The 64,066-nt window shown below is 42.0% G+C and overlaps 3 protein-coding genes across 6 annotated transcripts; 2 read left to right on the forward strand and 1 right to left on the reverse strand.

The window, feature by feature from the left end:
* Window positions 1–252: 252 nt before the first annotated feature.
* tfcp2l1 (transcription factor CP2-like 1) lies at window positions 253–27,922 on the forward strand. Of its 4 annotated transcripts, XM_061724069.1 has the most exons (15): window positions 253–420; window positions 694–842; window positions 5,069–5,142; window positions 7,395–7,500; window positions 7,650–7,756; window positions 7,835–7,987; window positions 9,838–9,948; window positions 12,049–12,152; window positions 14,891–14,942; window positions 15,075–15,168; window positions 15,321–15,411; window positions 22,495–22,577; window positions 26,277–26,419; window positions 27,596–27,647; window positions 27,726–27,922. In XM_061724069.1, exons 1-15 carry the CDS (start codon window positions 335–337, stop codon window positions 27,761–27,763), a joined length of 1,443 nt encoding a protein of 480 aa, XP_061580053.1. In that variant the 5' UTR covers window positions 253–334; the 3' UTR covers window positions 27,764–27,922. The 4 variants fall into 4 exon arrangements, 2 of the variants coding, with proteins under 2 accessions (XP_061580053.1, XP_061580054.1); XR_009782804.1 differs by lacking the exons at window positions 27,596–27,647; window positions 27,726–27,922 and adding an exon at window positions 17,266–17,456 and having other exon boundaries at window positions 26,277–26,311; XR_009782803.1 differs by lacking the exons at window positions 27,596–27,647; window positions 27,726–27,922 and adding an exon at window positions 17,266–17,467 and having other exon boundaries at window positions 26,277–26,292.
* A 5,235-nt stretch (window positions 27,923–33,157) lies between these two features.
* On the forward strand, window positions 33,158–36,539 carry LOC133446517 (uncharacterized). The gene is made up of 2 exons (XM_061724556.1): window positions 33,158–35,004; window positions 35,105–36,539. Exons 1-2 carry the CDS (start codon window positions 33,220–33,222, stop codon window positions 35,258–35,260), a joined length of 1,941 nt encoding a protein of 646 aa, XP_061580540.1. The 5' UTR covers window positions 33,158–33,219; the 3' UTR covers window positions 35,261–36,539.
* A 2,274-nt stretch (window positions 36,540–38,813) lies between these two features.
* On the reverse strand, window positions 38,814–51,522 carry LOC133445623 (parkin coregulated gene protein-like). Its single transcript, XM_061722946.1, has 6 exons — window positions 51,466–51,522; window positions 43,355–43,423; window positions 42,541–42,712; window positions 41,106–41,255; window positions 40,206–40,315; window positions 38,814–38,867 (listed from the first exon to the last, which is right to left on the reverse strand). The coding sequence occupies exons 1-6, from the start codon at window positions 51,520–51,522 to the stop codon at window positions 38,814–38,816; spliced, it is 612 nt and encodes a 203-aa protein (XP_061578930.1).
* Window positions 51,523–64,066: the final 12,544 nt, after the last annotated feature.

Below are 64,066 nucleotides of genomic sequence, written 5' to 3' on the forward strand. Positions count from 1 at the left end.
GGTTGGTTGGTTGGTTTGTTGACGTGTGTTGAGCTCCTCCATCACCCACAAACAGAACCTGGGTCAGAACCCAGACCCTTCCTGCAGGAGTGGGGCTTTAATACATCAACCAGGCGGACTTTGGCTCCCTGAGGGAGGTGTGTCTGCCGCTCCGCCCCCAGAGGGCGGCCCAGCCATGCTAATGAAGGCTTCATGACATCAGCAGGCTCATATAAGAGGCGGCGGCAGCGTTGGGCTGCCAAGGTCTCTGAGCAGAAGCACGAGGAAGCCGGCCGGCTCCGTCTGTCCCCACGTCCATCCGTGGTCCCAGAAACAAGAACCCATCCTGGAGAACATGCTGTTCTGCCACCAGCAGCCTGAACCCTACCACCACCAGCACCAGCACCAGCACCAGCACCAGCAGCACTCCAGCTGCATCAGGTCAGCAAACTGCAGCTTCAGCATGCACTTTACACGCATAAATGCGCTTCTGCTGCTGAGATTAAAGGTGATTTGTAGTCAGGTCTAGCAAATTCAGCTTCAAATGCTTCTCCAGTCTGAGTTAGATTTGTCTGTTCAGCCCCAGAATGTTCTGTTTTTGTCCCGTCAACCTTTTGCACTTCTGTTCCTGTGATGAAGTGATTAGATAGAGGGGGGCGCTGGACAGGACAACGGCCTTTATAGCGTCTCCACTTTCCCTGTTCTGGCTCTCAGAGAGGCTCTGGCGCCTTTTTTGAAGAACGAAGAGGCGCGGCTCCTGGCCGAAGGCGGAGCCAAGCGAAGCCCCTTCCAGTACGTTTTGAGTGCCGGCACATCGCCGGCCGTCAAGCAGCAGGAGGAGTCGCTCACGTACCTGAACCAAGGTGGTCGTCCGTCCTGTTTGACTGTTAATGGACGAACTGGAGCTCATTTTGTCTGTTTTAATCTGCAGCTTCAGAAAAAATCTGAGCAGCTGGTCATATGCAAAAGTTTGGACCCCCCCCCACCCCCCATATTATCCTTTTTCTTTTTTAAACTATAAAAAATGGCTGATTGTGACAAAAAAATGTTTACAGTGTTGTTTCACCCAAACACGGCCAAAAAATAAAAACAATCTAAGATCCCCCTTATACAACAGCTTCAGCAGCAGGAACTCTCACTAGATGCTTCCTGTCTTCTTCATCAGAGTCTCAGGGTTCTGCAGGAGTTCTGCTCCGTTCTCTCCAACGTTGCTTCAGTTACTTGAGGTTTTTGGAAGTCACCTCACCCCACAGCATCCTGGTCAGGTTCAGGTCTGGACTTCCACCAGGTCACCAGGTCACAACTGTGATTTTTGTGAAACACACAAAAGAAATGGTTAAAGGTGGGGGTAGTAACTTTATTTGGTAGGATGAAATGCAACCACAGTGATGTTCCTGAGAAGCAGCTCTGAACTCAAGCATCAATTCAACTTTCGACTGCAGCTCTTTTTTTCTTTTTAGTTTCTAACAGTTTAAAAACAAGAACAAGAAGCAGAAAAAAATTCAGCATTCATGTTTACGATGACGGGAGAGCAGAGCACATCTGTCTACAGACTAACGTAGCGCCGCTGAGCCCCCAGGGGACCCCGAGATACGAGCTCAGCATCCACCATCTGTGGGCAAATCCAATGAGCCGTCTTCCATCGGCACTGAAATCAGGACTCGATACGGCCTGAGATAGATATGAAAGGTTTTTAAAGTCTGGTTTGGTTGAAAGAACATCCTGTGTGTGAGGTGTCGGCCCTCCTTTGTCTGGGCCGGAACCCTCGAGCCATTAAATCTAAACGGATAATGATCCTAAACCGTATTCTTGCACATTTCTAAATATATAAATTTCTCATTTTTTACATCTTGTAAATTAGCAATTTCTAAATTTCCGCTCATGCCACAATTTTTTGTTTTTGTCTTTCAGATTTTCAAATATATGAAATTAGAATATCTGATTTTATTGCTTAAATTCTTCCAAATTTGTGAATTTTGTAGCCATTTCCCTTTTTTCATCCAAATCTGTGAATTCCTAAACTTTTGCATCAAACTAGCCCCCGCAAAGGGTTACCTGTTTTGTTTTTTTCTAGCTTAGTTTAAATTAAAAGTTTAAATTATTAGTTTGTAAATTTATAATGAACATTTTAAAATGTTTATTTTTATTTTCTGTTTCAAATTAACAAAGTCAGATTAAAACATTTTTCACAAGACTTTTGAGCTACATCAGCATTTCTGTCATCTATCCAGGTGAACTTGAACTTCAGATCCACAAATTTTGTTCCTCTTAAAGGATTAAAGCATCTCCAGATCATCTTAAACATTTGAACTCCTTCTGATCTGGAGTTTTACAAACCAGAGACCCCCAAAGAAACTGGAAACGATGTTCTTTGGTTCAATTCAGCTGTTTTCATTGACGTAGCCCCAAATCGCATCACAAGTCATCCCAGTTTAAGGCAGCAGCTGTTAAGCTGTCTTCAGCCCGACTGATACTTCCAGTCAAATTTTTATGAAGTTTTAATTTTTATTTATTTATGTATTCCATGAGAGTTTGACTTTTTCTATTCAAATATGTGGAACAAATCTTTGAAACTGAGTTTTGGACATTTTTCAATCTGGAATTCAAACCACATTCATTCATAAAGATTAAGTACAATTCTTTATTTCTATGTTTCTGTTTAGTGCTTAAATGGCACCATTAAACTCTAGAGATGACAATCAAACGTTTCTCCAGACAACATGAGCTTCTTCGTGTATTAATTTTCCTGATTTTATTTGTTTAATCTGGTTGAAAATCCTTTGGTGCCTTTTTGTTCCTGTCCAGTTCCTGTCCACATTTCTCTTCCACTCCAACATCTTTATTTCTTTGTTCCTGGTTTAAACCTGTATTTCTATAGTTTTCTCCTCTAATCTGCTCTACGGTAATCTCTTTGGAGTAAACAAATGAAAACCGCCTCGCTGTAACTCTGGGAAACCCTGACATCCGAGAATGCAGCAGTTTGAACGCAGAAGTTTAGATACTGGAAGTTAAATTGGACAATCACCTGCAAAAGTTTCACCTGTCTTATTAAACGTTTTAATTCATCTAATCATTTAAACAAACTGTTTCTTACGTGTCATTATTTAACAAATATGAAGCCAATTCAGAATGAAAAGAACCTGCAGTTCCTGTACTGACCACCAGGGTCTTGAACCAACAGTGAGTTTGTCTCCTTTGTTTTCCATGATAAATTGTCCAACATGTCCAGGTTGACTAATTGGAGTGCTAGCCCGTGTTTTCACCTTTTCCAGGTCCAGGTACCCGGGCCCCCACCACACATTTGCTAGCTGAAGGTTCTGGCAGAATTTGGCAGATCCTGTCAGAAATGAAGATATTTGGACAGATTTCATTAGAATAAATATAAAATAATCTCATTTAGCCTCATAGGTTCCCTGATAGCTAAATATGAGTCAATCAACATTGAAATATGTTTAGGCAGAAACATTGAAGCCATGTTGAATCCTGGTTCGCAACAAACAGAATACGTTGATGCAACAATGACTACGTTTACATGCAGTCAAAATTCGGGTTATTACTAATATTCCGGTTACTGAAACATTCAGAATATTCCGTTTTCATGCGTGAGCAAACAGGGTTATCCCTGTATACATGGTGATTAATCATTGGGGATATCTGGATCAAACCAGCAATTAGCGTCATTTCCACTTCTTCTTCCTGTATCCAAATTCAAAACAAATGCTGCTTCGCGCAACTTTTCGCTCACCTTCTTTTAAATCGCGCTATCCCCGTACTTTCTACCGTCTACAAATGACAAAATGTTCATATCCTTCATTACATTTATGAAGTGATTAGTCTCCTCCTCACTCCAAAAGTGTGGCGTGGTCTTGCGTTTCCCCGTGTTTATAAGAACTTCCTGGACTCAAAAGACCAGGATTCCTTGTGAACAGAGCATGCGCAGAAAACAAATTCATATTCCGTTTGATCTGGATATTACGTTTGGCGTTTACATGACCGAATATTCAGGTTTTAAAAGGAGTAACCCAGGGGTCATATTCGGGTTTTTAAAAACTGGAATATGAGCAAATTCGGGTTATTCAAAGGGGTTATTGGTGTTTACATGGCCGTGCAAATTCGGGTTATTGCCAATATTTTGGTTTTAAAAAGGTTATTGATGCATGTAAACGCAGTCATTGATTACACGTTGGCATTAGAACGTGTCCAAGCCAAACTGCAGCTGTCTGTCAGAAGGCTCCAGAACCGTCCACCACCTCCACCTGCTGGAGTCTGTCCCAGCCCTCTGGGGGTGAACGTCAGGGCTACATCCTGGACAGAGTCACTTGTTCATCACAGGTGTAGACTCTGGTCTACAGAGGAGTTCATGGTCCACTCAGTGAGTGATGTGTCCAGGTCCAGACCATCATTCCTCCACCACCAGTGGGTCTGAGGTGGTTCTGCTGGTTTCCTCCAAACATGGTTCTGGACATGAAGACCAAACATCTCCACGTTGGTCTCGTGTGTCCAGAGGTCTGCGTGTTTGTTCAGGTGCAGGTTTGTGGACCTCAGTCCTGCTTCCAGACTCTTTTAGACAGAAACGTCTCAAACTCATAGTAAAGCACGGTGGTGGGGGGATGATGGTGTGGGGCTTTTATACAGCTAGTTATTGCTGCTTACACAAGTGTTCCTTTTGGCTTCATTTTTGTTAAATAACCAGTGGAACAGTTAACTTTTTATTTGAAGTTGTTTGTCTAATATTAACACCCACTATGATAAAAAGTTTATTTTTCTCTCAACCCAAAGAACAGGATTAATATACAATTAAAAAATATTTTATTAATCCCCAAAGTGAAATGAATTGCTCCATGAAAGGAGTGCTAACCTGAACAGATTGGTGCTCCCTCATTGGCTTTTACAGATGTTTCACGCAACTTTAATTTTGATGAATTTGAGCAGCGATACGCTGAAGTTTGAGTAGCTAGCTAGCCTTCTTATGTGGCTGAGAGTCTCCAGTTTGATTGAGTTTCTATCTCCACTGCCCCTCTTTTCTCATTGACTGATTTCCCATTTTTCAATTGTAATCAGGTGTTTTTTTTAATGTTTTAAAATGTAGGTCAGTCCTACGAAATCCGTTTGCTTAGCAGAAAACTAGTGGAGTATACAGATATAAGCAGCAAATATGTGAAGGTAGGTGTAAGGTATCATGTGTGTGTGTTAACTGTCATGTGACCCCTTCTGTCCATTTCCAAGTCTTGCTTTCTCCCGGTTCTATCCTTTCTGCTCACACTCACACACTTCTGTCTTTAGTTTGTCTCAACAATGTCATTCTGTCTTTTCTCCGCCCTACTGGGGTTTTTCTACATAAAACCTGGCCTTGTTTATGCTTGTAATATATGTGTAAAGTTTTCTTTGCTGTAATATGAAAACGACCCCAAACCTGACAAAGTTGAGAAGGATATTAAACATGAAGCAATTCTTCGATTTTCCTTAACTTTTATTTTTCCGAGTCATTCCTTCTGCAGTTTAACATTATTTCTTAATATTCATGAGAAATTAAGAAATAATATTCATTTCTTAATATTCATATATATATACATATCACTGTAATCTCTATATAAGATGACATTTGTATCAATTAAAACCAGATGATGCTGAATATTATCACGTAGAACTAAAGAAGCAGCTGTCCTCATCCCAGATGTCCAAAGTCCAGACGTGTGTCCTCTGGACGAGGTTAATGTTAGACCTGCTCCTTGTCCTTTCCACTCGCTCGGACTCTCAGTGTTTAACAGTATTCTGCTCTGTTTGAGGAACAATGTTTTAAGCATTTTTGTGATTTTTCTCACACATTTGTTGATGAAGTAAAGATATTTGCTCCTCAAAGATTCTTCTGTAACCAAAACTAAATTAAAAAAAACTTTCCTAATCATGGTCTTAGGCAACAACATCTCCGAACTTGGAGGCATCTGGGATGGACCATCACCATGGAAACATGGATTGTACAAATTGAGGAGTGCCGCAAATGTATTGATATAAATGTGAGTTTATATGCAGATGACTAGGATTTATGTTCCCAATCAGTTGTTGCAGATGATGGGCCCCGTGTGCTCCATCTAAAGAGGAAGACGATGAAATAACACCTGAAACTCTAAAACATCTGGTATCCTTGATGCCAGGATAACTTGAGTGTTGTGACAGACAATTAAAACAACTTGTGTTGCAGGTACGAATTGTAAAAATTGTTGTTTATTAAATTAAATTATTTTAATAAAAAAAGAATAATAAAAAAGGTTTTATACTGTCTCAGAGAAATAAAAGTCAAAGGAAATCGGGTTTTTGGAGCCACAGCTCAGTAGATAAGACCCAGCTGCAGGCCTTCGTGGCTTTTGTTTCTGTTTCACCTCAGATCTCAGAGTGACTCCACTCATGTAAAAGGCTTTTATCAGCACACTCATTTAAGAGGGAGTAGCGCTTATTCTCTGTGATTTCTGATTGAGTATGTCCCCTCTACGGGCCTCTGTCGTCAGGCTGCTGCTGCTGCAGATCAGAGCTGTTTAGCTGTAGCATCCTAGCAGCTGAAGAATGTGGCCGGTGGCGTGGAAGCTAACGCTCCAGTAGCAGATCCAGAAGTGTTTCAGGGCTGTTCAGTCTGGTGAACCTCCCTCCGTAAACATAAACACAGCCCAGGATTCTGCAGATCGTGGAGTTATTCTGGTGGTTTATTTCCTGCCCGTAAGTAAACTTCAGGCTATGGGCACAGATAATATTCCACATGAGATAAAAACTGGGTCTCATGAGTACAGGCAGGGAGTCAGAGTAGAACTTCAAATCAGAAAAAGCTGGTACAATATGGAAAATGGGATTAGTTTGACTTTTATTTCTTTACAGACAGTATGAACTGAAGATATATTTTTCATCAACAATAAGCATTAATATTTACATTTCAAACCTGCAACTACCTTCAATGCCAGATGTTGTGGCATTGAAGGTACTAACTATTGAAAAGTTTTGGGTGTTGTTTTTTTTTGTTTATTCTTTGGTCCAGAGTACACGATGCACATAAATTCCAGTGTCATCTGCATATAAACTGACATTTGTATTAACATCAGATGTTGAATTTAAGAACCTGAGGTCCCCATCCAGAGTTTTGTGGTACTACTCAGTTGGATGCAAATTAACAAATAAAATGAAGTTAATGAGGAGAGAAAAGATATCAAAATCGTGGAAGCAAATGGAGGAATCAGGTTTACATGTCGTCTCAACTTCTTCTGATTTGGGGTTAGCTGGGAGTGTTAATAATACCAGATTGTTTTAATGAACAAATGAGGGGAGGCGTTCTCGCGCTTCGTCCAGCAGCTTGGCTGTTCGGCACTGTGTGAACGTCGCTTCTCAAATCCATGTCCGTTCCCTGACCTGAAGCCTGACCTGCTCGTCTACAGAGCATCGTGCGCGTGGTGTTTCATGACCGCCGGCTGCAGTACATGGAGCACCAGCAGCTGGAGGGATGGAGGTGGAACCGACCTGGAGACCGGATCCTAGACATAGGTGATCCTACCACACCAACACCTACGATAGGCTAACACTCAAGGATTTGCTGGTTTATCACACTAGCACAGGAGAAGTGAAACAGGGACTAACGTCTGTGTGGATTACTGAGCAAACTCAGGTTTGCATGTCCTCTATTAAAACTACAGACATCCCACTGTCGGTGGGGATCCTGGAGCCTCGGTCGGACCCGCTACACCTCAGCACCATTGAGTTCCTCTGGGATCCCACCAAGAACGCCTCCGTCTACATCCAGGTAGGGTCAGATTCCTGCCAAGTGTGACGGAGGACATTACCGTGTTTGTCCCATTTAATGTCTCGTGTGTCTCGTCAGGTGAACTGCATCAGCACTGAGTTCACTCCCCGGAAGCACGGTGGCGAGAAAGGTGTGCCCTTCCGTATCCAGGTGGACACGTTCATTGCCAACCAGCACAGCGAACACGTGGAGCACGTACACTCAGCCAGCTGCCAGGTCAAGGTGTTCAAGGTGGGACGCCTCTGCTGCTGCTTCAAAATGTCCGTGTTGTTTCCTAAATTGGAAACATTTTTTCCTAAATTGTGTTTACAATCAGAAATTCTAACATTTCTCTCAAAGTTGCAGTCACAGTTTTTACGTTTTTTTTCCCATTTTTTCCCCTGGTCCTAATAAGTTGTCATGTCAATGTTAGCTTACTGAGACTCTGCACAATATTGAAGAAGCTAACCTTATTTTCCTTCTCAACAGAATTTTAGATTTTAAATTTACCAATTTTTATCATTCATTCCAAACGAATTTTTGAGATTCATCAGTTTTCTTTTTCACATGCTTTCACATGCTCCTAATATGCCAGCTCTGTTAGTCTCAGCGTAATCCATACTTGTTAACTTTATTGTTATCTTTGCTTGAAAGTTGATTATAAATGTGTAAATTTACAACATCGGGATTTCAGTTTTCAGTTAGGTCAGTAAGTGACGAAGTCTGACAGAAAGTGGATCAGGGACAAAATATGGGTCAATGTGGGTCTGACCGAACATGGGTCAGTCAATGACAAAACGTGGGTCAGTACCGGAACTTGGGTCAGTAACAGAATGCAGGTCAGTGACGGATCACAAGGATCACAGTGACGGGACGGAGTTTAGTAATGAAACGTAGGACAGTGAGGGAACGGGCGTAGGTAACTGAACACAGGTCAGGAGCAGAATGTAGCCATAAGATGACTGCCTGGCATTTCTGGACTGCTCCATATGTATTCAAGAGGGTAGGAATCTCAACATAGAAGTGTACAGGAAACCAACCCATACGGACCCGTATCTTCTGTTTGAGTCTAATTACTTTCTGGAACCAAACCTGGTAGTTGTCAGAGCACTGGTGCATTGGGCAAAAACAATTCCTACAACTTCTGAAGGGACCAGACGGGAGAAAAAAATACACCCGCAAAGCCTTCCAGACTTGCAGATATCCTAGGTGGACCTTGGTCAAAGATAGGAAGAAGCACATGTAAGACTGACCAGCAGAAAGAAAGGGAACAACATTGTCATCCCATATGTTTCAGGTGTAGCAGAGAAACTCTGGAGAACCTTCAACACCACAATAGTCTGGATTATTTAAAAAGCCAGCCCCACACCGAGACAGAAGCTGGTCCATCCTAAGGACAAAACACTGAGGGTGAAAGCAAAGCTGAGTGGTTTACCCCATCCAGTTCAGTGAAGAACGCTCTGACCTGTGGGTTGGAGAAACCAAACACCAGCAAGACAAAAGATGACACAGCACAGGAGAACCACCCATCAGGTCAAGATTCAGCAGTTCACCTTCATCTGACTGGCAGTGGACACTCATTTGAAGACAGAAGGGACACATGGGTTTGAAAGAGGAGTTAAGGAAGCCATCTATGTCAAAATGGAGAAACCCTCTCTGAACAGAGGTGGAGACCTGAGACATTTTCTTTGTCCAACCTACAATAGGGTCTTGGTCTCCCTGCCCAGGAACCTTAAACAACATTCACGCAAACAACATGGGAATGATGAGCCATCATCACACAGCAACACAGCCAGCTGGTACCAGTTTTGGGTCGTCAGCCAAGTACCGGATGGAAGAGGGATTCCTGGACATCAGCATGACCTGGATGACTGAGAACGGTTACAGACTTTTAGCTATCTCAATCATAGCTAGTCTGTTTTCTCCTTCAAGTGTAACAGATTATTGACCTCCAGGTCCATCTTAAACGGAAGCTTTACTAACAGGGCTCCTCAACAAAATCATGTTTTAGACCCTTAAATAGCCTTAAAAGGGCCAGTTAGACTCTGAAATCTTTCATGACACATGATTGATGTGGCCTTGTCTGGTGTTTTGTTTTTTAGCCCAAAGGAGCTGATCGTAAACTAAAGACTGACAGGGAGAAGATGGAGAAGAAGAGTCCTCATGACAGAGAAAAGTACCAGCCGTCCTACGACACCACACTGCTGAAAGAGGTGAGGTCCGTTGTTTGTTTGCCATCATGCTGGAGCTTTATTGATCCCAGCGGTAAATTCTTGTGTTACCTGGATGTTCCTGTCATCTCATGCTGTCAACCCCCCTACCTTCGCTGCACTCAGAGGAGTTTTAACCAGGATTACATCAGTGGACGTTAATGGCTCACTTCACATTCTTTTTATTGATGCTTGTCAATGATTGAGGCTCTGTGGCGTGTCACTTCACTGTCCTGAACACTGAGTCAATCAGTGGGTTCTGTTAATCTAGTTTCTTATTCTACTCGAATGAAGATCAACGCGACTACAGTGACAAAGGAACAGTTCAAATGTGTGTGAAGGAGAAGCAGGTATACTTAAAAACTTTCAAGTTAAGTGGTCAAAAATAGAAATCTTCAAATAAATAAATAATAATAGCCTGCATGACCTTCTTCCACTTTGATCAGGAGCACAGAGATAATTTCTTCCTACACACATCCGGACAGTGATCAGGAACATAAATCAAAGTGTCATCTGCATATAAATTGATACGTTTTTATTGATTAACACCAAATAGCATTGAGCACAATAAAGACATACTGGAGTACTGGAGGACTGTAGCCTCAGTATTTGAGGCGCTTGCTTAACCCACTGCGCCACCGAGTGGCCCGAGCCTCAGGGGTGTTTTTGAGCCAGTCCATGGAGTGAGGTAGAGCATCCCCAGAGGTGAGAGAGCATGATTGATGCAGACGTTAGTGGACATATTGGAGAAAGTAACACAGGTGATGAGGAACAGATGGCAAGGTTTGGTATCAAGGAACACAGACATCCTTAGACGGCAGAGGAAGACTCTGGTGGTGAGGAAGATGAAGAGGACAAAGGCAGAGCAGAGGATTGAAGTGATGGAAGCTGAGGGAAGAGTGTTGTCTGGCTTTCAGGGAGGAGTTGAGACAGGCTCTGAGAAGTGGGACACTGAGAGGAGTTAAGAGAGTAGACAGGAGTACAGGGAGTCGATCCAAACCACCGTACACCCTTTGTTTGACAGGGAGTCAAACAAAGGGTGTACGGTGGTTTGGATGGACTGTAAAATGAGGGAGACACCGATCAGGGGCCAGAGGTATGACGGGAAGATGGAAAGTGTTGATGAACGAGGAACATTTGAGAGAACGAAAAGTAGAAGAGGTGACGTTGTGGACCGAGAGGTAGCAAAGATTAGAAAGAGTAAAGTGGGGAGGACTTTGAAGAGGATGGAGAGTGGAAAGTTTGTTGGTCCTGATGATACACCCGTGGAGGTATATAGGTGTCTGGGAAAGGTGGCAGTAGAGGTTTTGAGTCCGTTGTTCAACAAGATCTTACACAGCGAGAGGATGTCTGAAGAACAGAGGTGAAGTATGCTGGTGTTGATCTTTAAGAGCAAGGGAGACAATTAAGTTATGGAGAAAAGTCATGGAAGATTGACTAAGAACAGATGAGAACATTTGTGAACATCAGTATGGCTTCATGCCAAGAAAGAGTACTACAGATGCAGTATTTGCTTTGAAAGAGTACTACAGATGCAGTATTTGCTTTGAGAATCTTGATAGGTGTACCGAGAGAGGAACTGTGGTTCTGTACGAGGAGGTCTGGAGTGGTGGAGGACATGTTTGGGAGCTGTGAGACAGTGGTGAGGTGTGCTGTAGGTGTGACAGAGGAGCTCAAGGTGGAGGTGGGATTGCATCAGGGATCAGCTCTGAGCCTCTTCCTGGTTGCTATGGTGATGGACAGACTGACAGGTCCACAATGTTTGCAGATGACATTGTGATCTGTAGTGAGAGCAGGGAGCAGGTGGAGGAACATCTAGAGAGGTGGAGGTATGACCCGGAGAGGACAGGAACGAAGCTCAGCTGCAGCAAGACAGAGTACATACGTGTGAATGTAAGGAACCCAAGAGGAACGGTGAGGTTGCAGGGGGCAGAGATAGAGTTTAAGTTATTCCATGAAGCTGGAGTTCCACATAAAACAGCCCCATGCAGGTAGAAAAGCCCCCGGACGCAGATTGAACAGAATCATTTGAACTGGTTAGCCTTAAATGTTCGTTCCAAGGTCTTCCTAACCTGCTCGATTTTCTTTGACCCTCTCGTGCAGTGCTCACCGTGGCCCGATGCTTTAAATCTGGTCAACCACAGCACCAGCAGCACTCCTTCACCGGTTTACCTCGGGTCACCAACGCCCTGCACTTTCACTGACGGGTGAGTGAATGTTCAGGTTTCCATCCACCAACAGAAAGCTGCAGTTTTAGTGTCGGTGTGGAGGAGAGAAGCTGTTTTTATGATAAAAGACTGAGGTAGCAACAGTTCTGAAGCCCAACTGGTTCCTGAGCTGAGACTTTGGTCACTGACTCAAGTGTAGAAAGAAAACAACAAATCAAATGCTGGTGTTTGCTGAAGTCAACAGAGAAACTGTGAAGGTTAAAAAATGTTTTAGGGCAAAAGTTGTCATTTTGAGAAAAATATATAATTTTACAAGAAAAAAATTCTTAATTTTATCAGAAAATAGTTGTCATTTTGTGAGGGCAAAACAAAACTGTTTTAACTTAGTAATTGTTAATTATACTAGAAAAATGTAATGACTCATTTAAGAGGACAATTCTTCACAAAAAACATACATATGTTCTCAAGATTGTGATAAATGTAAAATAAATCTCACAAACCAATCTTATACTTACAGAGTATACATATATTGGCAGATATGTACCATCTAAAGTAAAAGAGAGATAAGATTGATGTCAAATATCTGCATAAGGAAATAACATAAATGTTGGCAGCAGAACATCCTGGTTCAAAATAGTCCAGTGGCAAAATCAGGTGCAGGAACGGCAGGTTTGGATCCAGACCCTATCAGTAGAGGATTCTACTGCAGATCAGTGTTTCTGCTGCGGTTCACCTTTGAACAGAATTCAAACAGAATATTGAAAACGGTCCAAGAAAACCAGCGCCTGAACTGATCTTTTCAATAAAATAAAATATTTATATACTTAAAAAGTCGTCAAACACAAAATAAAGAGGTGCGTCATATTTCTATTTGAGTTCTACAATTCCTCATAAATTGAAACGTCGAGGTCACTTGTTTAAAAAAAAAACTCTGAAAATAAATAACAAAAATTGATCCTCACAAAATATTCAAATACAAAGTAGGGGTGGGCGATATGACCTAAAATTAATATCACGGTATTTTTCATCTTTTGAACGGTGACGGTATAATATCACGGTATTTTTTGGTACGTTTTGGGAGGAGTAGCCTGTCCTGTCCCTTTATGTGAATAAGGTTAATATTTTTATAATATAATAAGTAAATGGTAGGTATCCTTATCAAAAAGAGACATGGGAGAGTATTATGCATTCTCGACATATTTATTTGGCAAAAAACCTAAAGATCTTACACATACACACACATATATATATATATATATATATATATATATATATATATATATATATATATATATATATATATATATATATATATATGTATATATATATTATATTATATTATATTATATTATATTATATTTTAAATATTTTGTAAACCTGTCTTAAAATGTAATACTGGACCTCGGTTGGGCTGGTTGGACAGCGGGTGGTGGAAAATTTCCCTTAATTTTATTCTCTTATTCTCTAATTTTCTTCTAAAGCCCGCGGTACAGGTGTGTTTTTTCGAGAGAAGAACATGGTTATGGGTATTTTTTTGTCACTCTTTCTTTCTTTTGGGCAAAAAGATTCTTTTAAACCGACATTCATTAATTTTTTCTCCATCTTGAAGTCGGTGGCTGGTATTCCGGCAGGTTGAAACAGCGCTCTGCGCTCCGCTGCCGTCAAAGACCCGCCCAGCTCCACTTATGATTGGCTAGTGTTAGTTTGGTTGAGCCAGAGCTGCTTTCCTCTCATTCCATTGGTAGACGAACTCGGTTGACTCAACCTTTTTTTTTCTCTCAAACCTTTTTTTTTTTTTTTTTAAAGCACTCAAACTCGCACGGCGAGGAAAAAAAACTCCGTACGCCGGGTATCCGGCACGGTGCCGGAATACTTTAAGCCCTGTCATTTCTTACTACTCTTGTCGTAAGGTGTAGCAGCAGTAAGGATGCCTGCAGTGAAAGCTGTTTAGTCTTGGGACCGCTGCTCCGCTGGTGCTGCTCAGCAGCACCAGCGGAGCAGCGGTCCCAGCGGGACGAGCTGCTGGTCGCACTTGCGCTCGTTTTGGTCCGGGTTGCCTCTTCATATTCACGGGCGTGCGTGTTTTTTAAGTGATGAAACAGGTTGCTTGTGTTTCCACCTCTTGCTGTCACAACATGGCAGCAAACCTTGCATATCACCGACGTTTTTAATGCCTTATTTAGGCTTATTATTTTATAATTGATTTATTACGGTATTGACGGTATTGCAAAATCCATGTCGTAGCGCAGTTTCACACCGGTGATGACTATGACACCGGTGTACCGCCCACCCCTAATACAAAGGTGTGTTTTTATTTGACTCCTGTACTGCGTTTGTTTGTTTTGGGTGACTTCGTCAGATGTGATGCGACTATTGAACAGAAACACCTGCATCTATTTATCCAGTCGGTTTACTGACGGTGGAAGTCCCGAACTAACGCCAGTATTCACTAAGTCGTTTCAGACATTTCTACCGAAATTAAAACGACCTTGCGTATGATGCCGTCTGTTGCGCTCCGTCCTCTATCTCGCCAAAAGGTGGATGATATACCCTGACGAAGAGAAGCGCTTTATATGGGAGCTTCTGGGAAGAAAATGTGGGTTTTTGAGATTTTGAAATGCGTGCCCTCTGGCCCTCTCTTTTGGATTGGGATGGTACAGTGAAATTTCATCTTATAAAGATTGAGGACTAGATAATGTTTCCTAACAAGTAGAAATCAAATTAGTAGAGAACAAAATTCATCATGTGTTTTTCTTCATGTTGTACATGTTCTCTAGCAACAGTTCTCCAAACCAGCAGGGGGAGGTGCTCATGGCTGGCTGCTCTGATGTAAGTAATGGACACTGATGCAGTGCTACAGTGTTAACCTTGCTCTTTTATCCCCTTTAGGCCAATATTTGGAGACATGGATGGTGTGCTGCTATACTCATTTCAAGGACTCTTCTTCTTTTTGACATGTAGCATCTTCTGCCATTGTCCTCGCCGCTGGACACTCAGCAGTGGCTTCACCGTCACAGGTTCTCCCCTTTCTCAAGGCTCTTCTACAGCTTCTCAGGTAACACGGTGATAAATGTTCACACACTTTGGTCCATGGAACTAATTTTGGAGGTCATTTTGGGAGATTTTGGGAGAGATGAACTGAAGGCTTGAGGAATGTTAGTCAGTCGCAGCAGAGCCATGTACAGGTTGTTTCTGGTGTTGTTGCAGGTGCTGATCTGTTGAGGATGAGCAGGGACGATCTGATCCAGATCTGTGGTCCAGCAGATGGCATTCGCCTCTTTAACACTTTGAAGGGAAGGTGAGTCTTGAAACTACACCAGTTAAAGTCTCCACAGCCATTAACTGTTACTTCTTATATGCAGACTGTAGATGTATGAGAACCTCTGATCCACCATGGGGCTCCAAAGCCGTTAACTGGAGAACTAAGAGTTCTATGTACATTTGACTGATACCTGGTTAGTTGGTGGACTACAGAGACCTTTACATAAACAAGTGTAGACAGAAGAAATGGAGGTGGTCAGAGGGGGGGACTGCAGGTCAGTGGATCATGTTGGTGTCCCCGTGCAGTGTAGCTCTATAGCAGCATATCTAGGATGGAGCTCTGTTTAAGACCAGCTGCTCTAGTCTTGTCCTGTAGCTGCAGCCATGACTACTGGCCCTAACACACTAGAGTTTACACTCACTGGAGGCTTTACTAAAGACTAATGTTTTAAGTTTGCTTTTAAAGATGGAGGTCGTGTCACCCTCCTTAATCCAAACTGGAACTTGGTTCCATAATAATTTCCCTCTGCCTCTTGCTGAGTGCAGACGCTTCGCTCTCCGCTCCCCCCGCTTTGTTTTTCTTCTTTCCTCTGCAATCTTTTCTTTTCTGCAAAACAATTTCTGGAAAGCAGGACCTGGATACCTTACCACTGGGAGCTATTTGTGATAGTTACTGAAGTCTACCACTTTTATTTTAAACTGTTTTAGTACTCTGTGAGCGTAGCTTATCAGCAGCACAAGCCTGCGCTATTGTGACTGGGATTGAGGATCTCAGCTAGCAGCAGCTAGCAGAAGCTAACTAGCAGCAAGATGCCTCCCTTTTCCTTTTCCATGGATGATTACCACAAACTGCTCCAGAAGATAGCAGTACTGGAAACAAAGATTCACAGGCTCGAAGTGAATGAAGAGATAAATGGACAATATGGGAATGAATCTACTCTGCCGACTTCCCAAAACAGTGAAAGGGAGCAGGCTAACAGAAAGCTAACTAACACCACCAAGACGCAACAGGAGCCGAGTATAAAAGGCAATAAATCAACAAGCCCTCCCTGGAACTCTCTTGGTGCGAAGCCAAAGCATTACAAATCGCCTCCCTCAGATCTGAGAAGACGGTTATCAGGCAAAACCCGGCACCTGCTTAATAGACGACATCGAGTGGCCTGCACTACCATCGCACAGGAATGACTCTTCAACCCCAGTACCCGGAAAGAGGAGGAAGGCTACAACAAAAGCTAAGAGCAAATCGCCCCAAGACACAGGGATTCTACTGGAGAACAGATTTACTCCAATCTCTCAAACTGCTGACTCCCTGAGAGAAAGCTCATCTTCCGGCTCCAGAGACAGGTATGAGGCTAAATCCCTTGCTAAAGGGCTACAGGCAGAGCTAATGACTGGGCCTCGTGCGCTGATAGTGGGCGACGGAGCTGTGAATGAGATCAAATCCTTTTGCAGCAAAAACTCAAAAGTACTCTGTTTTACCAACGACATGGTGTCTGATATCACAAAGAAGATCCGGAGCATTGCTGCGGAGCATCCGACAGCTAAAGCTCTCGTCATACACACAGGAGCCGTTGATGTTGTGAAGCAAAAATCGGAGATATTAAAGCAAGACTTCACTGATCTGATGAGCACAGTTGCATGCTTAAATACTGAGGTGTTTTTCAGTGGACCTGTACCAACGGTTCGGCAAGGAGATGAGAGATTCAGCAGACTGATTAAGCTAAACAGATGGCTCAAAGATGCATGTACTGCTCAATCAATTAACTTCATTGACAATTTCAACATCTTTTGGGGTCGTAGACATTTCTTTAAGGCATGTGGCTCTCGTCTGAACAAGGCTGGAGGACAGTTGCTAAGCAGCAACATTTTTTATCATCTACGTCACAAACAGGCCCCCATCAAGAACAAGAGGCAGGATGTTCCAAAACAACCGATAAGGCGGCGCTGTGATGAGAACACTGAGACAAGGACTGACCATGGAAAACAGAGTCAGAGAGAAACGGCATCATCCTTATCCTCAACCCAACAGGGGGAGTCTCCCCCAGCCCCAACAGAAGACCACTGTTGCCAATCCTATGAAAGGTGAAGCAGAGGTAATCAGAAAGCGTTATATAAACGATAACACCTGTGCATTATTCACCCAGGGTTTTACACCATCACCAACCCTTCCCTCAGTTCAAGTTGATGACCTTGTTAACAGTTTCAGTTCCAAAGTTATGACTGTTATTGATTCTATCGCCCCAATTAACACCAAAGTTCTGTCCGGGAGGAAAAAGTCACCCTGGAAAAATGCCACACTGGTTAAAGCACAGAGAAGGACATGTAGACAAGCAGAACACAGGTGGCGCAAAAACAAACTTCAGGTATATTACAACATTTATAAAGAGTCTTCGCAATTATAACCAGAAACTGAAGAATGCAAGGCAATCGTATTTTTCAGAGATTATCGATATAAACAGTAATAATGCTCGCACACTGTTTTCTGTGGTAGACAGACTGACAAACCCCACAGCCTCAATCCCCCCGGAACTGCTGTCTGAAAAGGGCTCTAATAACTTTGCTGCCTTTTTCACAAACAAAATATTACAGATAAGGCAGAAAACTGCAGTAATAAAACCTCTCACTCACTCACTCTCATCTCACTCATCTTCTCCCGCTTTATCCGTTCCCGGGTCGCGGGGGCAGCAGCCTCAACAGGGATGCCCAGACTTCCCTCACCCCAGACACTTCCTCCAGCTCTTCCGGGGGTAGTCCGAGGCGTTCCCAGGCCAGCCGAGAGACATAGTCTCTCCAGCGTGTCCTGGGTCTTCCCCGGGGTCTCCTCCCGGTGGGACATGCCTGGAACACCTCCCTAGGGAGGCGTCCAGGAGGCATCCGATACAGATGCCCAAGCCACCTCAGCTGACTCCTCTCAATGTGAAGGAGCAGCGGCTCGACTCCGAGCTCCTCCCGGGTGACCGAACTCCTCACCCTATCTCTAAGGGAGCGTCCAGCCACCCTGCGGAGGAAACTCATCTCGGCCGCTTGTATCCGCGATCTTGTCCTTTCGGTCACTACCCAAAGTTCATGACCATAGGTGAGGGTAGAGGCGTAGATTGACCGGTAAATCGAGAGCTTCGCCTTTCGACTCAGCTCCCTCTTCACCACGACGGTCCAGTACATCGACCGCATTACTGCGGACGCTGCACCGATCCGTCTGTCAATCTCACGCTCCATTGTTCCCTCACTCGTGAACCCGAGATACTTGAACTCCTCCACCTGAGGCAGGACTTCTCCAACCACCCGGAGAAGGCATGCCACCCTTTTCCGATGGAGAACCATGGCCTCGGTCTTGGAGGTGCTGATTCTCATCCCTGCCGCGTCGCACTCGGCCGCAAACCGCCCCAGCACATGCTGGAGGTCCCGGTCTGATGAAGCCAACAGGACAACATCATCTGCAAAAAGCAGAGATGAAATCCTGAGGTTCCCAAACCGCATCCCCTCCGGCCCCTGGCTGCGCCTAGAAATCCTGTCCATAAAAATTATGAACAGGACCGGTGACAAAGGGCAGCCCTGCCGGAGTCCAACATGCACTGGGAACAAGTCTGACTTACTGCCGGCAATGCGAACCAGACTCCTGCTTCGATCATACAGAGACCGGACAGCCCTTAGTAGAGGGCCCCGGACTCCATACTCACTCAGCACCCCCCACAGAATGGCACGAGGGACACGGTCAAATGCCTTCTCCAGATCCACAAAACACATGTAGACTGGTTGGGCAAATTCCCATGAACCCCAGTGTTCCACGACCGGGACGAAAACCGCATTGTTCCTCCTGAATCCGAGGTTCGACTATCGGCCGTAATCTCCTCTCCAGTACCCTGGCGTAGACTTTCCCCGGGAGGCTGAGAAGTGTGATCCCCCTGTAGTTGGAACACACTCTCCGGTCCCCCTTTTTAAACAGAGGGACCACCACCCCAGTTTGCCACCCCAGCGGTACTGTCCCCTTCCTCCATGCAATGTCGCAGAGGCGTGTCAACCAAGACAGCCCTACGACATCCAGAGACTTGAGGTACTCAGGGCGAATCTCATCCACCCCCGGTGCCCTGCCACCGAGGAGCTTACGAACCACCTCGGTGACCTCGGCTTGGGTGATGGATGAGCACGCCACCGAGCCCCAACCCTCTGCTTCCTCAGTGGAAGGCATGTCAGTCGGGTTAAGGAGATCCTCGAAGTATTCCTTCCACCGTCCGACAATGTCCCCAGTCGAGGTCAACAGCTCCCCACCCGCACCGTAAACGGTGCCGGCAGAGTACTGCTTCCCCCTTCTGAGGCGCCGAACGGTCCTCCAGAATTTCCTCGAGGCCGACCGAAAGTCTTCCTCCATGGCCTCCCCGAACTCCTCCCAGACCCGAGTTTTTGCCTCCAGGACTGCCCGAGCTGCGGCCCGCTTGGCCTGCCGGTACCTATCTACTGTGTCAGGAGTCCCACCGGCCAACATAGCCCGGTAGGACTCCTTCTTCAGTCTGACGGCATCCTGTACTTCCGGTGTCCACCACCGGGTTCTAGGATTGCCGCCACGACAGGCACCGGAGACCTTGCGACCACAGCTTCGAGCCGCCGCGTCGACAATGGAGGCAGAGAACATGGTCCACTCGGACTCAATGTCCCCCGCCTCCCCCGGGATCCGAGAGAAGCTCTCTCGGAGATGGGAGTTGAAGATGTTGAAGATGAAGATAATAAAACCTCTTCTAAAAAAATCAAATATGGATGCTACAACACTTAGTAACTATAGGCCAATATCAAATCTGCCATTTTTGGGGAAAATCATTGAAAAGGTTGTTTTCCAGCAAATCCATGCTTTTATGATGCAAAACAACCTTTTTAACGTATTTCAGTCTGGATTTCGGCCACACCACAGCACTGAGACTGTACTCATCAAAGTCTTAAATGATATTCATCTGAATAATGATGCAGGCAAATCCTCTGTTCTGGTATTACTGGATCTCAGTGCTGCATTCGACACAGTTGATCATAACATTCTTCTCAGCAGATTGGAAAAGTGGGTGGGACTTACCGGCACTGTGCTTCAATGGTTTAAATCTTACTTGCATGATAGGGCCTTTTTTTTGTGTCAATAGGAAACCATGAGTCTGAGAGAACCAAGATCACATGTGGGGTTCCTCAAGGGTCCATTCTCGGACCGCTTCTATTCAACATCTATATGCTACCCCTAGCTCAGATTATGGAACATCACAACATTTCCTACCATACTTATGCCGATGACACACAGCTCTATATTTCAGTGTTACCACATGACTACAGTTCCCTACTCTCATTGAGTAACTGTATTCATCAAATCAATGAGTGGATGTGCCAGAATTATCTCCAGCTAAATGCAGAAAGGGAAAAGATCAGCGCTCACCTTGGCTCCATGTCATTGACAGCTACAAATCAAGGCAGAAATATTGGTGTAATTATTGACTCAGACTTGAACTTCAACAGCCATCTAAAGTTTATCACTAAATCTGCCTATTACCACCTAAAAAACATTGCTAGAATTAAGGGTATTCTGTCTAAACAAGACATGGAAAAACTTATTCATGCATTCATTTTCAGTAGGTTGGATTATTGCAATGGCATCTTTACAGGCCTTAACAAGAAATCTATCAGGCAGCTGCAGCTGATCCAGAACGCTGCCGCCAGAGTCCTTACAAACACCAGAAAACTGGACCACATTACACCGGTCATGAAATCACTACACTGGCTTCCAGTGAGTCAAAAGGATAGAGTTTAAAATCTTACTGCTGGTCTACAAAGACCTGAATGGTCTTGGACCAAAATAAATGGTTGATTTGTTAGTTCCTATGAAGCTCCCAGACCCCTGAGGTTCATCTGGATCTGGTTTGTTGTGGTTCCCAAGAACCAGAACCAAGCAAGGTGAGGCAGCGTTCAGTTATTCTGCTCCTCACCGGTGGAACAAACTTCCTGTAGACCTGAGGTCTGCTCCAACTGTCAGCTCCTTCAAATCAGGCCTAAAAACATTACTGTTTACTGAAGCGTACTCTTAAATTAAATACTCACCTGCTGGACTCTACTGCCCTTATTTTTAACAGCTTGTGCTTTTTATTATTTTACCTTCTTTTCTCATCATCTTATTCATAATTTTATTCAATCTTATTTGTTATTTACTGTTTAATTATGTCTTGCCGCTTTTAATGTCAATGTAAAGCACTTTGAATTACCTTGTGTTGAATTGTGCTATATAAATAAACTTGCCTTGTCTTGCAAAATACCCTTTGTATGATTTTTACTGAATTAATTGGTAAATTCCTCAGTAAAAAAAGTATTTCTTCTTTAAGAGGCTCTTCTGTCCTCCACTTGTTACCTGTATTAATGAGTTATAATGAATCAGTATAAAAGACACCTGTCCACAACCTCAAACAGTCCCACTCCAAACTCCATTATGGCCAAGACCAAAAGCTGCCAAAGGACATGAGAAACACAATTGTAGACCTTAGGAGTTCCTACAATTTTTACTTCTTCATGCTCCTTAAGAACATGTCAAGGGGTGGTTCAACTCCAGACTTTTCCTTTAACGTAAGGAAGTAATGGTGTTTGAGTCAGTTGCTTTGGTCTGAGCTTGTCAATGTTTATCTCATTTTCATCAGTAATCAGTTTGTCATAAATGTCGTTTCAGCAAGATTAAAGGATTGACAATACTGTAACATAAACTCTCATCCTTCTCGATGGATTTTCATTAGTCGGGCATGAAAATGTGGTGTTGGCTATCACTAATAAATGCAAAAGATATGCATGTTAATGATTCCTCAATGACATAAACATTAAATAAAATAATGTTTGTTTTATATTGTATAAAATGTACAGTATTTTTAAGATATTCATTTTGATACTGTCATTAATTTAATGTACTACTGAGAGTGTAATACTGAGAATTGTTCTGGATCACGGTACCATGAAATTGGAATAAAATTGAGTTGAACTGTTTAACCATAATATATCTATTAGATATAGTTCATCCACATTCTATTTTATACAGTAAAGTTGGAACTTTGGCTCGTCCCTCTCACATACAATGGTGTTACAAGGCGCTGATCAACACCTCTGCTCACATCCCTAGGTGTATACAGCCTCGGCTGACCATCTACGTCTGTCAGCAGCAGTCCAGAAATCAGCCTCCCATCAGGCCTGGAGGTGGAGACGGTAAGAGCTTTATGTTTCTAACATGATCAAATTATACATATTCATTCTACATACACCAGAACAGTGTGTCAGGTTCCACAGGGTTCTGGACTTGGGCCATTACTTTTCACTTTACACATGAAATGATTATCCAGCAGCATTGCTATGAAGATGAAAGTGTTACTGGCCTCAGGTTTAGGAGTGCCTGAGCCAGCAGCAAACACTCCTGAATGGTAATGATGGAAAGAGGTTGTACCTCAAGCAAACCTGATGCAACTAATGAAGACCTTGATTGGTTGCACCAGGTGTGCTTGAGACCACACCTGATTTGCTAATGATTGCTCTTAAGAGGAATTTTATTTAGGGGGTTGAATAATTTTGAAACTGCAGTGGTCATTCAAAGTGGCATTTTGTATTGAATTCAGAGAAACCACTTGTAATATTAGTTGTGTTTAGCAATTTAGTTTGTTCTTATTTTATTTGTTTATTGCAAACAGCTTCTAGTCTGTACATTTTGCCAATAAACCTAATTTGCAGTTAGGGTTGAATAATTTATATTGCAAATGTATATAACTCATCCACCTCTGTCAGAGCCACGATCATCACACACCTGGACTGAATCTGCCTGCCACCTTGCACTCTAACTCTTGCCACAGCACCTTACCTATTTATTTATCTTGTGTTTTTTTCAAGTGTCCAAGTGTCCTTTCTACCTCAGTTTTGTTTTGTTTTTACTCTATTATTCTATTGTATTTACATGGGACTGCTATGACAACAAGATTTCCCCTTGGGGATGAATACAGTCATCCATCCATTAATAAATTATGTTTTCTATTTTTAAATTAGTTGAATAGCTGAATCTCAAAAAAATTAGGGGGTGTGTGCTTTTATAAAACTATAAATTGAGGTGCATTTTCCAACCCTCTACAATAGCAATGTTTAAAAGGCATATCCTCCGAATGACTTCTTATTCAAGGATGAGACCAAAGTGGAGATGTTTGGTCTTAAGGCCCTGACACACCAAGCCGATTTTCGGCTGTCGGGCCGTCGGTGAGCGTCTGTCGGGATAGTTTCCCCGGTGTGTCCCGCACGTCGCCACAGGTCGGGTGCCCATCGGAAGCTTTTCAGCCGATTCGACATGTTGAATCGGCGTCGGACGTCGGTCAAACAGCTCACTCTGTGATTGGCTGTTCCCAGAATTTCCCAGAATGCTTTTCGTCGTCATTTGCAGACTGAATAAAAAAAAAAAAACATGGCGGACATTTCTTATGAATAAAATCTATATTTTGAGTTAGTTTCTGCATAAAAATGCGTTTTGATTACATTTCTAGCGAGAAATAAATATTTTACTTTCATAATATTCACTCAGCGAATGTATATAGTCACTCGCTTGTCTTTTTCAAACCGCGCCAGAATAAAGGCTGATTTATGGTTCTGCGTTACACCAACGTAGAGCCTACGGCGTAGGTTACGCGGCGACGCGCGCCATACGCCGTACCTTACGCGGTAGGCTCTGCGTCGATTTAACGTGGAACCATAAATCAGCTCCGGAGCCGGCAGGCAGAAAATCCCGAAATTTTCGGAGCAAATTTCTTAACAGGCGTAGCTACAACTGTTAGATTTCATCTATTAAACCAACATTTATCTTCTTAAATAATTTACTTCAGCCAGCGGTAATTCTACACAGTTTTGTTTGTCTGTTTTGTATTGCACTTGTGTTTTTCTCAATAAAGCTTTGAAAAAAAAAAGCGCTGTCCTCCTCCTTGAGCCCCTGAATACAGACTACCGCTACCTGCTGGTATGGAGGGGAATTACCTCTCACGCATGCGCAGAACGTACGTGCTAATTCGCCGTCGGGTGTCGTATTTGCGGTGTGCCTAGTGAGCCCGACCCAGCCCGACACAGCCCGACACAGGCGACGCGAGCAGAGAGCGGGCGACGTCGGGTTGGTGTGTCAGGGCCTTTAATGTCCAGAACACGTCTGGAGAAAACCATCAGAAACACCTCAGACCCACCGTCAAGCACGGTGGTGGAGGGATGATGGGCTGGGGTTGTTTTGCAGTCTTAAGACCATCAGCCTCATCAAATCAAATCAAACTTGATTTATATATTACTTTTCATACACGAGTAACTCAAAGTGCTTTACATAATAAAATCAACATTTAACATAAAAAAACTCACACTCATGGTTAAAAACACACATCTGGTCATTTTCACACACATCCTCACATTAATACCATCACAGCACACATATATATACATATATATACAAAATTAAAATAAATCTAAGGAAAAAAAAAAATAAAAAATGTAAAAAAAAAAAAAATTGTTATAAGCTAAACTAAAAAGGAAAATCTTGAGCCTCTTTTTAAAAATGTCTGTCTCTCTGCGGCCCTGAGGTTCTCTGGTCGGCTGTTCCACAGATGAGGACCGTAATAGTGGAATGAGATCTCGCCAAAAGTTTTTGTTCTAACTTTAGGGACAATTAAAAGGCCAGTACCAGAGAACCTCAGGATCCCCGAGGGCTCATAATTTAAAAGCAGATCAGATAAATAAGAAGGCCCAGGACCATTAAGACACTTATAAACTAATAAAAAAAAACCTTAAAATCAATCCTGAAATGCACAGGGAGCTAGTGCAAACTCTGGCAATGTTTTTAAGATGTTAAAATCCTGTCTTTGTTACATTTCTAATATGTGAAACTAAATCCAGCTCAGAGTCAAAAAGAACGTCCAGATTTCTCACACACTTAGAAGATTTAAAATGTTTTAGTTTTGTTAAAATTATCTCTCTCCCGATAATTAAGACTTCAGTTTTGTCCTGGTTAAGCTGTAAGAAGTTATCTGCCATCCATGACTTAATCTCTAAAATACAGTCTAAAAGAACATGAATTGGTTCTACGTATGTCATCAGGAGACACAGTGATGTAAAGTTGTGTATCATCAGCATAGCAGTGAAAATCAATGCCATGTCTCCTGATGACATCCGCAAGTGGCAAAGTGTATAAATTAAAAAGTAATGGGCCTAAAATGGATCCTTGGGGAACCCCTAAATTTACTTTATGGAATCTTGAGGAGCATATAGCCATACTTACAAAATATTGTCGATCAGTGAAATAGTGCCAGAGACTCCCGCCAGACTTCTAAGTCTTTTTAATAAAATGTGATGATCTACTGTGTCAAAAGCTGCGCTTAGATCCAGTAGCACCAGGATTGAAAGCTTCTGTGAATCCTTATTGGATGTGAGATCAATAACAATCTTTAAAAGGGCTGTCTCTGTACTGTGGTTTGTCCTAAAACTAGACTGATATTTCTCAAAAATATTGTATTTATTTAAAAATGTATTTAATTGGATAAAAACAATTTGATGATCTACAAGGAATTGTGCAGGTTTCAGTTTAAAAGATGACGCACACCCAGATTTGGGAAAGTGTGTTGTACCGAAAATAAAATAAGAGAAACAAAATAAGAGAATGAAGGTGTGGAATGACATAGCTAAATTCCAGACCTGAACCTAAGAGCTGTGTAGAAGTGAACATCCAAACTCCTCAAGAGGAATGGACCAGAATTCCTCCACAACCATGAGAGACACGGATGAAGTTAGACAGGAAACATCTACTGAAAGACCCTTGGTAAATGTTTCCTTCAGCGGAAGGAACTCTCGGTTGAATCATCAGTGTTCCTTTGGTGGGTGATGTTATATCGTTGTGTCTCCCCACAGTCTACCACGCTCTGTACCTGGAGGAGCTGACCCTGCTGGGCCTGTCTGAAAAGATTGCCATGCTGTTCAGCATCACTCCACAACAAATTACTCACATCTACAGACAAAAGCCCACTGGCATCCACATCTTAGTCTCTGACGAGGTATCTGTCGACCACTAACACAGTCGCACACTTCTGTCATGTCGGTCAGATTTAGGCGTGGGCTGGGCACCAACCTTTGTATCATGAAACATGAGTGGACACAGGGGGCGCTGTTCGGCCTTCCGGGTCCATTCACATAGACCAGATTAAAAGCTTAAATCACGTTGAGCCGCTGGGTGGCACAGTGTTTAAAGCAGACGGCCCATGTACTGAGGCTACAGTCCTCCTGCAGCGACCCTTTGCTGCTTGTCATCCCCATTCTCTCTCTCTGCCCCCTTCCTTTCTGCACTTTGAATAAAGGCCACTAGAGCCATAAAATATATTCAAAAAAAAGCTTAAACACATGAACTTTGCTCATTATTGGCCTAAATATGTGAGACGTACAACAACTTGTTCTGTCATTTGGAAACATGGTAGCTCACCATGTGGCCATGTCTCACGACGGCGGTCACAGATATGGCAGACAAACATAGTTGGTTCAGCACAGAGGGATAAACTACGTGATTTCAAACATTCTTTGTCTTCCAGGTCTTTAGAGCAGACCAAAAATTTGGAAATGGATCAAATTCCAGTGTAAAGATGAAAAAAATTGTGAAATTCCTGTTTGGTTTAGGGAAATATATAGTTAAATGCTAACATTTCAGAAGGAGGAAATACACATATCCATCCATTTTTTGTACCTGCTTAATCCTGAACAGGGCAGGTCGCCAGTCCATCACAGAAATATACATATATTTGATAGAAATTATAAATAAGTATTTGATATCTTTCAATATGCAGTGTCTTAGTCTATAAATTGCAGATTAGATAAAAGCATACATCTGTAACTGAAAAAACATAAAAAAAATGTGATCCTATGCACTTATGAATTTTTAAATGGAATGAAATTAAAAAATCCCATTCAAGTGTACAGGTTAAATGTCAGGTGACCACCACTGACAGCCATGTTACTAAGCAAGCTCTCGGGACACGTCCACTGCATGTCAAAGTTAGCTTTGCTCACAGCTCCTTCAGCTGAATCCCACCAAAATATTGTCCACTAGTAGCGGGTATGGAGGCTGACCTGGTAGTTCGGAGCCCCCTGGTGGCTCGGAGGTCCCATGAATGCTGTACTGAAAAGGTGAACGCTATATCTTTCTGTGAGGAGCGTCTCTGAAATGATCTGTTTCGTTTCAGATGGTGCAGAACTTCAGGGAGGAAGCGAGCTTCATCATCAGCACGTTAGGCGGTGAGTTTCTTTCTCTTCAACCTGCAGTTAGCCTTAGCGTGACTTTTGGTGTTTTTGAACTTTGCTCTTTGCTCACAGATGAAAAAGCAGATGGCTATCACGTCGTCCTGAAATAACCAGCAAGAAGTGCCGAGTTTTTCATCGGTGGAAATGTACAGACTGTAAATAATTCTCCCTCTGCTGACATTTGAGTATTGAAAAATGAACATGGGCCGGCGATCTGGAGGATGTTCATTCAACTGGTTTATTTTGTGAAAAATAAAGAAATTATGACACATTACTCTTTTATTCAACAGCTTAGATTCTGGCTCTTGAAAGCATTATAAACTCTTCAAACACTGACTTCTAAAGCAGCTTTTTCTGTTTATTGTGTGAGGGGATTCTGGGAGGTTGTTAACCGTGATTTCACAGAGGAAATCACCGTGAGCATCGGCCAATCAAATTAGGGCTACGCAGCAGTGAAATCATACAAGGGGGCGGGACAGTTTTAAATTACACGGCTTATTTGTGTAACGAGAAGTAAGACATTTGAAGTGTTTGTGGTATCATGCTACGGCCGTCGACGGTTCCTGCTGGCTTCACAGAAAACACATTGGGACTCCCGTCATGTGACCCGGAGGTGAATTTTTCTGATGGGCAGAAAAGGCATCTGATGCCAGTGTAAGAACTTTTTTCCAGTACGCGTGGGTTGTTGGAACATGGATGTGTTTCGATGAGGCTTTACCCCTTGTGGCGGGGAATCCCAGACGGCCTAGCGTGGCCGGGTTCCTCACCTGACATGAGCCGCAGATCATTGACGACTGTGGAAACGAGCTGCTGTTCTTATTTTTATCCTGATCTTTGACGTTTTGCTCGTTTACTTGTGAGTCTCTCTTTTCTAACCTGCACATTTTGTTTGTTCTTAATCTAAATTTTACATTCGCCTGACAGGAACAACAACTTCTGTTGACTGTTTGTGTCAAACAGAATCGGTTTGAAAAATTAAAACAACAACTCTTCATTTTGTGAATTTTTGAGCTTATAAATTATACATTTGTCTTTAGAATTTGCTTTTAAAGTCAAATATATCTTTTTTTTTTTGGCAAATTGTCAAAGTTACTTATTTTGTTTAATTTGCGGGATTAGACTATTACTAACAAAATGTGTTTTGCAAGTTTTCAAATTTATAAAAATTCTGTAAATATTTGTAAATGAATTAGACCAGCTTCTTGCCAAATTTGATTTCTCTCAAAACTTTGTACATTTATCAAATCTGAATTGAATTTTTGCAAATTTGTGATTTCATAAATGTGCAGCTTTTAATGTTTTGCTTATTTTATTTGCAAATGTGTACAGTCAGAAATTACAGATCCTAAAATTTATGAGAACATAAAATTTAAATTTAACAAACTGCGAGTTTCCTTGTCAGGTGTTTATTTCTTACTTCTGTAATAAAGATAACTCTATTAATACCTATACATCACAGCTACCATTACGGGAAGTCTTTGCCTGATGTAAAAACCACCAGCTCTGAACGGCACGTCTCCACGGATTGAGGCGTCTGTTTGAAACTATGTCAAAGAGCAGTTGTAAAGAACTGAATCCACCCTCAAACTGAAATTAAAAACAGTTTTTATTGTTGTTTTCTTTATGTTCAACTGTTCAGTAAGTTAAATTGACTGATTTTTTTTAAAAAGTCTTTTCCATTTTTTTACGTTTAGCCCTTAGAATGAATTGATTTACTTTTTTATGGCAGGGTTCTGAAGATTGAGTTTAGTTGCATTGCCATATTGGTTTAAGCTATGAGTTAACAGATGAAATGATTCCAATCATTAACAGTTTTCTGTTTTAAACTGAATCATTTATTCTCTTTTTGTTGTCTTTTGGCCACCCTGTGATCCTAAGGTTTTAATAAATAAAAAGATTATTGTCATAAGTTAGAAAAATATTTAACGAAATTTTTTTTTTCTTTAATCAACAAATAAGGACTAAATATTTTTGACTGCACATATTTGCAGTCAGGTTTTAAACATTAAAGGAGGTGCAACTGTTTTAAGGGGAACATTAATTTTATCATCGTTCAAAGACTTTTCCCGTTGTTGTTGTTTGCCCCATTAAACATACTCAATTATTTCTGAGGCATCAACTTTATAAGTATTTTAGTGTGGCAGATAAGCAAACCAATTGTGCATTTTATGATAGAAGCATGAAACTTTCTACATATCATCTACAACCCCCAAGGATTAATTTCTGAAGTGGAAGCACTTTGGGTCTGACCTCTGGTGACCTTGAGAGGTCATTGACCTCAGCATTGCATTTTTCCATTATTTTCGCTTCATTCTCCATTATAATAAGTACATCATTTAAAAAAAAAAAATATGTCTTTGTTATAATAAAGAAAATTTTGCTCAGTCATGGCCTTTTGTGTGAGTTTGTATATGACAATACTGTTGCTGACCAGCAGAGGGCAGTAGTTCGCAGTTGGCAGTTGGCAGGTGGAAGCTGGCAGCACCATTTACTATGACAGAAAGAGTGTGATGTTGCTGTCAGGAAAGGTGAGTATTTTAATCCCCATCCATCTGATGAAAGACAATAGCTATTCATTAATTAAATTAAATAGCTAGCTAGCTAACTGTTAATGAATTAAACAAAATAGCCTAGCTAGCTAGCTGTTGATTAATTAAATAAAATGTCTTGCTAGCTAGCTAACTGTTAATGAATGAAATAAAATAGCTGTATCTAGCTGTTGATGAATTACATAAAATCATTTGCTAGCTAGCTAGCTAGCTATCTGTTAGTGAACTAAATAAAATAGATATAGCTAGCTGTTAATTAATTAAATAAAATTGCTTGCTAGCTGGTTGTTGATGAATTAAAGCTATCTAACAGATGTAATAGTAAATTTACACAATGTGTTATGTTCTTTCAGGATTCCTCTGTAGCCTGTGTCAGCTAGCCTCCAGCGCCCTTCAAAATTGCGATAAGTCAACACTGCCTGCATCATGTCAAAACGCCATTTACTGGTTGATCCAATTCAGCCTTTTACATCTAAGAATTCCAAGTTTAGTAGCTCTATTGACTGGGAAGTCTGTGCTCTTTGTCAAATAAAAACAGGAGAAGCTTTGCAATGCCCCACCAGGCATAACAAGCCATCAGAAGACAGTGGTTATGTGTCATTGGCCAGGGATCTCCATGCATTCCAAGAAATTGGACAAATACCACCTGAGTTGGACTTGGACAGGCTGGATGATGGGAATGGCATAGAGGCCACGCTGAGGACCAACAGAGCACAGTGGCACAAGGCCTGTAGAGTAAAATACAATCAAAGTACACTGCAACGACGGCGGAAGTCATTAGAAAAGTTGGAACAGTGTGATGTAGCCATGGTTCACACACGGTCTTCTCACAGTCATATCCACCCAAAAGACCCTTTGTGTTTCTTCTGCAACAAGCCTGCTGGGTCCGAAGTGCTCAATATGGCATCAACAAAACAGTTAGATGCCAAAGTTAGAAAAGCTGCCGTGGAAACAGAAGACACTGAGTTGCTTGCTAAACTTGCACCTGCGGACATGATAGCCCTTGAAGCAAAATATCATCTAAACTGCCTCCAGAAGCTATATAACAAAGCAAGACAGGCTATATCAAAGGATGAACACAAGGAAGATGCTCAGCTACTTGGTATTGCGTTTGCAGAGTTGGTAGCCTTCATGGAGGAAAGAAGAAGTGAGGAGGACACTGCTCCAGTATTCAAATTGTCTGACCTGCGTAACCTGTACCAAATTCGACTTGAACAGCTTGGTGCACCAGTGGGGAATCGGATCCACACAACCAGACTAAAGAACAGGCTTCTCTCAGAGGTACCTGGTTTAATGGCACATTCACAGGGAAGAGACACACTTTTGACATTTCAGAATGATATCGGAGATGCCCTTAAGAAGGCCTGTGACTACGACAGTGATGGCATGCATTTGATGAGAGCAGCACAAGTAGTACGCAGAGAGATGTTTTCCACCAAGTTCAGCTTTGATGGCACTTTCCATCCTAATGCTCAGAAGGAGTCTGTACCTACATCGCTTTTGGCTTTGGTGAACATGATCCTGGATGGGGCAAACATCAAACACCAGGATCAGCTTCAGGAAACAGATACTACAAGTGCCGCACTCACAGTCTCACAGTTGTTGGTTTTCAACAGTGTCAAACATACACGAGCAGCAAAGTCAACAGCAGTGCGTCACAGCCGTGACAGGGAAACTCCACTTCCACTGTACATAGCCTTGAAAATCCATGCCGTCACACGTAGCAGAGGACTAATTGACACTCTCTTCAATCTGGGAATGTGTGTGTCATATGATCGCCTTCTGCAGGTGTCCGCCGATATTGCCAATGGAGTCTGCCAACGGTTCAAGCAAGAAGATGTTGTATGCCCATCAAAAATGCGCAATGGTCTCTTCACAACCGCTGCAGTGGACAATATTGACCACAATCCAAGCTCTGGAACTTCACAAGGCTCCTTTCATGGCACTAGTATTTCTGTAATACAGCACCCTACGCATGAATGTGGAGGCTCTGACCGTGGCGTACCTGTCATAAACAAGTCCACTCCTTCTACAAGGTCAATCATGCCTCTGCCACAAGCATACACACATGTAGCACCACTTGCTCTAACAACAAAGCAATTCATAGCCCCTCCAGTAAAAGGTCCTGTAAGACCCGTCGACTTCCAGATGACAGCACAAAAAAGAGATGAAGAATATGAGTGGCTGAGGGCAGTGATGGAAGCACTGGAGGATCAGGAAACAAACAAGGGAAGCTGGATATCATGGTCTGCCTACCACGCTGGTATGCAACAGACAGTAATCCCCCCCACAGCCATTAATGCACTGTTGCCATTATTTGAGGACAATGCACACTCTGCTGCCATGATAAGACATTCAATGGACATTGTAAGAGCAGCAGTTCATCACCTGAACCCTGGGCAGGTGCCCGTTCTTACTGCAGACCAACCTCTCTATGCCTTAGCCAAGGAGATCCAATGGACGTGGCCAGACAGCTATGGAGAGAACCACTTTGTGATCATGTTCGGTGGGCTCCACATCGAGATGGCTGTCTTGAAGGTAGGACCTGTCATTTTAGTATACTGTAAAGATAGCGTGTCACTGTTAGATAAAAATCAACATACTGTACATTTCTGTTGTACAAGTATGAAAGTGAAATGATGACGGTACATGGGTGTTGTGAGTGCATTCTTTGTAAGCTAGATTGCAACGTCAACACAATTTTTTCTGTGTGCTTGCAGCTCCTGGGGGACTGGCTTGAAGACAGTGGATGGACAAATGCTCTTATACAAGCGGAGATCGCGAGCCCCGGCACTGCAGAGTCTTTTATCCATGCCAGGCATGTCACCAAGACCCGCCATGCCCACCAACTTACAGCCGCTAGCCTGTACATCTTACCCCAGCAGGCCTACAATCAGCACTGCACATCTGAAGGAGTCTCTCCTCCAACATTGGAGGAATGGTGTGTACAGCGAGCAAAGGAAAGTGTGCATTTTGACTACTGGTTTAAAACCTTCTCACTCGAGCTCCTCCTGCTTATGTACATCAGATCACTGCGGGAGGGCAACTTTCAGCTCTATGTAGAAACACTCACACAACTTCTACCCTGGATGTTTGCTTTGGATCACACTCACTACTCCAGGTGGCTCTCTGTCCATGTTCGTGACATGATGGTCCTCTCTGACAAACATCCGGCAATACTGGCAGAATTCTGTGCTGGAAAGTTTGTTGTGCACAAAACAATGCACAAGTTCTCAGCCATGGCAATTGACCAATGCCATGAACAGAACAACGCTCTCATCAAAGGCTCTGGTGGAGCAGTTGGCCTGACAGAGAATCCTGGGGCACTGCATCGTTGGATGGTGGCAGGTCCAGAAATTGCCAGAATGACAACAGATTTTGAGAATGACAGCACCCCAGGGGAAAACCGTCACCACGAGCAGAAGCCAGCAGTGCAAGAAGCCTTCAGGAAGCAGGTTAGGTCCCTCACAGCAGTGATTGAAGAGATGGGGAATCCATTTCTTGAAGAGAGTCAGGATCTTCTGGTGCTCGACACCAAAGATATCATGACTACAGCAGTTGCAGACACAGTGAGGAATGTAGAGTCCTTGGGTGCACAACAGTACAAGACCTTTGTAGAAGAACGGCTTGAGCAGAGAACAAAGCCTGTCACAGATACCATTCACAGGAACAAGATGCCACTCTTCAGCCACCCACCAGTGAAAACACATTCAAAACAAAAAATACAACTTGAGGCACTGAGGCGTGACTGCAATCTCTTCTCACGGCTGTATGTGTCTTGCCAAGTACGTGATGGAAATCTTGGGAAATTCTTCAGCCACGAAAACCAGGAAGCACCACCATCGTTGTCTCAGGGAGGGAAGATGCGGCTTGGTACAAAAGCAGACCTTCTGAAGTGCATAATGACTGATGACACAGACTCACAACCCGCTCCTATGGTTGATGGTGTTTTCCTAGATGGTGCAGCAGTGGTCCAGATGCTGAATCCTGGCACAGCAAAAACCTTCCAGGACTATGCAGACAGCGTCTTTGTGCCGTATGTAAAATCTCAGCTTGAGAAAACATGGCGTCTTGATATCATCTGGGATGTCTACATCTCAGACAGTCTGAAAGGAACCACAAGACAGAAGAGAGGGAAAGGAATACGGAGACGAGTGATGCCAACCACTGTGCTGCCAAAGCAATGGAAAGACTTCCTCCGTGTAGATGACAACAAAACTGAATTGTTTGAATTCCTCTCTCAGCAAGTCATGGGGCTCCCAGTAGAAGAGGGAAAAGAAGTTTACACGACACATGGCAAAATGGTGCTTTGCTCTCCTGCTCACTGTGACGTAACAAGTCTCACTCCATGCACTCATGAGGAAGCAGACACGCGCTTGCTTCTGCACGTAACAGATGCTGTTCAGAAGGGTTTGAAGAAGGTTACCATTCGTACCGTGGACACTGATGTTGTTGTCCTGGCCATAGCCTTGTTTAGGAAGATCAAGCCAGAGGAAATGTGGATTGCATTTGGTCGAGGCACCAGCTTCAGACATATTAGTGTTCATAAAATAGCCAACAAGCTGGATCCCAGTACCTGCGCTGCTTTCCCGTTGTTTCATGCACTCACAGGGTGTGACACAGTCTCAGCCTTTGCAGGAAGAGGAAAGAAAACGGCATGGGAGACCTGGAAGGCTTTCCCTGAAGTGACCAAGGCTTTCAATGAAATCCTGCAGATGCAAGCAGATGTGAGTGAGGAGGTCAATTCACAGCTGGAGCGTTTTGTTGTACTGATGTATGACAGGACAAGTGAAACCACAGAGGTAATAACTTATATTATTATGCATTATTATGTTTTAAAAATAGCAGTCGCTTACAATGACATCCTATATGCTTGACAATGGCATTCTCATTCATTCACAGGTGAATGAAGCAAGACAACAGCTCTTCACGCACAAATCCAGAACTCTGGAGAACATGCCACCAACAAAGGCTGCACTTGTCCAGCACATTAAGCGGGCAGCATATCAAGCCAATATCTGGTGCAAGGCCTTAGAACTGCACAGAACAATCTTTTAAAAAACGGATATATGACCATCCTAAATGTGTTCCTCTGATAAGTTCCAGATGTCCCTCCTGAAGTGCTTCCACTTCAGAAAAGAAACTTCATGGTGTCTAGAAACTGTGTACAAAGTTTCATGCTTCTATCATAAAATGCACAATACCTTCCATATATGAGCTTAGCTGCCGCACTATAGTCCTTACAGGACGTAAGGACCATGGACGTTTACATTGCGGTGAAGAAAGTTGGAGAGTGTGAGATTTGGGAAGCCACTGTTATTTAACCACCAGCGGAGGGCTCTTCACGTGAGCAGGGGATCCTGCTGTGAATCGGGGTCACTGACCAATGCACTGTCCCGCGTCACTTTCATCTTTCCCCCCTTGGGGCAATAAACTGCAAAGCCCGCAGTTTGAGCCCGCTCTGTTGAGTCCAGACTTCCCTCACCCTCAAAGTTCAGGGGTTTAATTTCCCAGCAGCAGGTAGACACATGGATAATGGACTACATTGTTGGAGATTTGCAGCCTCTGAGTGAAGTTAAAAAGCCACTAGGACAATACATGATTGTACACAGTGTACAGTTTTAGGAAAGGGTGGCGTTTCATTCGTACTTCTCACCTAAAAATATTGAAATTAACTGAATTTGAACTAGTTCAAAGTGAAAATGGTGAACTATGAACCTGAACTATTCATGAACTGAACTTCTAACTAGTTCCTGAAAAGTATGAACTTGCACAACACTGGCTCTCTGTGTAGCAAACACCCTAAACTTAACCAATGAGACATCTTTTAATGCACCTCCCGGTCTTGGCAATATCAGGTCAAACGTTCGTAAAACTACTTTGAAATTTGCAAAATCCCAAAGAAGCGACGAGATACAAGTGCAAACGGGAAGCCAGGCCATGAAACTGATTACAGATACACAGACATGTATCAGGGACAGTACCAATTCAGTACCAATTCAAGCAAGGTTAAGAGACAAAAGACTTATTAAATGTTTGATGGAAACAGATAATAGATGGATCAACTCATCACTGGAAACATGGTTATATGTTATGATTAAGAATGTGTTAGAGGGAAAATATTTACTCATGATTTGTTTCTTTTATCTATCTGCTTTTCTCACCATTCCTTGCTGCGTCATGTGAGCCGTGCCAAGGTCGCCTCATCTGAATCCACTGTGTGATGATGTGATCCACACCACACCCACAGCACGCCTACTTCCTGATTGTACTCTGAAATCTACACCCTTTTCTTCTGTAAATACACACCCATTTTTTCATGTCTTTAAATAAACTTTGCTGAGGGCAGGACCGTTGTAGCTCGCTGCTCGTGCATCTACCCTTGCATGCAAGAAAATAAGATGTCTCAGCCTCTTTCTTCAGATCACTGAGTGTTTTTTTCTCTCTAGCAGAATGAAATATTAGAAGAGTTAAAGATTCTGAAATGGTACGGGTTTAGAATGATAGAAGATGGGTTAGTAGTGGTCTCTCCTCATATGCACTTTTTTAAATCAGGCAACATTGAAGAGCTTTCATACTGTTGGACAGTGGCGTCAATTCAGTGGAAGCTAAGGTATGGCAAGGTTACGAGTCACAGAACTTAACTAGAGTATCAATCAACACGTCCAGCAAATACTCATCACAGAAGTCTGCTATGTAGCTCGCTCACTGCAAAAACTCAACCAGGAATATTTGTCTTATTTCTAGTTAAAATGTCTCAGTTTTAGTCAAAAAATCTCATTACACTTAAAACAAGAGTCATTACCAGAAAAATAACTTGTTATTTGACAATTTTCACCTGTTTCAAGTAAATTTTCACTTGAAATAAGTAGAAAAATCTGCCAGTGGGACAAGATTTATCTTATCATTACAAGCAAAAAAATCTTGTTCCACTGGCATATTGTTCTACTTATTTTAAGTGAAAATCTACTTGAAACAGGTGAAAATGGTTGTTTTTGAGTCTTTTCTTTAATGTAATGAGATTTTTTTTGACTAAAAATTAGACATTTTAACTAGAAATAAGACAAATATTCTTGTTAAGATGAGTTTTTGCAGTGTATAATAACTAGTGAAATCGATCATGTTCTGATTTGCATTTGTAGTTATTCTATATGTATTAGGTAATAGAATAATCAATACAAATCGGAAATCAGAATCAGAAAGGGGGTTTATTGCCAAGTTTGTTAACACACACAAGGAATTTGTTGTGGTGAGAGAGAGACACAGAGTAATTCCATAAATGTATTTAAAAAAACAAACATACATTTAACCCTTGAAGCCAAGGTGTGGCGGCTGCCGTACCTTGCCATACCCAATTGACGCCCCTGCTGTTGGAGCCAATATGGGTGTTTTTGGTTTCTTTTGGTTGGAAGTTAATTTTGGGTGTTATTTATATACCAAGCCACAAGGGGGCAGCAATAACCTTGGTAATGGGTCACGTGACGCAATTAGGTGTTAAATAGACACAGGTGTGTGGGCTCAGCGTGTTTTGGAACCACAAGGAGAATAACGTTTCTTACCGCACGCACGCACGTATGTTAAACAACACTTTATTAAATGTTATATAAACTGCAAAGAAAACAACATCCCACAACAATAGAGAGAGAGAGAGAGAGAGAGAGAGAGAGAGAGAGAGAGAGAGAGAGAGAGAGAGAGAGAGAGAGAGAGAGAGAGAGAGAGAGAGAGAGAGAGAGAAGATCGGCGAAGCAACAACAACAAACAAACCTAAGGTGCGTCTCAAGAAAGATTCATCTGTCGGTCCATTCACCACCGTGGCTAATTGGGTCACACACAGTACTCGAGTTGTAAAAAAAAATCAGGGGGGATGGTGGATTTTATCATATGGGGACAGATAATTGGTGCTGATTACATATAATATAATATATTACAAATAATAGCAGTGACCAAAACACCTGCAGAAATACTGCAGGAATGACATAGCAGCAGTTAAATGCAGCCTTCTGTAAGCTTTAAATATCCACTGGGCTTACATCAAATACATCAAAACACAACAATAAAAAACTGTTTTCTGAACTTATCAATATACCTCTGTCCTTCACAGGATAAGTAAAATGGATCACTGCAAAAAGTCAAATAAGAATATTTGTCTTATTTCTAGTTAAAATGTCTCATTTTAGTAAAAAAAAATCTTATTACACTTAAAACAAGACTCATCACTGGAAAAAATAACAATTTTCTCCTGTTTCAAGTAGATTTTCACTTAAAATAAGTAGAAAAATCTGCCAGTGGAACATGATTTTTTGATAAAGATAAATCTTGTCCCACTGGCAGATTTTTCTACTTATTTCAAGTGAAAACTTTCTTGAAACAGGTGAAAATTGTCAAATAAGTTATTTTTCTGGTGTTATTTTTCTGGTGATGACTCTAAATGTTGAAATAGCAGTAAAACCACATTCATTGATGAAATGACATAAGGGATGGAAAGGGGGGATGGCAGTTTTACAGGGGGGATGATTTGGACCGTTTTTATTTCAGGGGGGGATGCCATCTCCCCTCATCCCCCCTCAACTCCAGTACTGGTCACACAACACATAGGCCTACGTTGAAAAGACTACACGATCTCAACAATAGTGACTTCTTTAGATTTCTCTAGGTACGCCATCACCTAAACAGCCCCATGTTAAAAAGTAAAAAGGCGTTTGAAAACAGTCTATTAAAAGTGTTCATACGTGGCTACAGGTCAGAATCCAGGTTTAATATCATCTCCAGACTTTATAGAGGACTAAAAGACATTAAAACAGCAAATACTGTATACATAAAACAAAAATGGGACAGGGAAACCAACAGCTGTCTTGTAGAAGATACTGGGGAAAGTTCCTGTGAATTTCAGTGGAGGATCACGAGCTCAAATACATGGAGATAATTTGGCTGGAAGTGTCTCATTAGATATTTTATCACACCAGCTCAACATGCTCACTATTCTGGTCATTCCCAGGAAGCCAATCATTACCACCTGCTTTGGGCCTGTCAAAAAATAAATATTTTCTGGCCTAACATTCACACAGAACTAGTGATTATATTTAGGGAGGACATTGCATTTAATTGGGCTTGTAGGTTCAACCACTGTAAGCTCTGAAACTAAACGCTTATTTGGAATACTGAGCTTAGCTGCAAGAAAAGCAATAACTTAAACCAGACATCCCATCTATTGATGAATGGTATAATATAATTTATGATATATTTGTGATGCAAAGAATTACTTTCTCAAAGAGGCTGCAGCAATCTAAATTCAAAGAATTTCTGGGATTTTTCCCTAAAACACCCTGCTTTTGTTTAATTTTCTCTCCTTTTAAACAAGATTTTTTTAAAGTATATATTTTCTTGTATTAAGTATGTCCTTTTCAAGCCTTGTGGCCCATAGAGCCGGTGTTTATCTCCGGTTTCTGTAGCGCAACCACCCCCAGAATAGGACGCTAGTTTATCGCTGGATACTTCCTGGCCAGTGCAAGGGTTCCAACTACTATTGTCCCGATCACGTCATTTTCAAAAGATCGGGATCAATCAAGTATGAATCATCCGAGTCACAGTTTGGGCCTCATAAATGCTGTGAAGGGGCCTTGAGAAAGCTGTGAATGTACACATCTGACTTCAAACCTCCATCAACCAAATAAAAAAAGACCAATGATGCAAAAGAAGTGGGCTAAAACCCCACAACAATGTGAGATAAAGATGTCAAAATGCAGAAAATGATTTCTTAAAATGATTGCGCTAAAGGTGGTCCTACAAGTGAGTGAATCAAAAGGCCATGTTTTGTTTTTCACCCACTGGTTTTGCATTTTGACTGAGCATTTGTTCCAAAACAAAGGTTAGTGTAATATTTTGAGTTTTATTTAAGAACAGCAACAATAAAAACAGCAGAAAACAGCAACAATTCATGGGCATTATAATGCAAGACAAAAAACAAAAGCAAATGTGTGCAAACAACAACCCCCATCACTTCTACTTCATGCAGGACTCGTAGGTGGGCATCACGCTTTTGATTTGTTGGAAGGTGCTTCCCTCCATAGCTCTCAAATATCTCCAGAGTCCTGTTCATCAGATCAGCAACGTTGCCTGAGCCAAACAGACACAGAGACCGAATGAGAAACAAAAATCATTCAGCACAGTCTGGGTCATCAGTGTGTGAACTTTAATGTCAGGGCTCAGAAAGCTACACCTGCAGCCATGGTGCACTGCAAATGCCATCTTTCCAACTGACTTAAAACCCAGTGGACAGACTAAATCTAATTTACTACTCTGCTGTGGACGGTTGGGACCAAATGGCAGGAGAGTTTTTAACTGTTCAGCTGAAACGTTTAATGAGGCAGCGTGCAGAGCGGAGCTCAATATAGACCGCTAGACTCGGGTTCAGTTACATCTATTAGAGATAGTGGTACATGCAGATGTGCTTGTGAAAAAAAGAGAAGGTTTCCATGGTCTAGAAACATGCTGAGAGGAGGCAGTAATAGGATGTGGGTCTCTTAAGACACGGGAAGACCAGACAGACAGGAAACAGACCACAAAAATGGCAGGCGTTATGACTGTCCGCTTAAGGATTCTTGACACTCTTAAGCGATCCCCAAAATGTATAGGCAAGGGGAATGAAAATCTATTTTATTTTTCTATTGCATGTCCTTGCCTGGGACGACAACTTCAGGAGATTGAGATCAGGAATTGTTATTTACTTTTCACATTCAAACAGCCGACCTGTTTGTAAAAAGGTGTGGCTGCTTATAAAAAGCTGACAGCCAACCCGGCAGAGATGTTGATCCAAAACGGGCCGGACAAATGTCTGACAGACACGGCATACATACAGCATCTGCCCGTGAATTAACACTCAACGGTGAACCTGTAAGGAACGTACCTTTTTTGTCCCCGAAGAGGTTGAAGCAACGGAGGATCTGTCCGTAGTAAGGCACCAGAGCTTCCCCAACCCCGTGTGCAGACATCACCATGTGCTGCAGGACCTGCAAGGTGTTGCACATCACCCGATCGTTCCTCATGTTCAGAGCATCTGGATGGCAAGATAAACGACAAAGGTCAGGAATCAAGGCTCTGATAAGGCAAGATTATCAATTAAAAAGATTGGTGTGGACAAATGAGCAAAGAAACGGAAGTAAATGCAGAGTGGTGTGGGTTTAGCAGACGCACAAAAAAATCTAAAAAAATCTTTACTTTATAGCTGTGCTTTGTTTTAGAAAATCATGTCTGCAATCAGTGATTTCAAATGCAGTGGGGAGGCAGAAGTAAGTGGGAGCTGGTCACAAGGCTATTTGGCCTACAGGCTGCACTTAACTTCATCTACCACTGATGGAGAGAACAAACGGGAATAATGGTGGGAGAGATGGAGGGCAAGAGAGATCAAGAGAGAAAAACCTATATAGAAAGAACAAGATATCATGTCAGAAACATAGCAGGAAAAATGTGATGAGCAGAAAGCTAACTGTAAAAGGATAAAAAGTGATGAACAGACAACAAAGGCAGACAGTTTAATATTGTTTTTTTATGTTAAAGCTTTTAACTTAATCTTGAAAACGGATACATCAAGGCAAACAGCTAATATATATCTTCCATATATAAATTCTTTTTTTTTTTTATCTTAATTTTCGCACTTTAGGTTTGCAACATAACCTCTCTGTCATGTTGCCATTCTTGCTCACAACACGTAAAAGGAGTTTGGACAACATGATGACAATCAAGGGTTTCAGTTTCTATATCATCCCAGTTTATTTTACTTTGCCAATAATTTGTGAAACAAAACCGTGTGCACTGTGCAGCTGAAGAAAATGTATCCGGACAAATGATCGTCCCACAAAAATTAAAGACACGTCCTTATCAGTTTCATCGCACTTTTTGCAAATAAATATAACAAAAGCAAACACAACACATCCAATATGGGCAGTACAAGATATGCATTAGTTAGTCTATCTGATTAAAAAATATGTGTTTTAGTTTATAGCACAAGCTGTCAAGTGATTCCAAAGTCGTGTTTACATCACAGAGTATAGCCATTTAAGGTACTTCAATATTTGCATTTTTGTTACTGAAACTGCTCAGCTAGACTGCATTTATCTAAATAAATAGCAATCAAGCCGCACATACTTGAAATATGGAAAATTCAATACATGCATTTAACATTCTTTTAAGATTTATAGGAACATATAGAAGATACTTTAACTGTATGATAGTCTTTTTTATATATAAATAACCACACATTTTCCTGTTAGTGGAAAGGAAAGGCAGTCAAGATGAAATTACATCAGTAAACACTGAGGGACAATTCGTTTTTTGTGACTTACTCTTGATGTGAGGGATGAGCTGTGGAACAATAGTGAGGATTTCTTGGCCACTATGGTCCAACATGCCGTGGATTCCCTGGTTTGCCAATTTCTCGTATGGATGAGTAATCTCAGCCAAACCTTGGAAGAACAGCGGCAGGAAAACGTGGTAATCGATCCTCTCAAAGTCAACCTGAGTAGAGAAATGTACATTCGCTTCATGTTTTTTATTATCTGCAACTGGAACTATTTTGCAGCCCATCGTTTGGTGGAACATGGGGTTTTTTGAGATGTTTGCTATGATTTAGAAACATTTTATTAATTCTTAACTCAGTTATTAGTTTTATTGCCATAATCTCCCCTGTTCATTCTTTGCAATTTCATATTTTGTTAGATTTACTCAATTACTCAGGAGACGTCAAGAAATGATGTCTCCTTGTTGCTCTATCTGTCCAATCCATCCTAAAATAATTTATGTATTTTATTCAACCAATCTACTTGACAGCTATGACTCACACAGAAGCTGAGTTAAACAAATATATTTCATTCACTTTTTCAAAAAAAATTACATTTAAAATAATATTTATTTGAATAGGTGTTTCCTAATAAGACATTTTCTTCATGGACTGCATCATTCTTTCTTTGCAAGCCTTTAAATGGGCCTGTTTAAACTTTTCATTCCCATCGGCCTTAGCTTTACTCTCAAAGGTTTTTAAGTTAAATGAGAGCATCTACAGACTTATCTTTTGGGATATCAACTACCCCAGCCTTTTGCCAATAAACTGTGAAGGCCTCAAATATTTGGGCAATTTTTTCTAAACAACAGCTGTCCTACCTTCCACCTGATGCCATTCCCTGTGGTGGCGTGTGTCAGAGCGACTGGAATGTCTCCAGAGGCGCAGCACTCACGGAAGTTTGGTTTGACCGCTGATGAAGAATTTTGACAGCTTGGCCCCCCTGCAGGGGGAGGTCGCCCCAGTCCTACCTCCTGCAGGGCTTTGAACTGGACTCAAGACCTTTTGAGGAAGCTACAACTTGCTACTCAACTTCCTACCCCCCGGGCAGATCCCGACACCTGGAAGTTGGTTCAAACAGACAGGAATCAAGAGAGCACCCCATGGGGTGATTTGGAGGTCTGTGTCAGTCATGCCAAATGTCTGATAATGACATTTGGCCCGATTCACACCCGACTGTAAATTACTTTTTGTCTCTTGCCTGATTAGTGTATTCCTGCATTTGTTAAACTCCTTGTTGTATAAGAATCTGATTACAACCTCACTCGAGGTCAGCATTTCTACCAGACCTCTGGCCTGTGTAGACACGCTCACCGCCGGCTCAATAAAACCTCATAAAAACCACAAAGCGGACTTCTGAACTGGTTTGATAAATTCCACAACAATTTGGCGCCGTGACCCGGATTGACAATAGACCTTTGATGGAAACTCCTCTTTGCAGACCAACGACACAATCAGTGACTTCGATCTAAATTTTCAAAAGGTAAAGGATCCACTTCCAAAATCCCAAATTATTGTCGCTGAGTTGTTGTCGAAAGTCTGTGGACTGGAGTACCAGAAAAAAAGGTTGACGTCATCCTGAAATTTAGGTAAGTCCGCTGTGTGGTTGTGAGGGTTATTTTTTTATTATTTTGTGTTATTGGGAACGTTATTGTAGAGATGTTTTTAGGAACGCTGGCAATTTCATAACACTTGAATTTGATTGTGTTGTGAGAATGTTCTGCTTCTCCTGCCTTAAGAATCTGACTCGCTCTTCTAAAAAGGTTTAATATCTCTGGTAACATTAAGGAAATAATGGCCAGAATGCCATGTTGGTCTGAGTAGTCCAGTGGGACTTATAGCATATGCAGGACTTGAGGTCCAAAAAGAAGTGTTTGGAACACTGAGATACTTGTGGGAAACTGACATATATATGTAGAAGAACTGTTTTATTTTATAAATGGGGATGACTAGCTCTCCCAAATACTTGAGGTATATTTCATTTCAGTAAGAATTGACTCGCTCTCCTTGCATCAACAGGAATGATTTATATGCTCAGGTAGACTGATAGTTGGAAAGTTTTTGGGAAGTTTTTCAGTTCTTTAAATACATGTATGTGATAGTTTTTATTTGTTAGTTTTGTTTGTTACTTAGTTAGTATTAAATTGTTAAAATAACTAAAAAGCACTTTAAACTCCCTCAGATTTTTGGAGGGATGAAAGTAGACGCCGTAATGCAGAATCCCAAATAGCTTCGCTTACTGATCTAAATAAAAAGCTGATGGCTCTACTACAAGGATTTAAAAACACAACGCAGACGAAAAAGAAATTAGAGAACCAGTTAAATGATAAAATCAAAACCTTTATCCGGTGAAACTGATTAAAGAATCAAATGACGATGACACTTCTGATGACGACTGGATTTTACAAATCCAAGATCTGTTGCCTACAAAATTTGGAGCCAAATAATAGTAAGAGATTTTAAATTAATAAACAAAATGGCTAGAGGAAACAGCGGTTAAACTAACTTTGCCACATGATTTGAAAAGTAAAGTACTTGATGCGCAAAGTACTTGATGCTTGTAGAATTCCCTTTTAATCCCACAGCTGTTGCCAAAATCACACCAGAGCAAGCTCAGACCTTTTTTCACAGTATTTATTGCCTTAACAGTTCAAAGGGAAAATTGATAATCCCAGGGAACTTTATGCTAAAACAATTTTGACAGCAAAAGAGAATTGTGGTCTGTCACGAGATCAGATTGATGGATTCCCTCCAGGGTACATGCAAAATATATATTTGCTAATTGCCCTCCACAAAGGGTAGGCCTGGATAACGCAAAAAAAAAAAAAGAATCTGAAATGTATGAAAATACTAATGTCTTTTTCAAAAGTGTTTCCTACACAGGTTGAGCGCTGAGAGGAGGCGCAGAGGAAACAGCCAATGATCGGCTCCCATTGGGGTGAGCCAAATCAGAACATCCCAATTTACATAATCTTATCCTGCCTATGGTAAAATTCATCATGTAAGTGCATGGAAATCTGTCTGTGGCCTACTATAACGTCTCTGAATGCATGTATAACTAATCTCTAACTAGAGGTGTCAAGTAACGAAGTACAAATACCTCATTACCTTACTTAAGTAGAACTTTTGGTTGTGTATGCTTCACTGGAGTAATTATTTTTCAGACGGTTTTTACTTTTACTCCTTACATTTTCACGCAATTATCTTTACTTTTTACTCCTTACGTTTTAAAAACAGCCTTACTCTACTTCATTTCGGCCTTTAAAAAAAACTATCCAGTTAAATTGTGCCATCCGGATAGAGTGAATTTGGTTGTGGTTGGATGAGAAGTATAAACATATTTGGTTTGTACGTGTCTGGTCTCTGAAACACATGTTAATGCTCAATAATGCACATATATGGTTCTTTAATATATTTGCATTATACTAAGATGCATTCATTTTCAATGGCTTTTAGCCTTAATGGTTTTTCCCCGCTTATATTACTTTTACTTTTATACTTTAAGTACTTTTGAAACCAGTACTTTATACTTTTACTTGAGAAAAATAAAAATAAATAAATTTTGAGTTGATACTTCAACTTCTACAGGAGTATTTTTTGAACTCTAATATCTATACCTCTACCTGAGTAATGAATGAGAATACTTTTGACACCTCTGTCTTTAACACTCGTCCTGACTTTTCCTGTTTTCCTCACTGACGGCTCTGCTTATAAAAATGGAATACCATACGCAGGTTATACAATTTGTGATAATTCTTAATTGTTGAAAGCGCCCTCCTCCTCCAGCTCCACCTAAGTAGATGAAACTATATACTGATCAAAAGGTAAAACTGTTACAATCTATACAGATTCCAGATATGCTTTTGGTTGTGTATATTGTATTTTATAGATTTTATATATTGTGGGCGAACCGAGCATTTATCTCATCCTCGGAGATAAATGTGGTTAATTGATTGGTGAACTGTTACAAGCCTGTCAACTACCTTCATCTATTGCTTTGTTAAATGTGAAGCCCACACCCAGTCCAACCCTGTTTTCACTAGGCAATGCTTCAGCTGACCATGCAGCAAAAGAAACTGCCAAATTTGGCTTACCTGTCTATGTAAAACTTTGCCCTTCTATACCCGCTAACGACCTGGTTTCTCCTAATGATGTAGCTCTCCTACAAGAAGACTACTGAGGTGAAGAAAAAACGGATTGTAGCATTCCCATGGTTGTAAAAATGTAAATAATTTGTGGGTCAGCAACGACGGCCGCGTTGTGAAACCCACATCCTTTTACGCGTAAATAGCATGCATGTCGCATAGCTGATCACAGTTAGCAATCACAGATGAGAAAAAGGGGGAATGTGTCAGATAGTGTTGAAAGACTGATAAGCTCCAAGATTTGCATCCTATAAAAATATTGCAAACATTATCAACACTTCCCCCCACCGTGATTTTTTTTGAAGCTCTGCAGATAGACATTATGTGAGGGATATGAAATTATTCTTGTATGAAAATGTTCATGTATGAAAATGTTTTTGTATGTGCAGAGAATTTTAAACTGGACTTAAATGGACAATGTTGACACCTGTTAACACCCATTAGGAAGCACAAAACTCACGCCCCATGAAAGGATTATGGGTAGACCTATGACCATACAAAGCAATTCAGTTCTGTATATATGAAGAAGATGGACTTCCATGCCATGGATGAATCCATGATATCATTCTGTTGTACTCTAAACTTCTGCTGTTCAGTCAATCCACAGAAAAATAAAAGCTGTCCAGTCTCTTCTTAGTGGCAAACCATGCCACAACTCGGAGACTGGGTTTGTGTCGGAGAGGGCCTCGGTGGTCCAGGGCTCAGCACGTCCTGCACCACCGACACTCAAGGGTGGGGGGCGCTGGCCTGGTTCCACGCGTCCCACTGCGGGAGCATAGCTCCTCGACCATGCACCGGAGACCGGCCGATTCCTTCTTCTTTCTGTGGTAAAGAGAAAGCCCAGCTCCAACACCCAGGACCTCCACGACTGGTGGAGGAGCGGAGGAGCGGAGGAGCAGAGGAGCAGCACAGGCCCCGCAGACCCCCACAAGCGAGACAATTATGGTGTAGCATCGAGATGTGACTCCACATACTCTCCTTCTGAAGAACCGCTTGTTAAGCCTAAAACAAGCCAAAAACCACTGCCCGATTCCATTGAGGATTCGGCAAGGACCGCTACAGGGGGCATGCCGATGCTCTCACGGGAGATGGCTGCTCTAGGGATGATGGCCTTGCGGAATCGTGCTACATTGGACTACTTACTAGCTTCTCAAGGGGAACTTGTGCTGTCATTAAAACTGAATGTTGTACATTTATACCCGCAATGCCACAGTCCAAGAAATAACGCATCACTTGAAAGACATTGCTAAAACGTTACATACAACTGTCGCAACTAGTTTTTTGATTGCTTTAAAGAACAGTTAGGACACGTTGGTTACTTGATATTTGAATTTGTTTTGTTGACTTGTTGTTATTTGACTTCTGATCACATGTTTAAGGTTCACTTGCAAAATACTCCACTGTAATTCAACAAAAAGAAAAAAAAAAAAAAAAAAAAATTGTGAATTGATGAAGAATTTTGACAGCTTGGCCCCCCTGCAGGGGGAGGTCGCCCCAGTCCTACCTCCTGCAGGGCTTTGAACTGGACTCAAGACCTTTTGAGGAAGCTACAACTTGCTACTCAACTTCCTACCCCCCGGGCAGATCCCGACACCTGGAAGTTGGTTCAAACAGACAGGAATCAAGAGAGCACCCCATGGGGTGATTTGGAGGTCTGTGTCAGTCATGCCAAATGTCTGATAATGACATTTGGCCCGATTCACACCCGACTGTAAATTACTTTTTGTCTCTTGCCTGATTAGTGTATTCCTGCATTTGTTAAACTCCTTGTTGTATAAGAATCTGATTACAACCTCACTCGAGGTCAGCATTTCTACCAGACCTCTGGCCTGTGTAGACACGCTCACCGCCGGCTCAATAAAACCTCATAAAAACCACAAAGCGGACTTCTGAACTGGTTTGATAAATTCCACAACACCGCCATCCCTCGAAAAGCCCGTGCTTTTGGACGACCCACAACCTGCTCAGATACAAAGGACAACTGGTGAAGAGCACACGGAGAGTGTGCAGTTGTGTGCATGTGCTCGTGTGTTGGCCATGCAGCCAGACGCAATGCCAGAGGATTTGTGAGTATCATCTTTTCTCTGCCTCCATATCGGAGAAGGGCTCTTACTATGCTACTAAAAGTCAATAGGACTCCTATCATATCAGTCCCAGTTTCTGTTGTTGTTGTGGGGGTCATTAAAGGTGGTAAACATGAGACAAATATCAGCTGAAACAACACAGCAGGGAGAAAGGCTAGGGCATAAGATATTTTAGAAACTTTCTGAATAAAAATAATTTCTTATCATATACCAGACAATAATGAAAGGATGTCAACCCTGCTGTAAGCCTGGCTTAAAAATACTGAAGCCTTAAAATTTCCTAAAAATTGTAATTTTGTTTGTTTGTTTGTGTATTTGAGCACATTGAGTCCATGCTCATCATGTGAAATGTGCTTTATAAATAAATTTGCCTTGCCTTGCCTTACAATTTCGACTTCTGTGAGTCTCATGTCTTCGTTGCACACTTAAAATAATTCCTAATGACTAGCTTGGTGTTGTCTCTGTGAAATAGGTTAAGGATAATTGCCTGAAAGACAAACCATGAGGCCTACACCGTGTCCACACTGCATGCGACGCGAGCGAGCATCAGCGTCAAAAACAGTTCCATTGCTTTATTTTTTATTTTTTGTCTACACTGGTTGCGAGCGACGCGGCGCGATGCGGCGCGACGCGGCGCGCCGTTTTGAGCTGGACTTTTGTTGCACGCCCTGCTTCTATTTTCTTCCCGTCGCTCGCTTTGAAAGCCGGTTGAAAGTTGAAAAAAAAAAGTTGAAAGCGCTGTAGGAAACAGTGATTTCAATACAAGAACCTCAATAAAGTCGCAGCTGGCTGGAGGGAGATCGCCAAGGAGCTGGAAGGTTCTGATAAAATAATAAGATATAATAAGAATCTTATCTTAATCTTATTAGGGCTTAATTTGTGCCGGATCCAACAAGATCTGGTACCTATTTGATCATTTCTCGTGTCCTCTGCTTTTTTCCCACATCCCAGTAATGATCTGACATGTTTGCTGCTTTACACCACGAACACGCCGCTCACTCCAGCTGTTCGCTGTATGATTGCGTCATCACACTCCGTTATTTTGTTCGTTTTTTTCCCCACTTTGGTCGGACGGTAGACCTGCTTCTATTTTCTTCCTGCCGCCTGCGTTAAAAGTCGGTTGAAAGCGCTGCAGGAAACAGTCATGATGAGGAACGGCTGATCCAGTTAGTTGAAATGAGAAGTTATCTCTATGATTCCTCCTCATTTCACTACAAAAACCTCAATAAAGTGGCAGCTGCTGGAGGGAGATGGACAGGGAGCTGCAAAGGGAGCGCACGGGCGGTTGGTGGGGAGAATGAAAGGAGAGTCTCGGGCAGGTGAATAAAGGGAGATTTATGGTTCCGCGTAAAATCGACGGCGTAGGCAAAGATCTTCTATACACAAGATAGCGCATTGCCGTTACTGGCAATGGTTTGAAATTGTATACACTTCCGGTCTCCTAAGTGGGCGTGGCCGCCCCTCTCCCCACATCGTTTTGGAACATTGGAACACTAGATACAGTACAACTTTCTTCCAAAAATACTTAAATAATAAAAATAACAGTATTATTAAGCAAAGAAGCTAGTTTTATTTTAGTTTTAAACTTAATTTTATCCGATGGGAAAACGATGAGAGCCAAATCTCGCGAGAGTGTGTTGCTCAGACAGAGACAGGTCTCAAACAAAGTTAATTTTCTCCTAATCTGTCGGTCTGAAAATTGCCATTTTGGTGTCAGAATCTTCAGAAGGTTTGTGGCTTTTGAAAAATGGGTCCCATATTTACTTAGGTTACTATGGGGCGAAGGAATTGGTAATAATCTGTGCTCACGTTCACTTTTCCCATAGGACTCAATAGACTCAGGACCTACTTCCGGTCTCCTAAAGGGGCGTGGCAGTCACGTGACACAGAGACAGCAACTCGAACCTTAGTGGGCTGTCTCGGTTTATAGAACGTCTCTGGCGTAGGGTACGCGGCGACGCGCAAGGTTCGGTGAGTTCGCCGCGTACCCTACGCCATAAGGTCTGCGTTAGTGTAACGCGGAACCATAAATCAGCATTTTAAAAGGCGAGTCTCCGCTGTCAATCAAAACAACGTGGTAGAACGTGGGGCCGATAACGCATTCAGTGTGGACAGAGCGCGTCCGATGCCACGCAGTGCGGCGCGACAGTCGGACGCTCGCATGCAGTTAGGACAGGCTGTAAGAGCAAATGAATTCCTCAAACTGTCAACTTAAGCAACGGTTAAACCAAATGATTGCCTCGACATGCTTTGTTGCACCAGCCACTAAAGCCTCTGTGCAAAACTGAGGGATTAAAAGCAAATAGGAAATATTTGAGACAGACTGATTTCCGTGTGTCCTTGTGAAACTAAGCAAAGCAAAATATAACTTTCCTTTTTACATAACCCCAAGCACTATAATGATTTGATGATAACAAAAATAAACAACATTAACTGAAACAACGTTACTTTTATGGCTGATATGCCACCGGACCGTTTAGAGTAGGTCTTGTTTGGATGTAGCTTGTCGTCTGTGTTTCAGTGGTTGGACAGAGACAACATTCATGCTTTTTTGTCCCCTTATTTAAGAGTTATTGACGGCAGACGTGTGAATCTGTTGCTACCACAAAGTAGCTGAGCTTTACGGTGTCACATGCGGTCAGACTTTAATTTATTTTCTTATTGCAAAATTGTTATTCACTAGTAAATGAGTAGGCTACTCACCGTGGCGTTAACCCCCTTGGGCTTCACGGTGAAGCCCTCTGCTTTCCTCTCCGACATTGTAAAGGTCTTAAGTTTTAAAACCGTTGTGCAGCTCTCAAAAGACGTTTATTTTTATTATCCTTTATTCCGTATTTCCTCTGGTGGTTGCTAGGGAACCAAACACGCGCTGGGGCGTGGTTGCGACGGAGACGTACACACGTTTTTAAACAAAATCATGCTGATCAACGTGTTGCTTTTATTCAAGATCTACAGTATGTACAGTGTATTTGCCAAGAACAATAAACAAGCAGCCCATTTTTATATTCTATATTATTCATCTATTTACGAGGGTGCAGAGTATGGAGGATTTTTTGTGCCAAAATTAAAAAAATAACTACATCATCAGTGTTGTGCTAGTTACTGAAAAATAGTAACTAGTTACCGTTACTAGTTACTTCATTAAAAAAGTAACTCAGTTAGTAACTCAGTTACTTAGACCAAAAAGTAATGCGTTACTATGAAAAGTAACTATTGAGTTACTTTGAATAAAAACTTTTTTAAATGCTCCCATTAATCCCCTCTAGCCTTCATTTCAGCAGGTACTGTATGGATTTGCATTGTGCCTTGTGTTCTGCATTCTGATTGGCTAAACAGTCTCCGCGCTTCTTCACTTCCTGTATCAATAACGCTGGTTGCTTAGCAACAAGCTGAGAACGGCCAATGAGCTTCAGAAGCAGCTGAAGAACAGGAGCCTTTGATGAATCGTTCATTACAGTCTCAGATATAATCCATGGCATGTCGGTTTATAAGAATCTTTTTGCCCAGAAGAAAAAAGAGCGACAAAACGACCCATAACTATTTTCTTCTCTCGAAAAAACACACATTTAGGAGAAAAAGATGCTACAGAGTCAGGATGCAGCGGCGCAGTCAGAAGAGCAGTGGAATACGTGCGAGGCGGGGCTGATCTCCGCAATTTGAAGCCTTGTATAATAATTGTAAAACAAATTTCACTTACCACGGGTTCTTTTTGGAACGTAATTCGTGCGTCTTTATATTGAATTGGTCTGCATTTTTTGAAAAAAAAAAAAATAAAAAAAAAAATAGAATAAGTAAAAAAAAACAAACAAATTATTTAGGGGGACTATTTAGAATATTTTAGGGGGGATCAGAGGCCAAACCATTTTTGTGTTGGGGGTTCTTGACCACTATTTCAAGGACAATTAGGAAGAAAACTAATAACAAGCTTTTATGTAACTCAAATACTACATATTTTTTTTCCACAAATAGGCATATTGTGAAACATTTTGAAAAATTATTCCATAATTTAATGAGGGCCCAGTTCTGCATCTTGAATGCATCTTAGTATAATGCAAATATATTAAAGAAGCATATATGTGTACTATTGAGCATTAACATGTGTTTCAGAGCAGGAGATATGATGACTAGTTGCCTATAAGTATTGTAATGGTGCAAAAAGTCAAACTTCAGAGGCATGTTATCATTTATCCTAACCTTTATTGGAATGTACATCCAAGTTTAGTTGCAGGAATCTGAGGGAACGGATGTAAGAACAAAACTGGACAAGAACATCTGAAACAACCACAACCAAATTCACTCTATCCAGATGGAGCAATTTAACTGGATAGTTTTTTTTTAAAGGCAGAAATGAAATAGAGTAACAAGGCTGTTTTTAAAATGTAAGGAGTAAAAAGTACAGATAATTGCGTGAAAATGTAAGGAGTAAAAGTAAAAAGTCGTCTGAAAAATAAATACTCCAGTGAAGTATGGATAACCAAAATTTCTACTTAAGTAAGGTAACAAAGTATTTGTACTTTGTTACTTGACACCTTTGTATGAGAGAGACTTTAGTGACTGAATGATTACATTTAGCTGACACTTCAGCATAATTTGATACTGATAGTTGTCTGTTTTGTGGGTAATTTCATGTCCCTAGTGCCAAAAAAATCTTTGAAAAAAATAAAATAACGTCACCGTACCGTACTGTAAAATCCCATACCATTACATCCCTACTCGGGTCTACTCGGGACTGTGTAGAAGTGCACACATTTGTCAATATTACGTCTTTCATTGAAATAAAAATGTTTGGGTTGTACCTGTGTGGGCCAGCAGAGAGCGCCGCGAGCTCAGAGACGAGAAAACCTCCAGGAAACAGAGACACGGCGGTATCTCAGTCACTTCTGAAGAATATCAGAGGGGGAGGACCTGAAATCAGGAGACTGACAGATGTAACACACAACAGCCCTTTATTTTAACGGATGGATTTCAATTGTAAATGTAAGACATCAAAAACACCAGCAATCACACGGCAAAAAAACATCTAGCAAGCTGTCTGACAAGCTTGTCTCCTCCTTCAAGTAGATCTGAATATGAAGATTTGAATATGATAATGAGGATAAATATCCATTTAAAAACCGCTCATCCTGACAAGGAACATGCAAAAACAAGTAAAACAAATAAAAAAAAACATCGGCTGTGAGCTGGAGACAATCCTGTCAGAAGTTGAGGCCTGGAAAAAATAATTTATTTGGGGGCATTTCTTTTTAAGCTGTAAAAAAAAAAGTGCTGTAGTTGTGTTGACCGCATTGCATTATGGGTATTGTTGTTCTTTGCTTTGTGTTGCGTTCCGTGAAGAGTTGTGGGTTATCGTGTTGGTAAGGGTTTGTGAATGTTAATATTTAGCGCTAATGCATCATTACACGCTCCTTTTCGTGTTTGTATTTTAAGAACCGACACCAGAACTTAAGTTGGTGGGACGAAAAATGGCTCCTCGTTCTGCTTTATTGTCACACATATTATATACTAACTGATTAAGCCCAATGTACACGTGTATTGCTCACCTCTCTCATACGTATAACAACATAAACTTATATTTAAAACATGAAGCATCACGATCTGATTCCTCCGCTGCAGGAAATGAAGACAAGTTGTGCCAACGTGATTATCGAGGTGCAAACGTGAGAAATAAAGAGCAAAGTTGCTGTAGGCGGGGTGTTGCATCCGCAGGAGGAGAGACCGGTCTAGATCCGGTCCATGACCGGAGAAACACTTTCTGGAGTCCTGAAGCACCTGCAGCCAACTCGATATCAGACTCTGAAAGTTGCCTAAACATTCAATAAAAACTTCAAAACATTCATTCAATTCTGAGTCACATCATTTCGTACCAACCAACCTTTCCGTGACATCTTAGTTTTATTTTAAAAGACAACTTTACAGAACCAGTTCTTTGCTGCAAAATGTATTTTAATGTTTTTCTGTCCAGACACAGTTATCGGATGTTTTAGGATCTGGCTTTAATCTCCAGTACTCGTCTCATACGGTCGTCATGACGACTGAGAGATGTCCGACCTGAAAGCATCATATTGGTCTGAACCGGAGCAGCTGGTCCAGTTCAGACAGAGATCCAGAAGGATCCTCTTGGTACCTGAACCAGCTGATGGTCCAGTCTTAGTCCTGGACCAGCAGATCAGTGTGATCTGATGCATCAGCAGGTTCCTCTGACGGAGCCAAGGCTGCGATTGGGATTTGCTGGTTCCATCGTTGAGCTCCTGCCTTTAGTTGTTTGTTCAGATCATGTGGTTGATTGTGAGATTGTTGCAGCTCCACTCTTGTGTAACTTATCTGGTGATGTTTGGACTTTCGTGTCCTTCACGTGGTCGTGAACTTATTGTTGACGTCACGTTTCCTCATATTCTGCACTTCACTGCATCACCAGTGAGTGTCGCCAATGGACAAAACCTCAGAAAAGTGCGTACGCCAGACTTGATGTGTGAGTGAAGGGCCGCAACTTTTTTGTGCGCCACACGTTTTGTACATGAGGCCCCTGTTGTTCTTCCACTGACCGACAGGGCCTGTTCTATGGAGCCAAATCAAGGCCAAAAGTTTTGCTAATTTGAAAATAAAATTTGAACCTGAAAATTCTTTTTTACAGTTTCAATTTTATTTTTTTCAGTATCAGATCTTTTTTTCAGTTTCAAATCTTTTTATTTCAGTTTCAAATCTTTTTTTCAGTTTCAAATCTTTTTTTTTCAGTTTCACGTCTTTTTTTTTCCGTTTCACATCTTTTTTTTCAGGTTCAGACTTTTGGCCCCGATCTGGCGTGGGGGGCGTGGCATCAACTGAGAGGGGCGTGGCATCATGAGTGACAGCAGAACAGAGAAGGCGGGGGACGTTCCTCAGTCATGTTGCCTTCAGTAAACGTAGGTTGCAGAAGTTATCAGTAGAAGTATGATTCAACACTGTACTTGGCACCAATCGCAGTATAAAAGCAATAAACTATGCCAGACTGTACAGTTCAACAGCCACACTTTAAAGTTTGACATTTCCCACTTCCACATACTACCAAGTACGGTCTAAAACAGCTTTTTCAAAAGATTTGAAGCTGAAAAAAAGATTTGAAACTGAAATAAAAAGATTTGAAACTGAAAAAAAGATCTGATAATGAAAAAAATAAAATTGAAACTGTAAAAAATTATTTTCAGGTTCAAATTGTATTTTCAAATTAGCAAAACTTTTGGCCTTGATTTGGCTCCATACTGGTCCAGACCTGCCGTTCCTTCGCTGACGGCCGGGGCGGGGGTTCCAGGCACCAGGACCAGAACCAGAACCAGGACCAGCACCAGGACTGAATGTGACGACTGACCGTATCTGAATTCTGACGTGGAGGTGAACGCTGGTCCATTAGCGTCCTGGCCGTTGGCCGCCTTCCTCTCTGATCTGCTTCTACTCTGACGAGCCCGCGACCCCCGCGGGTCGTGAGCCAGAACCCCCCAGAGTGGTCCGGCTGGCTGCCGGCCCAGTTTGCGGTGCTTGTTTTCCAATCAAATGACTATATTTAACGAGGACACGAGTCCAAACAGACATCTGTTTGAAATTGGTCCCCCCGCCCTCCTGCTCCTCACCCCACTTTGCTCTTTTGTTTGTTGTTGTTTGTTTTCGGTAAACCCCCCCCCCCCTTTTGGACTGCTGGTGGATGAAATGAGCAGGGGAAGTTGGGGGAGGTTTTGGGGGAGCGGGTCTGGCTCCAGGAACCGCTGTCGCTCAGATATGCAGCCAGAAGCTAATAGCAAAACCAGCGAGCGCTTTTCATGAAGCACAAAGCAGGTTTTTCACTCAGGACAGGGAAAAGCTTTTACAACCGGGAGGAGGGGGGGGGTCTGTACTGAAGCCAGGTCACATGACGTCTTCATTGAGGCTGTCAGACACTCACTTTCATACCTCAGATTTGTAACTTGAGCCGACCCAACAACAAAGAACCTCAGAACCTCAGTTCAACATCAACTGCCTCAAACGTAGACTGTATAGTAAGAACTGGACAAATTCTTCACCCGTGGGTTTCTGAAGGCTGGAGCTGACGCCCGCTTTTCAGTCTAGGACAGGGGTCGGCAACCCAAAATGTTGAGAGAGCCATATTGGACCAAAAACACAAAAAACTAATATGTCTGGAGCCGCAATGAATGAAAAATGAAAAGTCTTGTATCAGCCTTAGAATGAAGACAACACATGCTGCATTTTTCTATATTAGTTATAACTTGGGGAAGATTTTTTTTTTCATTATGCACTTCGAGAAAAAAGTCGAAATGTCGAGGAAAAAAGGCGAAATGTCAAGATTAATTTTGAAGTACAATCTTGAGAAAGGCTGGAATGTCGAGAAAAAAGTCGAAATGTCGAGAAAAAAGTCAAAATTTCGAGAAAAAAGTTAAAAAGTCGAAATGTCGATTAAAAAGAAGAAAGAAAAAAATAGAAATAAAGGAAAAAAAGAAGAAAAAAAGAAAAAAAAAAAGAAAAAATGAAGAAAAAAAGGGAAAAAAAAAGGTCAAACATTTTTGAAAAAGCTCCAGGAGCCACTAGGGCAGCGCTAAAGAGCCGCATGCGGCTCTAGAGCCGCGGGTTGCCGACCCCTGGTCTAGGAGGACGTCCCAGGTGTAGAAATTAACAAAACGGTGGAAGGAGCAAACCTGGCAGTAGTTTCACGTTCATGTTACTTCAGCCACCACAGGCTGGCTAAGCCAGCCAATGCTAACCTATAATGCTGACTAATGTTAGCGTTCATGCATTCAGACTGACGCTGTCCATCCGTCATCGATGTAGATGTAATTAGGGCCCGAGCACTGACAGTGCCAAGGCCCTATTTTTCTCATTCTCATTTTTTTTTTCCTTCTTCCGACGAAATGAGGGCCTTTTTGCCCCCCTAAACGTGCCCCAAAAGTCACCAAATTTTGCACACAAGCCAGGCCTGGCGATAAATTTGATATTTAATGGTTTGCATTAATGGGCGTGGCCTAATGGCTCAACAGCGCCCCCTAGAAAACTTTGTGCCTCAAGCCCCACAATACGGTTTGACGTACATGCACGAAAATCGGTACACACCTGTATCATGGCACAACTTAAAGAAAAGTCTCTTGGTGCCATAGCCGAAACTGACCAGGAAGTCGGCCATTTTGAATTAATCGTGTAATTTTGGCGCAATTTATGCCATTTCTTCGGCTGTTAATGCGGCCCGAACTGTAACGTGCACCCAGGTGTGTTATACATCAAAATGTGCGTCTCCATCCTGCGACTCGCATTACTTTTCTCAGTCAAAATACTGTGGCGACGATAGACGCCAAAAAGCGCGCCCCCCCTTCATCTGATTGGTCCATATTTGATAGTTCCTACTTTCTGCCATAACTTTTGAATGGTTTGATATATAGTGACTCGTGGGTGGTGTCATCCGCTAAATGTCCAGGCCTGAAGAATCTACATGCAAGACATACAAGCTTCCACTGCAGCACGCCTGAACATGCACAAGGGTGCGAGGGCCCGTTCATCGCTGCTTGCAGCTTTAATTCTAGTTACTTTAGCTTAGCTCATGCTAACCTATAAAGCTTAGCTTGGCAACCGGAAGTCGTCCCCTCCAGAGCCAGAGGTTCTCCGTAGGTTTAGCGTCCTTGACCGCCGGGGGTTGAGACTATTGGACAACAACCATCTAGCGAGTTAGCCTCCAACATTTGACAAATTGAAAATGATTTAAGAATCTAAGGTGACCTTAACAGAAAATAATAGTTGACTTTGCTGTCAGACATGGAGAGAAAAGCCTTTTTTAGTGGCTGTCCTTCTACCACGTCCTGAACAGGAGACTTCAAACTTACCTAAACCTTTATTTTTTTATTCTCGTTCATAACAGGTGTCAGTATTGGACAAGACGCCGGCCCAGACCTCCACGCGAGTGGCTGGCGGTCAGTCACGTCTCTGAGCATTTCCAGGGCTTTCCCGATCAAATCGAGGCTCTTAGCCGCTCCGTGTAGATATCAGACGTGTGATAATGCTTCGGCACCTGAAAGGGAACATCTTGGCACTTTGGGGTGCTAAAAGCCCACAGAGGAGACGCAACAACTCGGTCTGACTAAAAGCCCAGAAGGGATCGCGTTTCCTTCATCAAGCAAAGACGCCACGAGGAGCAAAATTATTTTCATAAAATGGAATCATCAGTGCAGAAAAGAGCCATGTTTGGTGTTCCTGGTGTACACATATACCGGTAATAAAAATGACCAAAGTGGCTCTGAGACAAATACAACATCAGATAAACATGTGACATGTTTCACTTTGATGATGTTTCTTTTTTTTTAAAGACAAAAACACAAAACTATCATGTGGAAAATCCCAAATACCCACGTTGACTCAACTCTTCTGAGATCCACCTTCAGCAGCAGGAACTCTCAGTAGATAGTTCCTTCTGCAGGACCAGTGGATGAGATAAAGACTAGGAGGTTTCAGTCATCCAGGTTTCTTTCCCTGTAAAGGGTATTGTTTATGTAATAACTGATTGGGGGTCAAGTCTCTGGAGACAACGTGTATTGTAATAGAAGTAAATGAAACTGAATTCAATTGAATTAGCTAATTACTGCCACATGGTTGCATTTACCGGCAGGTTCTAGGGCAGGGGTCGGCAACCCAAAATGTTGAAAGAGCCATATTGGACCAAAAACACAAAAAAACAAATATGTCTGGAGCCGCAAAAAATGAAAAGTCTAATGCTGAAGTACAATCTCGAGAAAAGTCGAAATGTTGAGGAAAAAAGTCAAAATGTCGAGAAAAAAAGTCAAAATTTCGAGAAAAAAAGTCAAAATTTCGAGAAAAAAAGTCAAAATTTCGAGAAAAAAAGTCAAAAGATCGAGATTAAAAAGGAAAGGAAAAAGGAAGAAAAAAGGAAAAAATGAAGAAAAAGAAAAAAAAGAGAAAAAAAATAAAAAAAGGGAAAAAAAAGAAGAAAAAAAAGGAAAAAAAAAGGTCAAACATTTTTGAAAAAGCTCCAGGAGCCACTAGGGCGGCTCTAGAGCCGCGGGTTGCCGACCCCTGTTCTAGGGTGTTCACATACTTCACCACGTCTTCTGTGGGATCTGCCGGACAGAAGACTTCTCCAGCATGGATCTCTGTCGCCATGCCAGCGCCGCTAACAGACCAGAAAAGCTGGATGAAACTTTGAAGACGCCGCTTCTGTTCAGTTCAAACTCAGTTTTTACTTCAAAGAACGAAGTGTGTGAACGAAACGGGGAGACACGTTTACTTTCCCTTCATCTGTTTGACTCCAGTTCGGTGTTTACAGTACGAGGCTCCGAGCTCATCATCCCAGCGTCGTCTAATCATCTTCTTCTGCCTCCTAACCTCTTGTTCTCCGCTCTGGTGGGACTCCTCACCCCGGGGCTATTTTTCTCCCATCCTCTCTCTAAGAGAATAAGGAATTCCAGTGGCAAAATTAATCAGTGGGCTCCTCTTCTAACCAGCTCCCAGATGAATATACTGTCAAATTAAAACTGACTTCCTCTCTGCTTTTTTTAGGACTCTGCATTTTTCCTTGAACCCCCCCAGACCCAGTATGTGGTCTCGTCTGCTGCCCACCTCTGACAGACTTTGTTATTCTCCCCATCACTCGTTCTCCCCTGTTTTTACCCTCCTTCTTTCTTCAGATCTGCTCCATCACAGCTCATTTTGGACAGCGTGTCGTCCGACGTTAGAAACTGTATTTATTTTACATGGAAAACGCCATCATTTTTTAACATGTGTGAAGCTGAAGTACAGCGACTGGAGACTCAACAGGAACAAAACCAGCATGTTTTATTAGCAGGGAAGCAGATGAGGAAAATACACACAAATACATGAATACAGCTGCTTCCATAAAACTAAAGGGTGGACGGGTTAATCAGTCTGCTGGTCCTCATCACTGATGAGCTGATCCTCATTATTGATGAGCTGATCATCATCGATGAGCTGATCATCATGGATGAGCTGATCATAATCAGGTGTGTGATCTTTAAAGAAGCAGATGTGTTGTCAGCTTTCTGGTGTGGGGCGTTCAGGTGTGTTAACACAATGTACAAACATCCGAGACAGGTTATCTGTGCAATATTCCACTACATGTGTATATACTATCATCTGTAAATAGAATCTCAGGTCTTCACAATTCAAATGCACCTTAACCTTTTTTATATTTTTTATATTATTTATATTTCTTATTGTTTGCACTATTGTTCTTATTTGTCTTGCACTGGAGAGGGGATGCTGCTTTCAGACCCCGTCCACACGTAGCCGGGTATTTTTATACACGAATATTTCCCCCCTCCGTTTATAAAAAAATTTGCATCCACATTACATCGTTTAAAAAAAAAAACCCTTCCACACATAACCGAAGATCTGCGTTTTCGACCACATTCATAAGCATTTCAAACCTGTAGATCATCTGCGGCTCCCGGGGAAGCTGCACCTGCGGCTCCGCGGGCCCTACACCGTAGGGTGCGCGTCGCTGCGTTCCCTACGGCGTAGGCTCTGTGTCGGTGTAACGCAGTAAGCGGTGGTCAAGACCAGAGACCATTTATTTAATAGCTTGGAGAACAGATGCTGGATCATCTGTAGTTCTGTAGTGAACAAAAGTCGCACGTCAGAGCAGATTTGTTGTTGTTTTGGCGCATAATGTGACGTTCGAAAACGCAAAACTGCGGTTGTGTGTGTCTACATGCATTTACATAAACGGAGTTTTCAAAAATCTTCACTTTGCCCGGAGTTTTTTTAAACCTTCGTTTATTTGCGTTTTCGTGTGGATGACAGGTCAAAACGTAGGAAAATATCTCCGGTTTAGCAGATATCCGGCTACGTGTGGACGGGGTCTCAATCTCACTGTACCCAAGTACACTGACAATAAAGTATTCTATTCTCTATTCTGCCACAGAGTCTGTTACATGCTAGAAACCTTAGCCTGTTACTGGTTTAAAGCTTCAAGTCCACAGACTGTAAGGGTGTTAGGATGATCCCCCTGAATTAAAAAGTTACTGTATTAGCAGTCAAAGAACAACGCTCTCACCATCATAAATAATAGTGAAAACCTCCTCTAGATTCACATGGTAGAGGTCACCATCTTGGGAAACCTAACACCCAGCAGGTCGTTACTATGGTAACTTTATATGGAGCCAAATCAAGGCCAAAAGTTTTGCTAATTTGAAAATAAAATTTGAACCTGAAAATTCTTTTTTTCAGTTTCAAATCTTTTTATTTCAGTTTCAAATCTTTTTATTTCAGTTTCAAATCTTTTTTTCAGTTTCAAATCTTTTTTTTCAGTTTCACGTCTTTTTTTTCAGTTTCAAATTCTCTTTTCTGCTGTCACTCATGATGCCACGCCCCTCTCAGTTGATGCCACGCCCCCCACGCCAGATCCGGGCCAAAAGTCTGAACCTGAAAAAAAAATTTGAAACTGAAAAAAAAAGAAGTGAAACTGAAAAAAAAAGATTTGAAACTGAAAAAAAGATTTTAAACTGAAATAAAAAGATTTGAAACTGAAAAAAAGATCTGATACTGAAAAAAATAAAATTGAAACTGTAAAAATTTTCAGGTTCAAATTTTATTTTCAAATTAGCAAAACTTTTGGCCTTGATTTGGCTCCATAACTTTACAGACGCTCTTGCAGCACCTGGTGAACAAAGCTGACAAGCTACACGAACGCTTCATAAGAAGTGAAGAACGCTTCTCGAAGACCACTGCTGATGTCTGTCCCTGTGGGCATTGTGTTACCAGCCTGAATGCTCATTAGCAGCACATAGCTGCGGCTTATTATCTTAAATAAATGCAAGACTTTAAGCGGTTACGAAGATCTAACAAAGACACAAACGTTTTATAATGAAAAAAGGATATTTTATTTGTAATTTACAAAAGGTATATATACACACACAAACCCACACTGACATAGAGGACGTAGATGCTAGCGTACACAAACGGTAAAAGTCTACTTAGAAATTCACAAACAATAAAATGGAGGACGCGTGCCCAGACAGGATTCCTTTATCAAAGTCTGAGTCCCGTTGTGGACTCTCACTTTGTCCTGAGCCCAAGGGGCTGATGGGATGCAGCAATGGGGGGTGAACGTGTTAATTAGGGCTGGATCTCTGCTGAGAACGCACCAAGGTACTTTTATATTCCTTCAGAGAAAGCTGCTCGTCCCGTACCAGAGCCGGATCCTTGTCGTCTTCCATCCACGTCCCTCCTGAGACGGGACCGCCGAGAGTTGAAGTCTCTGATCCAAATGGCTGATAAGGAAATCAGATTTTACAGAGCCGTCCCCCGAGAGGCCGGGCCCACATCAAAATCCACCGCAACCTTGTGTTTAAAGCTGGGCTGTCAAAAAGTTTCAGAAACGACAACTGGAGAGGCTCGCCAGCCGCAGCCGAGTCGTTCTTGGATTATTTTTGTATTTACACGCCTTAAATAACCTTGTAGTTCTGAACAAAGACTTAAAAGTTCAAGTTGACATATTATAACTGTTAAACATGCCTTTATGGGCCCCGGGATGGCGCCGTTGGTGGAGCACCACATGCAGAGGCTGTCGCCCCGTGAAGGCAGCGCAGGTTCGAGTCCCGACCCGTTTCCTGTCCAGAATCTGGAATAAAAGCCAGTCGAGCCACAAAAAAGTCCTTAAAAAAATCAAGTCTTTAAGAGCTTATCCACAGTTTCAGCCGCTGAATCCCCACCAAGCCAGCAGCTCACGGAGCGGCTACCAAACAAAAATGGCCTGTTTTTTACTTGAGATTATTTACTTTGGCTTTTGAAGCTAAACACAGCTATAACAACCTTTGACCTTTTCTGGGTGTGAAAATGTCTCATTCAATGAAACATTCAAGACAAAAATCTCTCTAGAAGTTTGACCAAAGAAAGTCAGCGATGCTTCAATAAACCCTCAGACAACTGACTTTTAAAAATGTCCTGCGTCCTTCACAGACAGAAGACACGTCTTGCCTGTCAAACTGGACTTTATTTGACCGTGAAGCAAAAGCTCACACGTTTCCTCAGGACCAGGTTTCCTCGGCTCCTCCAGCTGACTGCTGGCAGGTCAACTGTCCGTCCTGCCATCCTCACACCTGTAGGACTGAGTTTTATCCAGATTTTGAAATATTGTTTAGGTTTTGTGCAGAAACTGTAATGAAAACACAGCTCATGACATGTGGAGTCCCTCAGGGCTCGATCGTTGGGCCGCTGCTATTCAATCTTCAGGTTGCACAAAGATCTTTTCAATAATCTTTGTCAAATTCAGGTGTTCAGATGGGTTTTTGTTGCCGGACTAAAATTCATCTTCACTTATATAAAA

This window comes from Cololabis saira, chromosome 6 (assembly GCF_033807715.1).
Source record: "Cololabis saira isolate AMF1-May2022 chromosome 6, fColSai1.1, whole genome shotgun sequence".
In the NCBI taxonomy this organism is placed as follows: domain Eukaryota; kingdom Metazoa; phylum Chordata; class Actinopteri; order Beloniformes; family Belonidae; genus Cololabis; species Cololabis saira.

Bases quoted from the DNA above. Each gene is read 5' to 3' on its own strand.
- tfcp2l1 (XM_061724069.1), top strand. From the start codon at position 335: ATGCTGTTCTGCCACCAGCAGCCTGAACCCTACCACCACCAGCACCAG. The intron at 7,757-7,834 runs GTAGGGTCAGAT...GTGTCTCGTCAG, and splicing joins ACGCCTCCGTCTACATCCAG to GTGAACTGCATCAGCACTGA. The intron at 12,153-14,890 runs GTGAGTGAATGT...CATGTTCTCTAG, and splicing joins CCCTGCACTTTCACTGACGG to CAACAGTTCTCCAAACCAGC.
- LOC133446517 (XM_061724556.1), top strand. From the start codon at position 33,220: ATGTACATCAGATCACTGCGGGAGGGCAACTTTCAGCTCTATGTAGAA. The intron at 35,005-35,104 runs GTAATAACTTAT...ATTCATTCACAG, and splicing joins GGACAAGTGAAACCACAGAG to GTGAATGAAGCAAGACAACA.
- LOC133445623 (XM_061722946.1), bottom strand. From the start codon at position 51,522: ATGTCGGAGAGGAAAGCAGAGGGCTTCACCGTGAAGCCCAAGGGGGTT. The intron at 43,424-51,465 runs GTGAGTAGCCTA...AACTTCCGTGAG, and splicing joins CCAAGGGGGTTAACGCCACG to TGCTGCGCCTCTGGAGACAT. The intron at 40,316-41,105 runs GTACGTTCCTTA...TGTTTGGCTCAG, and splicing joins CCTCTTCGGGGACAAAAAAG to GCAACGTTGCTGATCTGATG.